Source organism: Erythrolamprus reginae, chromosome 3, assembly GCF_031021105.1.
Source record: "Erythrolamprus reginae isolate rEryReg1 chromosome 3, rEryReg1.hap1, whole genome shotgun sequence".
Taxonomy (NCBI): domain Eukaryota; kingdom Metazoa; phylum Chordata; class Lepidosauria; order Squamata; family Dipsadidae; genus Erythrolamprus; species Erythrolamprus reginae.
The window spans coordinates 242,139,173-242,192,821 of record NC_091952.1 but is presented as its reverse complement, the minus strand read 5'-3'; the positions used below and the strand labels follow the sequence as shown (position 1 = coordinate 242,192,821).

At 40.3% G+C, this 53,649-nt stretch overlaps 1 protein-coding gene across 1 annotated transcript; it reads left to right on the top strand.

Annotated features, from left to right (window-relative positions):
- The first annotated feature begins 13,660 nt into the window (after positions 1 to 13,660).
- Positions 13,661 to 41,760, top strand: TMEM65 (transmembrane protein 65). Its single transcript, XM_070748265.1, has 7 exons — positions 13,661 to 14,278; positions 31,467 to 31,511; positions 32,647 to 32,714; positions 34,024 to 34,078; positions 37,833 to 37,875; positions 39,274 to 39,379; positions 41,016 to 41,760. The coding sequence occupies exons 1-7, from the start codon at positions 13,933 to 13,935 to the stop codon at positions 41,112 to 41,114; spliced, it is 762 nt and encodes a 253-aa protein (XP_070604366.1). The 5' UTR covers positions 13,661 to 13,932; the 3' UTR covers positions 41,115 to 41,760.
- The last annotated feature ends 11,889 nt before the right edge of the window (positions 41,761 to 53,649 follow it).

Genomic DNA, 53,649 nt, shown 5'->3' with positions numbered 1-53,649 from the left:
TCTAATCTATCTTTCTATCATCTATCTATCTATCTATCTATCTATCTATCTATCTATCTATCTATCTATCTATCTATCTATCATATATCTATCTATCATCTATCTATCTATCATCTGTCTGTCTGTCTGTCTGTCTGTCTGTCTGTCTGTCTGTCTGTCTGTCTATCTATCTATCTATCTATCTATCTATCTATCTATCTATCTAATCTATCATCTATCTATCATCTATCTATCTATCTATCTATAATGTTATCATCTATCTATCTATCTATCTATATCTATCTATCATCTATCTATCAATCTATCTATCATTTATATCTATTTTTGTAGTATATATCTTTTTTTTTTACTAAATACTTCTTATAAGTTAAATGTTACGACGTCTTATAAGAAGCAGAAAGTCAAAGGGTTTCACTATATAAACATTCTTTATGATGCCAATGAATGAATCTGGAATGTTGAGAGTTTGTGGACAGACTCAAAAACTGGCTCCCATTGGTCAGTAGTGCTTATTCAGAAATGGCTGCTATGATAGCAGTGGCCAGGTCAGAAAGCAAATGGTTAAGCTTCTCTGCCATCCTTTCATGCTCTTGGTGATATTCCAACTTCAATTTCTTACTTTTCTGGCCGGCAGGCACATTTCCAAACAAAACATGGTTTGCAGCCAACCAACATTTATTTTCCAGGTATGTCTGTTGACCCAGAAGCACTTTTGTGAATAACAATTATGCTGGACGCTTGTCCCTTGCTTTCTAGTATGCCCATTTCCCATATATATATTTTCTAATTAATGTTGTGGTTAGCTCTGGCCCAGCTCCTGCCCCAAGGATTGTGGATGTGGGGGAGACATCCAAATGCTGCAGGCCTGTTTTGCCCCCGGTGGAATCTGCTGATGAAGGCTCCTCTGACCAAGAAGACATGAGTGACAGAGAGGAGGAGAGTGGGGCAGACAGCTCAGAAGGAGATCAATTATCTCTGTCCTCCTTGGATTCAGAACAAGAGTTAATGATACAGCCACGCATGCGGAGAGCGATGCATAGGCAGCAACAACTGAGAGATTATTATCAAAGAAAATGAGGCCACCTGTGTTTGAGTGGGGCTGTGGTAATTAGTGAGGCTGCTATAAATAGCAGCCTGTGGGTTTGGCCATTGTGGAGGATTATCTGATCGTTGTGTTTCGTGCCTGCCTTGCTGACTTCGACCTTTGTGTGCTGATTTTTCCCCGCTTTGAAACTAAACCAGAGCAAAGTGTGTGTCACTTTGTGAAAGAAGAAGGACTGTGAATTGCCTCACAGCTGCAAGATAAGTATCACAGAACTGATAAGGGACTTGTACAAATTACCAGTTTGTTTGGAGACGAGTGCTCTTTGCAATACAAAAAGAGTGCTTAGTTTATTTGAATTTTTGGTATAAATAACATTGTTTTGAATTTTCAAACGTGTGTGTGTGTCTGAAATTTGTATCTGTGAATTTTCGGGAGGATTCTACCAGAGAACTCGACAGAACAATTAAAAGGAAGGGTGTCTTTTTTAAAAGTGACAATCATAATAAGAAATTTGAAGGCCACCATAAGAATAGAAAAACGAGTAGCATAAGATGCTTAAATTGTCCCAAGAGTTCCATGAGAAGTAGTTCATCAGTACGGCATCCACAACACTGAAGCATCTTAATAAAAAAACTTCTAGTGGATTGAAAATGAAGAGTATCACGATACGTCATTAAACAAATTAGAATTTCAAAACTTTACTCCAAGGCAAAGTAGTGAAAGTAGCATGTTACTTTGGTCGCTTGACTGGCAATGTTTTTGATTAAGCAGAACACTTATATCAGTGTTCTATAATTTTTTTTTAAGATCATCTGTAAGAGGATACAGTCTGGAATTTCTATCTAAATTATACCTTTTTTCCACTTTCCTCAACAATCTTTCTTCCCCACTTTTTCTGCTAGGGATCACTTCTCTTTTTGTTGGCTGAACCTTTTCCTTCCTTCCTTCCTTCCTTCCTTCCTTCCTTCCTTCCTTCCTTCCTTCCTTCCTTCCTTCCTTCCTCCCTCCCTCCCTCCCTCCCTCCCTCCCTCTCCCCCCCCCTCCCTCCCTCCCCCCCCTCCCTCCCTCCCTCCTTCCTTCCTTCCTCCTTCCTTCCTTCCTTCCTCCCTTCCTCCCTTCCTTCCTTGTATATGGCACCCCACTTCATCCCCACCTCCCCCAAATTTTCCACTGAAACGATTGTTTGCAACATTCAGTACATTTTCGCTGAAAAAACTCAAGCTGCTTATCAGCGTCATTGTTTTTAAGTAATGCCTTAATTTATTTTGCTTCATGCTATCTGCTGCCAACATTTTTAGACACAGTAAAAGAACATAAGAACATAAGAAGAGCCACGCTGAATCAGGCCAAAGCCCATCGAGTCCAGCATTCTGTGTCACACAGTGGCCGATCAATTGTCCATGGGGATCTTGAGCAGAAAGAGAAGGCAAGACCCTCCCTTTCCCCTGATCCCCAACAAATGGAACTCAAGGGAATCCTGCCTTTCTCCACCAACATAGAGGCGGCACATGGATATCCATTTCAATAACCACCGATGCACTTGGTATCCATGAATCTGTCTAATCCTGCCTTGAAGGTATCAAGGCTGAAAGCTGTCACGACCTCTTCTGGAAGTGAATTCCATAAACCAACGACCCTCTGGGTGAAGAAATATTTCCCTTGATTTGTTATAACTTTCTTACCTATGAGCTTTAGGGAGTGCCCCCTCGTCCTAGTATTGTGTGATAGAGAAAATAATTTTTCTCTAATAATTTTTCTCTATCCACCTTTTCTATCCCATGCATGATTTTATACACTTCGATCAAGTCACCTCTTAAACGCCGTCTTTCAAGGCTGAAGAGACCAAGGCGTTATAACCTGGTATCATAAGGGAGGTGCTCCATTTCCTTGATCATTCTTGTTGCTCTTTTTTGCACCTTTTCCAGTTCCATTATATCCTTCTTGAAGATATACTGGTCTTTCCTTGTCTCCCACCGTAGTCATAGTGAAGCCAACCGCTGCATATGCTTCATATTTCCTCGTTTTAGCTTTCAGGAGACTTAGGTTTGTCTCATTATCTCCGTCCCTCTCCTCCTTTCTTTTCATCCCTGTTAAATATTTTTCCATGGTGTCTCTTAAGCGTTTGTTATCTGCACTTCATATCTCCCACTCTGTGCTGTGTGCTATTGTTTGATGCAAAAAAACCCCCCCTACTCCCTGCGGCATAAAGAGCACATATCCCAGGGTCATGTGCTCTACCTGACATTGCTCCGTGCCCCCCCGGGGGGGTGTCTACCCTACTATCTGAGAAGCACTGCCCTAGCCAAAGCTCTCTTCCCTGCTGCCCCATCACAAGACCCAGCAGCCACCCAAGTAAAAGCTGCAAGTCTGAGAGCAGCAGAAATTCCCGGTGCCACCACCCCTTTCTCTTCCAGGAAGGATTTCCATCTCCTAACTTCGGCATCTCCGAGTCCTTCAATTCTTTTGGCCTTATTAGACAATGTTCTCCGAAAGTATCATTGTCAGCCAAGAAAATGACTTGGAAAGCTATATTTGCTGTGATCTGCACTGCCCAAATCAAATGTCACTTGGCTTTCAGAACAGTTTCAGTATCTTGGATACTAATATCAAATGACCTATGTGCCAAAGCCCACTGCAACAATATCGCCAAAAGTTGTTAACCTGATCCTACGCAGCTTCTGCTCCGGCAATCTCACTCTACTCACCAGAGCCTACAAAACCTTTGCCAGACCCATCCTTGAATACAGTTCATCTGTCTGGAACCCCAACCACATCTCAGACATCAACACCCTTGAAAATGTCCAAAGATACTTCACCAGAAGAGCCCTTCACTCCTCCGCTCGAAACAGAATGCCCTACAAAACTAGACTCGCTATCCTGGGTCTAGAAAGATTAGAACTACGATGCCTAAAACACGATCTAAGTATTGCCCACAAGATCATATGCTGCAACGTTCTACCTGTCAATGACTACTTCAGCTTCAATCGCAACAACACAAGAACACGCAACAGATTCAAACTTAATATTAACCGCTCCAAACGTGACTGTAAAAAATATGACTTCAGCAACCGAGTTGTCGAAGCATGGAACTCATTACCTGACTCAGTAGTGTCAACCCCTAACCCGCAACATTTTTCCCTTAGACTATCCACGATTGACCTCTCCAGGTTCCTAAGAGGCCAGTAAGGGGTGTGCATAAATGCACTAGTGTGCCTTCTGTCCCCTGTCCAATTGTCTCTCCTTTATCTCATATATCATATATATTTTCTTCCTTTCATATATCTTCTCCTCTATTTTTATATCTTTTCTTCTATCCTTTTCTTTATATATATATTACTACTTGTCTATCCTCTTCAATGTGTATTGTGTATTGGACAAAATAAATAAATAAAATAAAAATAAATAAATAAACCTACTAATTAGGTATCTCACATCATCTTCTCTTCTTCTCACTATGATACATGGAACATTCAGATCCCCTTCAAAGTATCTTGTATCCATCTGTGCATAGATCCAGTTTTATTCATTGATTTTGTTTTGGGTTTAGCAACAAGAACATATTATTATTATTATTATTATTATTATTATTATTATTATTATTATTATTATTATTATTATTATTTATTAGATTTGTATGCCACCCCTCTCCGTAGACTCCGTAGACATATCCCAGCCATCAGGAGACACTCTGGATTTTGCCAATTTAAAGAAAGGATTTCATGTCTTCTCAGATTTGTGAACCTTGAATAATGAGCATATCAAGTTTAAGGACGCAAACTATGAATCAGGACATCTCGCTGTCTGGAAAAAAATTATAATTATAGGAATCGTTGTTCTGTTCAGTCAAAGCTGCTGACTCATGCGACATTAATAACTAAGAGTTATTATCTTAAGAAATTTACTCACATTTGGGAAGGATGAAAAATCCAAATGAAGTTTGGGAAAGATTTGTGAGCCAAAAAAGTGTTCTATCACCTTGGATTCATGCCAATTAATGTGAAAATACAAACTCGAGTCATTTCAGTGTACAGTGGTACCTCTACTTAAGAATGCCTCTACTTAAGAACTTTTCTAGATAAGAACCAGGTGTTCAAGATTTTTTTACCTCTACTTAAGAACCATTTTCTACTTAAGAACCCGAGCCCAGAAAAAATTCCCAGGAAATTTGAGAGCAGCACGAAATCCTGGCCAGTTTCCTGCTATTCCCCCTTTAATTCTTGCCATCTCTGGCTTTTCTGGGCTGCCAGAGGAGCCTTTCGGTGGCGCTTAAGGAAGCTTTGGCAGTCCAGAGCGAACAAAGCATTTTCTTTTCTCTGGGCGCTTGGAGAGGGAATAAACCTCTGCCAGTGCCCAGAGAAAAGAAACGCTCCCTTTGCTCTGGATAGCGACTGTCCTCCTCTTCTTCCTCTTCCTCCTCCCACTCAAATTCCAAGCTTATTTCTTTTCTAATGGGTTTGCATGCATTAATTGCTTTTACATTGGGAAAAATTGCTTCTACTTAAGAACGTTTCTACTTAAGAACCTGGTCATGAAACCAATTAAGTTCTTAAGTAGAGGTACCACTGTATTTCAATAATACTGGGGCTGATTTGGAATAGGATGTCTTAGATACTTACCTGAATATCTACTCAATTGGCACAATAAACGAAAGCCCATGATTGCACCGTTCTAATAATATCCATCTTGCATTAGCCAAATCATGTAAAAGTAGGCCTCAATTTACAACCATTCAAAGCTACACTGGCATCTAAAAAGTGACTTACGACTGTGTTTCACCTCCTCTATTGCAGGAGCCACATGACCACAAAATTTGGATGCTTGTTAGCAGTTCTTTTATTTTTCTCTCTTATATACCTATCTTAGCGTTTCACATTTTATTCTTGGGAGTCAGCTCCCATTTGGAGTGTTTATTTTAACAGAACAGAGTTGGCAGAGACTTTGGAGGTCTTATAGTCTTCTGCATGCGCAGAAGCCAAATCTCGCACGAAAACACATGTGCGCACGATTTTGGAAAAATTGGAGAAAAGAGCTGCCGGTCGCTCATGACTGGCAAAATAAGGTAAGAGCCGCCCTGCCACACGGCTCCCCGCCCCCCCGCGCCACCCCCTCCCCGGCCCCCCGCTCCCTGGCCCACCGCACCACCCCTTGCCACGCCATCCCTATTCGCCCGCTGCGCTGCCAGCTGCTGCCCCACCGCCGCCCCGCCGCCCTCTCCACCCCCTGCGCCAACACAAGCAATGGAAGCTGCCAGCTCCCATCCACCCGCCACGTTGCCAGCCGCCGCCATACACACACCGCCGCCTGACGCCACCACAAGCGGCCTGCCCGCTCCACCGCACCACGTCTCTTACCTGCGATCTCCAGGTCGATGGGAATATGGGAGCAGGCAGGGTGTCCCTGAGCTCCCTGCTCTCCCACATGTGCCGAGAGATTGATTGATTGATTGATTTGTTTATTTGTTTGTTTGTTTGTTTGTTTGTTTGTTTATTTATTATTTATTTATTTATTTATTTATTTATTTATTATTTATTATTTATTATTTATTATTTATTATTTATTTATTATTTATTATTTATTATTTATTTATTTATTCATTCATTCATTCATTCATTCATTCATTTATTTATTTGATTTGTATGCCGCCCCTCTCCGTAGACTCGGAGCGGCTAACAACAATGATAAAAACAACATCTAACAATCCAATCCAATACTAAAATAACTAAAAAAACCCTTATTATAAAAACCAAACATACATACAGACATACCATGCGTAAATTGTAAAGGCCTAGGGGAAAAGAAGATCTCAGTTCCCCCATGCCTGACGGCAGAGGTGGGTTTTAAGCAGCTTACGAAAGGCGAGGAGGGTGGGGGCAATATTAATCTCTAGGGGGAGTTGGTTCCAGAGGGCCGGGGCCACCACAGAGAAGGCTCTTCCCATGGGTCCCGCCAAGCGACATTGTTGACGGGACCCGGAGAAGGCCCACTCTGTGGGACCTAACTGGTCGCTGGGATTCGTGCGGCAGAGATGCCTGCGGTGTGGGACAGCAAAGAGCAGGTCACCCGGCTGGAGCTCGGGTGGGCGGCTGTTGCTTGCTGGCCCCAGCTGCCGCTCTAGGTGCCACAGTGAGATTTGGCTGCTGTGCATGTGCAGCAGCCGAAATCTCACGTTGATGTCCTTGCAGCAGCGAGATTTGGGTAAAAATTGCCATTTCTTTGCTTCTGCACATCCGCAGAAGCAAAAAACGGGTAATTTTTATCAGAATTGCGGTGGCTGTGCGTGCACGGTGCATGCATGCCCAGTGGCAACAGAGCAGACCTACGCGCTCCTTTGCTGCTGCTGCAATGGCGTTCCTGACCATTCCAGCTGCTGCCCATCCCTTGCTGGATCTGATATAGGGCAACACCTCATGTGCCCTCCGATATGGCATTGCATGTTACCTGTGGCACACATGCCATAGGTTTGCCCTCTAGGCTATGCCATTCAAAGAAATGATTGTCCAATCTCTTCTTTAAAAGCACCCACAACTTCTGGAGACAAATGATTAATTGATTAATTGCTCTGTTTACTTTATTTTATGTGTTTTTATCTTGCTATTGGAAGCTGTAAACTCTGTAGACTTAGGACTTGTGTATAGAACAATTGTGTCAGAAACAAGCCAGCAAACAAAATAATGAGCTCTGAGATTTTCCATAATCATATTGTAAATAATTTACATAATTCAAGTGCCCTTGTTTTTTCTTCCTTGCTTGCCACTAGGTGGCAGATTTAATTCACATAAATAAATATAGTTCCTATGGCAGTGAAATTTATGAAGGCAGGACAATAAGTAATGGATTGAAACTAATCAAAGAGAGAATAACAACCTAGAACTTCAAACCTAAAACTTCCTAATAGTGAGAACAATTAAACAAAGGCATTCCTCACCTTGAAGAGATACAATTTCCCTATCTATTTACTATTAATGAACATGCAAAATATACTATTTGATTTTATATATATATGCCATATGTGTACATACATATTACACACAGGCACACAAAAATATTTATTTATTTATTTATTTATTACTTAGATTTGTATGCCGCCCCTCTCCGAAGACTCGGGGCGGCTATACATTATCTACTATATAAACTGTATGTGTATGTACACACACACACACACACATGCACGCACACATAGCTCTTCTAAAATTATTCACATTCAACCTCATTTACTCTGATAGGAAAAACATACCCAGAGCCCAGAAGGGAAAAAAAAGAAAAAAGTTCATAATTTTTTTACCGGTTCTACATACCTGATCAAAAGTTTTCTACCAGTTCTGCGTACCTGACTGTACCCGTAGAAGCCCATCACTGGTGCCAAGGTCCTTTCCAACTCTGTTATTATGTTTTATAGGGTGAAATCTCTGAAAAACCAATAAGTTCTAAGAACCAATTACTGGATAATTGTGTCCTATGTGGACTATGCAGAAAAGTTAGAAAGGAAATAATGCTTGCATATCAAATTCTTATTAACAGCCTTCCAGATTCTCCCGGTGCTTTGTCTACTTGACTTTGTTTTTAATTATTAAATTTTTTAACCAATTAATTACATTTAAATTTTGAAAAGAAAGGAAAGGAATCTATAGACCAGGAATGAAAGCAATAGGAATCAACAAAGAAATTGTGCATTAAAGCAGCACTTTCATAAAGGCACTGAGATGACTTTGAAGGATGTTGACAGTGCCATCACAAAAAACATCAGCTTAGCCTAGAAAGACAGGACCAGGTGAACAAAAAAAAGCTCACCTGGATAGAAGAGAGGGAAACATAAAACATCTTTCACCACTGTCAAACTATTCATTAAGACTGCATTACTATTAGTCTTCTCATTGTTCCTACTCCCCATCTCCTACCACTTATGACTGACTGTATGACTGTAACTTGTTGCTTGTATCCTTAAGATTTTATATTAGTATTGATGTTTCCTGATTGCTTATTTGTACCCTATGACAATCATTAAGTGTTGTGCCTCATGATGCATGACAAATGTTTCCAAATGTAAAATAATGCACTTGGGCAAAAGGAATCCTCAATCTGAGTATTGTATTGACAGTTCTGTGTTAGCAAATACTTCAAAAGAAAAGGATTTAGGGGTAATGATTTCTGACAGTCTCAAAATGGGTGAACAGTGCAGTCAGGTGGTAGGGAAAGCAAGTAGGATGCTTGGCTGCATAGCTAGAGGTATAACAAGCAGGAAGAGGGAGATTGTGATCCCCTTATATAGAATGCTGGTGAGACCACGTTTGGAATACTGTGTTCAGTTCTGGAGACCTCACCTACAAAAAGATATTGACAAAATTGAACGGGTCCAAAGACGGGCTACAAGAATGGTGGAAGGTCTTAAGCATAAAACGTATCAGGAAAGACTTCATGAACTCAATCTGTATAGTCTGGAGGACAGAAGGAAAAGGGGGGACATGATCGAAACATTTAAATATATTAAAGGGTTAAATAAGGTTCAGGAGGGAAGTGTTTTTAATAGGAAAGTGAACACAAGAACAAGGGGACACAATCTGAAGTTAGTTGGGGGAAAGATCAAAAGCAACATGAGAAAATATTATTTTACTGAAAGAGTAGTAGATCCTTGGAACAAACTTCCAGCAGATGTGGTAGATAAATCCACAGTAACTGAATTTAAACATGCCTGGGATAAACATATATCCATCCTAAGATAAAATACAGAAAATAGTATAAGGGCAGACTAGATGGACCATGAGGTCTTTTTCTGCCGTCAGACTTCTATGTTTCTATGTTTCTAAATATATCTTTTATTTTCTGTACACTGAGAGCATATGCACCAAAGACAGATTCCTTGTATGTACAATCACACTTGGCCAGTAAACTATTCTATTCTATTCTACTCTACTCTACTCTATTCTATTCTAAGTGGGAGGAAAAGGATGATAGGAATGATGAAAAAAACTAGTAGAATTGAAGTGCAGATTTAGTAAAAAGTCTGACAGTGTTGAGGGAATTATTTGTTTAGTAGAATGATGGTGTTTGGGGAAAAAACTGTTCTTGTGTCTAGTTGTCTTGGTGTGCAGTGCTCTGTAGCAACGTTTTGAGGGTAGGAGTTGAAACAGTTTATGTCCAGGATGCGAGGGATCAGTAAATATTTTCCCCGCCCTCTTTTTGACTCGTGCAGTATACAGGTTCTCAATGGAAGGATATCTTTAAGGATGTCTTTAAAAAAAGATTGGACAGCCATTTGTTTGGCATGGAATAAAGTCTCCTGCCTTTATCATGGGTTTGGACCAAAAGTTCCAAGGTCTCGGCCAACGAGTGATGCCTTATTTATTTATAAAAAAATACTGTATTTCTGTTCTGCTTTTCCTCATATTGGACACCAGGGTGCGCTCTTACATACACAATCAATTACTGTACTTTAAAGATCCAGAATTTTAAAACTCATTATTCAAGAGTTCTAATGATAGGTGGCTTTAACAATTTTCTAATAAAAGAAGCAGATGGAAATGTTATACCAATTAAAATGCTTGGCTGAGATGCACAGCCTACTTATACCTCATTGGACAAAGCATATTAAAGCCGGCGTTGCAACAGAGGGAAAATAACCCTATCCCTTTGTAATAGTATAAAGAAGATAGTACTGTACTAATTTATAACAAAAACAAAAAACACCAAACCCTTAAGGAGATAGGAAAAAAGACAACCCTTGTTTTAGTACATTCCCAGATTAAAACTTCCTGAAAGAAAAAAAAAATAAATTAAAAAATTTAAGCACGCAGACCGCATGTGGGCCCTCGAGGCACGACTACACAGCACAGGAGGAAGCAAACCGGCAGCGAGGTAAGTTAGAACCTTTCCTTGAGTTTCCTAATAATTTGGGTCCAATGGGTCCAGATGGCATCCACCCCAGAGTTCTTAAAGGACTCAGATATGTGATTGCTGCCCCCAACTGATTTGTTTAACCAATCCCTTTAAACAGGAAATGTTCCTGATGATTGGAGAATGGCCAGTGTTGTGCCTATCCACAAGAAGGGCAGTAGAGAAGAAGCTAGTAACTACAGGCCAGTTAGCTTGACATCAGTTGTAGTTAAAATGATGGAGACTCTACTCAAAAAGAGGATAAATCAGCTCCTAAAAACCAATAACCTGTTGGACCCAAACCAGCATGGCTTTATTGAGGGCAAATCATGTCAGACTAATTTCATTGATTTCTTTGACTATGTCACTAAGGTGTAGGATGAAGGTGGTGCCATGAATATTGCCTATCTGGACTTCAGCAAAGCCTTTGATACGGTTCCACATAAAGAGCTGATAGATAAGTTACTGAAGATTGGATTTAATCCCTGGATAGTTCAGTGGATTTGCAGCTGGCTGAAGCATAGATATCAGAGAGTTATTGTTAATGCCGAGTATTCTGAGCAGAGCCTGGTTACAAGCGGTGTGCCACAAGGGTCTTTTCTGGGTCCTATTCTTTTTAATATATAGAAGACAGACGGCAGAAAAAGACCCCATGGTCCATCTAGTCTGCCCTTTTACTATTTCCTGTATTTTATCTTACAATGGATATATGTTTATCCCAGGCATGTTTAAATTCGGTTACTGTGGATTTACCAACCACGTCTGCTGGAAGTTTGTTCCAAGGATCTACTACTCTTTCAGTAAAATAATACTTTCTCATGTTGCCTTTGATCTTTCCCCCAACTAACTTCAGATTGTGTCCCCTTGTTCTTGTGTTCACTTTCCTGTTAAAAACACTTCCCTCCTGAACCCTATTTAACCCTTTAACATATTTAAATGTTTCGATCATGTCCCCCCTTTTCCTTCTGTCTTCCAGACTATATTTGTGAGTGTCATAGGGGAAGGTTTGGTAGGGAAGGTTTGCCTATTTGCCGATGACTTGGAACAAACTTCCAGCAGTCGTCGTCAATAAATCCACAGTAACTGAATTTAAATATGCCTGGGATAAACATATATCCATCCTAAGATAAAATACAAGAAATAGTATAAGGGCAGACTAGATGGACCATGAGGTCTTTTTCTGCCGTCAATCTTCTATGTTTCTATGTTTCTATTTTATTATTTTATGGTTGGAGGGCTGCTTGTCTTCGGCGCTACCGGCACGCCCTCTGAAGATATTGTGGGCACACATGTGTTCGGTGGGCGTGTGGGTATTTGTCGGCGTGAGATTTGGCAGTGGAATTTTGCTTGAAGATACTCACGCAAGCGAGATTTGGGTGATTCTGGGCAGTAGTTTTGCTTCCACACATGCGCAGAAGAAAACCCCCAGCAAAAATCGCAAAAATCTCGCTCATGTGCAGAAGCCAAATCTTATTTATTTATTTATTTATTTATTTATTTATTTATTTATCAGATTTGTATGCCGCCCCTCTCCGTAGACTCGGGGCGGCTAACAACAATAAGACAATATAAACAAATTTAAGTTAATTTAAAAACCTCAATTTAAAAAACCAATCATACATACAGACATACCATGCATAAACTTTATAAGCCTAGGGGGAAGGGAAAGTCTCAATTCCCCCATGCCTGATGACAGAGGTGGGTTTTAAAGAGCTTATGAAAGGCAAGGAGGGTGGGGGCAACTCTGATATCTGGGGGCAGTTGGTTCCAAAGGGTTGGGGCTACCACAGAGAAGGCTCTTCCCCTGGGTCCCACCAGACGACATTGTTTAGTTGACAGGACCCGGAGAAGGCCAACTCTGTGAGACCTAACTGGTCGCTGGGATTCGTGCGGCAGAAGGTGGTCCCGGAGATATTCTGGTCCGATGCCATGAAGGGCTTTGTAGGTCATAACCAACACTTTGAATTGTGACCGGAAACTGATCGGCAACCAATGCAGACTGCGGAGTGTTGATGTAACATGGGCATATTTAGGAAAGCCCATGATAGCTTTTGCTAACGGGCACATTTGCGCATGTCGGGGACACTTAACTGCCTGCGCGTCCTGGAATTTCCTACCAGGACGGAGCACTGAACCGTGTAAGCAGCAGCAGCAGCAGCAGCCTATCACTGGTTGGGGATCACATCACATGAGAAACTGTATTAAAGGGTCGCGAAGGTTCAGAACCACTGTATGTAGTACATGCTTCGCCCTAAGATGTGAACCAAGGAATCAAGTCCCGCTTACAGCCGTTGCCTTTATATTTTTAGCAGGCTATCTGGGCCGCTCCCAAGGAAATCATATAGGTGTTTCCATGAAGTCAGCAGGAGTGAAGGTGAACCACCACACCCAAGAGGGAGCATGCAACAGAAGAATGTGCACTGGAGGTGGGAAGGTTCTCTGATTTGGGTTGCAAAGATCCGGATCACCCCAAGATTGAGCCAGGAATTGGGGCTTTGGGCTGCCACTCAACGGGCCAACCGGATTTTTGCAGGGAACTACGATAAAGAAAGGAAGCAAAATAAAAAATAAAAAGGGGAGGGGCGATGATCTGCAGAGAGGTGGGCGTGGGTGAATTCTCATGCTCCTCCGTATATTAGGAGCAGGTGGAGACGAAAAGAGGAGGCTTCTCTCTCCCTCCATTGGTTGGAAGGCGTGGGGGGCGGGGTCGCGGCCGCTGGCAAGGCGAAGCCAGTGCGCCTGCGTGGCGCCGCCCGCCCGCCTCCCCTGTTTTCAGTCCCGCCCTGACAGGCGAGGCGGGAGGCTGCGAGGTGTGGTTTGTCGCCGCTGTGGTTTCTGCCTGAGGGGAGATGCGGCGGCTGGCCGGAGCTGTCCTGGGACTCTGAGTCGCCGGAACCGCCGGGCAGGGCGCGGCCAAGGAAAGGAAAAGCTCGGGACAAGACTCATGAGCACTGCCTTCCCCGCGGCCGGGGGTCGCCACTGCCCTTCTCCTTCCCAGCGCCGGTAGCCAGGCGGGCGGCATGTCGTCGCCGACGTGGCTGAGCTGCCGGTTGGCACTGCGCTTGGGCTCGGCCGGTTCCTCTGAGCGGGCGTCACGCCTCGTCGGGTGCCGCTGCCTCTTGCTTCTCCGCCGGCGCCTGAGCGCCCTCCGTCGTGCCTCCCGGCCCGAGGACGGACTGTGGCTGCCGGCCGCGGCCTCCTGCTTGGCTTCCCCGCGGTCGCTGGGCACGCACCCCAAGAAGGAGCCGATGGAGGCGCTCAACACGGCGCAGGGGCCCCGCGATTTCATCTACAGCCTCCACTCGACGGAGCGGAGCTGCCTGCTGAGGGAGTTGCACCGCTTCGAGTCCATCGCCATCGCCCAAGGTGAGGGAGGAAAACCCGGGAACGACTCCACGACCCCCGTGCACGTGTGAACAGACCCTGGGCGTGTCGCTTTGGGCTGCGGTTCAGCTTGGGTGGGGGAATCGTTGCAAACACGCATCTCTTGGGACCGGGGTTGGTGTCACTTCGGAATGCGTGAGGATGAGGGCGAGAGTGCAAGGCTTGCACTTGGAAAGCCGAGTAAAACACGTGTACGCGCGCGGTGGGTCTCAAGGGATGGGAACCAAAAGGAAAAAAAGAGACCAATTTGGAAATAATGTTTCCAAGTGTGAAATAATGCACTGGGGCAAAAGGAATCCTCAAGCTGAGTATTGTATTGGCAGCTCTGTGCTAGCAAAAACTTCAGAAGAGAAGGATTTAGGGTTAGTAATTTCTGACAGTCTGAAAATGGGTGAGCAGTGTAGTCGCAAGTAGGATGCTTGGCTGCATAGTTAGAAGTCTAACAAGCAGGAAGAGGGAGATTGTGATCCCACTGTATAGAGCGCTGGTGAGACCCCATGTGAATACTGTGTTCAGTTCTGGAGACCTCACCTATAAAAAGATATTGATCAAACTGAACAGGTCCAAAGACGGGCTACAAAAATGGTGGAAGGTCCTAAGCATAAAACTTATCAGGAAAGACTTAATGAACTCAATCTGTATAGTCTGAAGGACAGAAAGGAAATGGAGGGACATGATCGAAACATTTAAATATGTTAAATAAGGTTCAGGAGGGAAGTGTTTTTAATAGGAAAGTGAACACAAGAACAAGGGGGCACAATCTGAGGTTAGTTGGGGGAAAGATCAGAAGCAATATGAGAAAATATTATTTTACCGAAAGAGTAGTAGATGCTTGGAACAAACTTCCAGCAGACGTGGTTGGTCAATCCACAGTAACTGAATTTAAACATGCCTGGGATAAACATATAAACACCCTAAGATAAAATACAGAAAATAGTATAAGGGCAGACTAGATGGACCATGAGGTCTTTTTCTGCCCTCAATCTTCTATGTTTCTATGTATATTTCTATGAGTAAAACGTATACGGGCACGGTCGGTCTCAAGAGATAAGGAGATCAAAAAGGAGGGGGGAAAACCCAATTTGGAAATAGCATTTAGCAATAGCATTCGCTTCACAGTGTTTTACAGCCCTCTCTAAGTGTTTTATGTTGGCATAGGTTCTTGAGGACTTTTGGCTATTTTTCCTGATTGATTGATTGTTTGGATTTGTATGCCGCCCCTCTGCATGGACAGGGGTGGCTCACAAGATATCAAAAATAAAACAGTATACAAAATTCAATTAGATTCAATTAAAATAAATAGTTTAAAACATTATAAAACCGGAATATCAAAAATCATTCAATACCAACCAAACATACTAAGCATTCAGTGGTCAGAGGCTGGGATCTAATGACCCCAAGCCTGGCGGCATAAATAAGTTTTAAAATTCTTACGAAAGGCAAAGAGGGTTGGAACAATATGAATTTCGGGGGGGGGGGAGCTGAAAAAGGAATTCCAAAGGAACCAAACTGGATCCTCTTTGTGTGTGTGTGTGTCTAGGACAACTTCCCATGGCCAACTTATTGCTTGGGACAACTCACCTTGCAGGACAAAAGCAACTCTAAATATCAAAGGAATACAGTGGGTGGGACTGGATCGTTAAAAAAATGCAAGAGGAGGGACAAAATGCAAATGGCAAAAATTAAAATAGTTTAAAAAAAAAAACACAATTTACTGAAATAGAATTGCTAAATTGTCTCGCAGGGAGTCCCCCCCTTTTCCAATTGGCCATGGTGAGTTTCGACTCTGGGATCTCCCTGTAATTCCGTAAGGAGTTGGGCGGCTTATAAATGAAATAAATTAAATCAGATTCCCCTTCTTCTTTGCATTGAAATAAGGCAAGGCTTCCAAATCCTGAGCAGGCGTGTGCATGCCTGCATTTTTGCTGTAGGAAAATATTCTGCTCTCTGCAGATCCCCTGTGAGCGGCAGCTGACGGTTGGGCACGTGGGGTTGTGTTGTTTTTTTGTTCGACTTGCTTTTCCAGCTGAATCCCAGGCCTGATGAGTGTTATCATACTGGCTGCTGCTGTGTGCCAAAGTGATATCTGAATGGCCTCTTCTCATATTTTTTGCTTTAGCTGTTTCAGACCATTGATGCAAGAAGACACCCTTGTGTGTAACTTCAATTGCCTTTTCCAGCAAGTTTCTTTTATTTAAAAAAAGAACAAAAACAATGATACTTAGAGGTGTGGCTTGTTTCCAATACTGTAGAACCCTGGTTTCCAACATTGGGGGTCTACACCCCACAGGGGGTGCAATTTTATTTTTAATAGGGACAATTGGAACCTTGTTTTAAACCACATTAATGGTCTTTTAGGCTTCCTCCAGGTGAGTAGGAGTTCACTTTTTGAATAGTAAGAATTATATGGGGGGGGGGCATCAGGATTTTAGAGATGTTTAGGTGGGGCATGGCCAAAAAAAGGTTGGGAACCACTGCGGTAGATTTTTTTAAACTAGAGTAACAAGAGTTGGACAAGGGACCTTAGAGGTCTTCTAATCCAACCCCCACTCCATCCCAGCAGGAGAAATCCTATGGCATTTCAAAGGATCGTCCAATCTTTTTTATAAAAAATGCACCGGTGTTGGAGCACTACAACTTTTGAAGGCAAGTTGTTCCACCAATTAATTGTTCTGTCAGGAAATTTCTCCTTAATTCTCAGTTGGTTCCCTCTTGATTAGTTTCCATCCATTTTTAAAAGTTTTTTTCTGGCGCTTCAGCACGTGTGCATATCCCTCTGTTCAGGTTTTGTCTTATGGTTCATAAGTTTGCATCTAAGGACTGATAACATTTTAGCACAATGTTCTGATGGAGCCTCGGTTGGTTTGTTTTAAGTAGTGGAACTTGAACAGGTACCAATCTAGAGCATTTACAGAGTTGGCTTAATTTCAGTTAGGAATCAAAGCCAAAACATAACGGGAATCTTTTTTAAAAACTTGAGCTAGGACATTGAAGAATTGTGTTGAGTATTACTAAAATATGCATCAAAATATAGGGGAAAATACTATCTTGATTCAAGATTTGTGTACTTTAATTTCTTTGGCTTATTATATTTCTGCACTCTGCATAACACCACCCACCCAAAAAGGAATAATGTGTATGTTCAAAACACCTGAGTGTTCACGTTCATTGCCAGTGTTGATTGTGGCTCTCCCTCAAGTGTAATCAATTGATTTATTACTTCTTTCTGAAAGTCTAAGTAGACAACAACTTTCTTCAATAACGTAACCCTGATAAATAAAACTAGGAAGGAGGCACACCTCTGTAGAGTGGTAAGCCTCCCAGGGTCCTTCGGGAGTTGGGCAGCATAGAAATACAATCAATCAATCAATCAATCACCATGTTGCTTTGCATTGTGACAATGCAGTTCCTAATGTCAGTTACTCCTAGCTTTTGTTGTTGTGCTAATTGGCAGTTTGTAATTAGGAGCTAACAGATGCACATGTCTCAGTGGTATTTGGAGAGCTGCCACACTACACACACACATAACACATATATGATGTTCTGTCTAGAGAAGATTGCACATCCTTCAAGTAAAAAAATGTGTGATGTGGAAGAATACAGGTGCTTCTTGATTTAGAACAACAATTGGGCCCAAAATTTCAATTGCTAACTGTTCTGTCGAGCTCTCTGGTAGAATCCTCCCAAAAATGCACAGATACAATTTCAGACACACACACGTTTGAAAATTCAAAACAATGTTCTTTATACCGAAAATGCAAATAAACAGAGCCCTCTTTTGGTATAGCAAAGAGCACTCGTCTCCAAACAAATTGGTAATTTGTACAAGTCCCTTATCAGTTCTGTGATACTTAGCTTGCAGCTGTGAGGCAATTCACAGTCCTTTTTCTTTCACAAAGTGAAACACACTTTGCTCTGGGTTAGTTTCAAAGCCGGGAAAAATCAGCACACAAAGATCAAAGTCAGCAAAGCAGTCACAAAACACAACGATCAGATAATCCTCCACAATGGCCAAACCCACAGGCTGCTATTTATAGCAGCCTCACTAATTACCACAGCCCCACCCAACCACAGGTGGCCTCATTTTCTTTGATGATAATCTCTCAGTTGTTGTTGCCTATGCATCGCTCTCCTCATGCGTGGCTGTATCATTAACTCTTGTTCTGAATCAAAGGAGGAGCTAGATAATTGATCTCCTGAGCTGTCTGCCACACTCTCCTCCTCCCTGTCACTCATGTCTTCTTGGTCAGAGGAGCCTTCATCAGCAGATTCCACCAGGGGCAAAACAGGCCTGCAGCATGTGGATGTCTCCCCCACATCCACAGTCCTTGGGCCAGGAGCTGGGCGAGAGCTAACCACAACACTATCTAAGCCGGGCAGTTTTTCAGTGAGTTGCACTGCATTCTATGACCTTTTTAACACGGTGGTTAAGCAAATCAATGCAGCTGCTAAGTGAATCAGATGGTCATTAAGTAAATCTCACCTGCCCCATTGATTTTCCTTGTCAGAAGCCGGTTGGGTAGGTTGCAAATGGCAATCACATGGCTCTGGGATAGACCAGCCATCATAAATAAGTGCTGCTTGCACCCAGATGTACCCAGAACTGTGGAGTTGCTGTGATGGTTATATGTGTCAGGATCGTCATAAGTCATTTTTTTCAATGCTGTTGTAACTTCGATCACTAAATGAATGCTTGCAAGTCAATTGCAATTCCTTTTGTTTTGCTGAGAACAATTATATCAATAGAATAGAATAGTAATTCATACCTCTAAGCTTTGTTAGTGTAGTGTAGCAAAGATAGTCTAATGGCATTTTAAAAGGAATAAATGTGGCTAGATATTTCCAGTGTCAAAGTACTTAGGTTGTATTCACATCTCACACTAAATAGATTAATGTGATTTGCTTCACTTTGAAATAGCCTGATACTGATATCAAATCATTGTGATTTATAGATTAAGATTATAAATAAAATAGGACCCTGCCTTAATCAACAAATGTTGGTTAAAGCAAATTCTGGCATAGCCTGGGGTGTGTCTTAAGGTTAACTATGAGAATTGAATTAAATTGCCAGTTACGTATGTGTGTTGCACCATAGTAGAAATAATGCTCACTCAGCTTTTTCCAAAGCAAATGACAGCTAATTATGAGATTCAGTCTGCTAGTGCCTGTGATTGTGCTGAAGTCTAAAGTAGCTATATTATTTTCACATTGATTTTTCACTCTTTTAAAAAAAAACCCGGACAGCTGACACAGGCAGTTGATAAATTCAGAGCAGTTCTTCAGCTATATCAACCTTTGAAATGGAAAATATCAAAACTGCTGGCTTTGCTTTTTTTTAATCTTCATTTGTTACAGAATATTAACTGCAAGCTATTATGCCTAGGTTTTGTGTATTTAGGAAGTTGCTTGCATTTGACCTTGATCCATATTATGGTGTCCTTGAAGGAATTGAATGGCTTGAACTGTTCCTAGCCTGGGGGATAAGAGGCTGGTGTGTTATTATTAAGTCATGGAGGAATCCTCAATAGAAGAAATACTTTCCAAGTCCTTCATGTTCTTATTCTCTTAGTTACAAGCTTTTCAAACTGGAATTTTTTAAGCATTTTTTTCTAGAGTTTAAAATCCCACCTGCAAGTTTTTGTTAATACTCTGCCAGTCTGAATCCTACTTAAATTGGTGTTTGTAGGTTATGGGATAATGGACAGAAATATTGAAAGTTGTATCAGATACCAGGCAGCAAGTGCATAATTTGTGTGATGCATTACCCTGTGCATGTTGCTATTTTTTAGTGGGTTGTTGTGATTTATAGTTGTGATTGCCTGTTCAGAGGACTTTCGTTCCAGTACTTCTGTTATATATTTCCTTACACTTTCCTTAGTGAGAAAATATGCAACAAAGGTGCTGGAATAAGTCTCTTTTGAATACCCTAGAACAGTGTTTCCCAACCTTGGCAACTTGAAGATATCTGGACTTCAACTCCCAGAATTCCCCAGCCAGCATTCGATGGCTGAGGAATTCTGGGAGTTGAAGTCCAAATTATTATTATTATTATTTATTAGATTTGTATGCCGCCCCTCTCCAAAGACTCGTGGCGGCTCACAACATTAATACAAAAACAATATAACAGTGAGACAAATCTAATATTAAAATAAAACATATCTAAAACCCCAACAATTTTAAACCATACAACACATACATACCAAACATAAAATATAAAAGCCTGGGGGAGGATGTCTCAGTTCCCCCATGCCTGGCGATAAAGGTGGGTCTTGAGTAATTTGCGAAAGACAAGGAGGGTGGGGGCCATTCTAATCTCTGGGGGGGAGTTGATTCCAGAGGGCTGGGGCCGCCACAGAGAAGGCTCTTCCCCTGGGGCCCACCAAACAACATTGTTGGGTCGACGGGACCCGGAGAAGGCCAACTCTGTGGGACCTTATCGGCCGCTGTGATTCGTGCGGTAGAAGGCGGTTACGGATGTATTCTGGTCCAATGCCATGTAGGGCTTTAAAGGTCATTACCAACACTTTGAATTGTGACCGGAAACCGATCGGCAGCCAGTGCAGGCCAGGGAGTGTTGCAGAAACGTGGGCGAATCTAGGGAGCCCCACGATGGCTCTCGCGGCTGCGTTCTGCACAATCTGAAGTTTCCAAACACTTTTCAAGGGTAGCCCCATGTAGAGAGCGTTGCAGTAATCAAAATATTTTCAAGTTGCCAAGGTTGGGAAACACTGCCCTAGAAGAGACCTAGAAGTAAATCAGTTCTGCTGAAAAAAATGTGTCTGATTTTGCCTCAGTTCTGTACTTTCCCCAGAATGGGAAGTCTGCCTTTTTTTTTAAATGGATATTTTTCATTTGAAGTGATCTAGAAATGTAGTTTTGGGGTTTCAGCCGGTCGATATTTGAAATTGAAGTAAGCTTACTTACTCAGTCTTAAAGAGGGCATTGGAAGCCATACTATCTGAGGCATCCATGAGAGTATGGAAAATGTAAAAAAACCATGGAGGTCTTTTAGTTGCTGCATTCCTAAATAGTTTAGCCTAATCTGAGATAAAAAGCTAAATGGTGCCAAGTGCTTTTTTTTTTTTTGGACAGAGAAATAAAGGCAACAGATTTGTGAATTCACTTGGCAACAATGAGTTGTTTAAAAATAACAAAGGTGGGATTAAAAAAAACTTATAAGTGTATTCCTTCTCTTGTATTGTGGAATAGATAGGAGAAAGAGAGCTGGTGGATTTGGTGAATGTCGGAGACCTCACCTACAAAAAGATATTGATAAAATTGAACGGGTCCAAAAACAGGTTACAAAAATGGTGGAAGATCTTAAGCATAAAACGTATCAGGAAAGACTTAATGAACTCAATCTGTATAGTCTGGAGGACAGAAGGGAAAGGGGTGGGGGGACATGGTCAAAACATTTAAATATGTTAAAGGGTTAAATAAGGTTCAGGAGGGAAGTGTTTTTAATAGGAAAGTGAACACAAGAACAAGAGGGCACAATCTGAGGTTAGTTGGGGGAAATATCAGAATCAACGTGGGAAAATATTATTTTACCGAAAGAGTAGTAGATCCTTGGAACAAACTTCCAGCAGACGTGGTTGGTAAATCCACAATTTAAACATGCCTGGGATAAACATATACCCATCTTAAGATAAAATACAGGAAATAGTATAAGGGCAGACGAGATGGACCACGAGGTCTTTTTCTGTCGTCAATCTTCTATGTTTCTAAACCCAGATCATCTAGGAGTACATAGGTAAGATGGCATTCAGAGGTGAGCTGTTGAGAGAATACCTGAGACAGCAGCAGACACAGGAGAAAGATCACACAGAGAAAGCGCCGTGGCAAGACCAGACCTCTGCATTGACAGATAGGAAATCCTACCAGGGATTGGACTAAAAGACAGCACTGTTCACAGCAGCACAAAAACCGTCTATCATACTGGATAGAATCGGAGGTAGAGACAGTCTCAACACACAGCGGCTGGGTGTAAAATGCAGGCTGGTATAGCATACACTTGAATGGCACAATGAAATAGCATTGTGTACAGAAACCTTTGCACAATATATGGTTTAGATCAGGGGTGTCAAACTGGCAGACTGCGGCCAGGATTTATTTATTTATTTATTTGTCCAATACACAAATACATAGGAAGAAAAATAGACATGTGGTAATATATATAAGGGTAAAAGTGAACTTAGAGGAGAGGATATATGAAAGAAAGAAAATATATATGATAGGTGAAAGAAAGGAAAGACAATTGGACAGGGGACAAAAGGCACACCAGTGCACTTATGTACGCCCCTTACTGGCCTATTAGGAATCTGGAGAGGTCAATCGTGGAGAGTCTAAGGGAGAAATGTTGGGGGTTAGGGGTTGACACATTTGAGTCCATGCCCACTCCTGGTTTAGCGAAGTGGGGGGGGGGGGTTACAATACATCATATGACAACAATGGGCAGTCACGAGTTTGACATCAGTGCTCTAGAATAGATCCTCCCAACTACAGATAGGAGATTCCACAGAAGGTTGTGGAGAATTAATACGCACACAACACACCTCTATTGGAAATGTTTACTTTTTTATTATTCCTTATTTTAGTATCAGTCTGAAGAAAATTGAAACAAAATGCATGCTAATTTTATGTTGTTGTTATTGTTGTTGTTATTATTATTATTATTATTATTACTACTACTACTATTACTATTACTATTATTATTAATTAGATTTGTATGCCGCCCTTTTCCGAAACTCAGGGCGGCTAAATGTTACATTTATGATCAATCAAACATCATGCAGTTATGATTTTGGATAGAATTTTGTATAGTAGAAAATAAAACCATTTGCAATTATGCTTCCATTACTCCGACATATCGCAACAATTCAGTAATGTTCCTAGAAACAGGGATAGTAGTAGTGGCTGGAAGATTTATTTCTATAACTAGATTTGATTCAGTGATCTGTGCTTTAATGCTGTACTCTAAGGTACTGTTTTGGTACATTTACATAGAGGAATGAAAAGTAGGTCATACATTTTTCAAACGTAAAACCATTTCCATAATTTTCTCTCCCAATGCTTAAAGTAAAGCAGAATTTATGAAAATAGATGAAATGAAGACTTGGATTAGCCAGTAAATGGCTTATATAACATAGCATAAAAATAGGAACAGTTGAACAGCTTTACAGAAAAACTTGTTATATGGGAGGACATAGTAGCGACTCAGAAATAGAAATTTTAATTGCAGACACAACTGTCCCTTACTTTGGTTAATAAAACCCTCTTCAAAGCATAATCAGACATAATTATTTTTATGCTAATCAAGTTATAATAATTATCTTATGTGATATCAATCATGCTAGATTAACAGATACCAAATCCACATATTTGAGTCATACCATAGTATTACAGATACAGGATTACAAAGGATTACAAAGGATGTCAAATTACAAAGAATAATATAGAAAATTACAGAGCTTTGCTACTCTAACTTGCAAAAAACATATCACTTCAGAAGTGTCCAACAGGTAGATAAAAATTGATGATTAAAAAGCAAACAAACAAAAAACTCAACAGATTTTTAAAATTTAAATCAGGTTTTTTTTTAATTTATCAAATTTATTTTAATAAAACGCTTTTGGAGTAAAAATCTATCAAATATAGTTTTCTATTTAAGATTAATAATTTAGCTTATTTAGCATGAAGTGGAGCTTAGTTATATAGCATGAGGCTGTATATTCTTCAATATCAGAACTGTCAGTGAGTCAATAGCAGGTCAGGGGAGGATCTGCTGCGGGACAGAAATGGCAGTTGCTCTTTAAAAATTATGATTTAAATCGAGTTTGTTTGTTTGTTTGTTTATTTCAACTTCTCTGCCCCCCAAGGACTCAGAGCGGCTTACAACAACAGTGTAAATACAAAACAATAAAAAGAAGTCAAATTTAAAATCTAAAAAACTATAAAACCCTAATTAAAAACCCATAAACTAATTTAAATCAAGACATTTTACAAATGATTTAAATCATGATTTAAATTGTGATTTCAATCAACTTGACTTTTAAAAAATCCATCCTGTGTCCAACCTTGGCAACAACCTGGGATGGTTTATTATTGGTTGATTGATTGATTGATTGGATTTATATGCTGTCCTTCTCTGAAGACTCGGTTGTCTCTAGGGAATTCTGTGAAACGGTCAACTTGCCAAAGTTGGACACTATTGCAGCTCATTATTATCCAAACTCTTTCTGGAAACCTACCACCATATAAGCATTGTAGGGAGACTGAGGTTTTTATTTTACTTAATATTAGACCAGAAATAGAAACCTCAATTATACAGCTTTGCAACAAGAGTTTTATAAAGTGCAGGGTGTATTTACATGGAATTTTTATGAATTCATACTCCATCTGGAAGTTCCATTCTCTAATGACTCTGATGGAACAATGCTTGAGGAGAGTTCTCTAATTTGTAGTCTGGGCTTTTAAAGCCCAAATATTTGCCAGTAAAATTGATGGTTGTTGCTGGCTTGCTGGCAGGGAACGAAAACACCTGTTTGCCTTGCGGACTGTTGACAAATTAGTGCTGCGAGGTTTTTCCCAACATGCAACAGAAACCTTTCTTCCTGTAACTTTATTATTTCATGTCTTGGAATGATGAAGAAGCTGTCTGGAGCTCCTGAATGAAAATCCTTTAAATGCCTAAAAAGTACAACACACAGGACTTCGTTTCCAGACTACAAATCATCCTAATTATTATTCCGCTCCGTCTTTGTTTCCCTTTACTTGACTTTTCAAAGTCAGTTACAAACTCTGTGAATTCATGGAAAATGAAATGGAAAAAAAAAAAAGGACTTCCTGCAGTTTGGGAACGACTACCGCTGCCTCCTAAAGTTTCGTGTTCTCTTTGGTATTTTTTTTGGAAGGGGAGGGGCATTTACGCAATTGCTGATTCATTCACTCCATGCCAACTTGCTGTTCCCAAGTCAGATTTTCCCCTTTACAATGCCAGCTAGCTAGTTCTGAGGCTGCCAGGGAGATGAAAAGGGGCCTGTCTGTTTTCTCAGTCTCTTGTGTCAGTTTCTGCCTTTAAAAAAGAAAAGAAAGAAACAGTTTTTTTTCCCCAACAGAAAGGGAGGACTTTGCAATGACATGAAACATTCACTGCCCCCTCTGAAGATATTGATTCCATGTCTAAAGTGAAAGAGAGTGGACTGAATATCAGAGAACTCTGTCATTGAATTAGGGGTCAAGAGAGAATGCCTACCCATTCCATGACCTTTGCATTTAAACATATATCCATCCTAAGATAAAATACAGAAAATAGTATAAGGGCAGACTAGATGGACCATGAGGTCTTTTTCTGCCGTCAGACTTCTATGTTTCTATGTTTCTATGTTTTGCTGGTTGTTTTGGTTTTAATAGTAATGGATTTTGGTTTTTTTTAAATTATTATTGACAAAATTGAACAGGTCCAAAGATGGGCTACAAGAATGGTGGAAGGTCTTAAGCATAAAACGTATCAGGAAAGACTTCATGAACTCAATCTGTATAGTCTGGAGGACAGAAGGAAAAGGGGAGACATGATCGAAACATTTAAATATGTTAAAGGGTTAAATAAGGTCCAGGAGGGAAGTGTTTTTAATAGGAAAGTGAACCCAAGAACAAGGGGACAGAATCTGAAGTTAGTTGGGGGAAAGATCAAAGGCAACATGAGAAAACATTATTTCACTGAAAGAGTAGTAGATGCTTGGAACAAACTTCCAGCAGACGTGGTTGGTAAATCCACAGTCACTGAATTTAAACATGCCTGGGACAAACATATATCCATCCTAAGATAAAATACAGGAAATGGTATAAGGGCAGACTAGATGGACCATGAGGTCTTTTTCTGCCGTCAGACTTCTATGTTTCTATGTTTCAATGTTTCATTTGTTCTGAATTACAGGTCACTGAAAAAGACAAAAAAACCAACATTTATCTACCTCTCTCCTGTCTGTCTGTAATCTATCTATCTATCTATCTATCTATCTATCTATCTATCTATCTATCTATCTATCTATCATCTAACTATCTCTCTCTCTCTTTATTTATTTGATTGATTGATTGATTGATTGATTGAAATTTTTTTTATACCACACTTCTCCTTAGACTCAGGGTGGCGGAGCGGTTAATATTAAGTTTAAATCTGTTGTGTGCTCTTGTGTTCTTGTGGTTGAAGCTGAAGTAGTCGCCGACAGGCAGGACGTTGCAGCATATGATCTTATGGGCAATACTTAGATCTTGTTTAAGGCGTCTTAGTTCTAAACTTTCTAGGCCCAGGATTGAAAGTCTAGTCTCATAGGGTATTCTATTTCGAGTGGTATTCTATTTTGTTGGGTAGTAGTTTTTTTGCCCTACATTGTTGCTCAGTTGAATGGCAGACTGATTGTTGCACAAGTTGTTTGCAACATTGCAAGAACAGCATTGGTAAGGAAAACAACAGGATAACTGGGAATCAGTCTATAATGACTTGATGGGGCTGAAAATAGTGTGTGAAAATGTCCCATTACCTGGTGAACAAGATGATGGGTTGGAAGCATGAAAAAACAAACTCTGCCTTAGAATCCTAGTCAGAAAATCTTCACTATCAACGAAGCTGCTCCCTGCTGCAAATCACACACATTTCAGGGGGTTTTGCATGAGAATTCACATCTTTATTCCAGTGTTTTTATGAAGTGCAGTGGACCAGAGTAAATGAGAATATGGTTACATATTTAATTTGGCGAGGGCTCGTTTTCAGTTTAATGTTCCATCCTACAGAGTAAATTCCATTAGTGACACAGACAGAGGGTGCAAGATAAACTATTTATAAGGAAGCAATATCCATTAAAATCAGTGACTGTTACTTCTAAATAAATCAACTTGGGATTCTGGATTTGACTAATGAAAATTTAAAATGTTCAGCTGAAAGTAAAATAACACGATGTTTCTTTTGTATGAAAACTGTTTAGCATCCAGATTTCCTAAACCTCTGGTGCCATTTCAGATGTCAGTGAAACAAGTAGCATCAGCAGAAATACCTAGGGCTTTGGGTACAGTACATTTTGCTATTTGTATAAGGCATGATGTGAGAAAATGGTGCTGGACATATAATAACCGTACATGAACTTACTAATGTTTCCATCATCAAATGAGCTGGCATGTTCTGATATAAATTCTTTTAGTCAATTCTGTTTGCATCAGCATTTGATATTTCTTTCAGAGTAACAGTAAGAAGATGAGGACTTTTGCTTCTAAAATAAAAATTATCCTAATGAACTGCCGAACTGGTCTAAAAGAATCCCGAGCCAAATTCTTAATTAAAAATTGCTTGCTGTTTAAACCGTTCCCACTTTAATTAAAGGACTTGCATTAGTGTTTTAAGCAGGTACATTAGTTTAGATGAAGTGAGTATGGTCTGAAAAGCTTATACTGTACTATGATTAGGCCTCTAACATATGTTTTGGGTTATTTTTAGTTTAATTTTGGACATTCTGACATCTTTATCTTGTCTGGATGTAATTGCAAATCCTGATTTGAAGAATACTCCCCAGTGAGACCAAATCACCTGCCATTTTTGTTATGAAGCCATGCTGGTTAATAACTAGTGGGATTCTGAGAATAGCAGTTTTTTCCTCCTACTTGCTTCCAAGATTGTCTTTATGTTATTAATATTGTTACTCTAAAAGATATTTTTGAAGAGGCCTTTGTCTTTGGAACACAACTAACGTTAGGCTACAGCGTTTTTTTGCATGAGATTTAAATACTCGCCCCAAATGGCTTGATGTGCTATTTTGCATTTGAAACAAACAGTTGCTGCAGTTGTAACTTGTGGAAATTAATTACATATGTGATTCACTTCATATGAAGAAAGTCAGTGCTAGCCTTCAATTATTAACGTATGATGAAATTTATTTCTGATGTGTTATTTTTGTATGAATGGAAAGTCTTACATCATTTATCCTCCTTCCCCCCTCAATCCCAATCAAGGTATTCCTGCCCATCTGATAATTATCTTACATTTTTCAGCATGTGTTCTAGGCAAAGCATGATTCAAATGTGGGTGACCCAGAAAAAACTGGTTCACAACTTGATAATACAAGCATGTCCTTATTCTTCCCCCATTTACTGATCCAATACAAATGCAAGCCATAGTTCATAGGTTCTGGTATTACAGTATACCAAACCGTTACCAAGAGTTGATGTGATTATAGCACACAATGGAAGAGAAAATATAGGTGGTCTTTGACTTAACAATCATTCATTTAACAACGGTTCAAAGTTGTGATGCTATTGGGAAATAAAATACTTATGACCAGTCCTCACATTTACAGCCATTGCAAGCAACCCTATTTTCAGGTGTATCAGAATTTGGACACTTTGCAAATGGCATGTTGCAGTGTCATGGGATCATATGATTGCCATTTGCAAGCTTTCCAAAGGGTTTATGGAACTCTTGGTGGTGCAGTGCTTAGAATGCAGTATTGCAGGCTTACTCTGCCCTCTGCCAGCAGTTCAATTCTTGCTGGCTCAAGGTTGACTCAGTCCCCCATCCTTCCAAGGTGGGTGAAATGAGGACCCAGATTGTTGGGTGAGGGGGAGCAATGTGCTGGCTGTGTGAACTGCTTAGAAAGTACTACAAAAACATTGTGAAGCGGTATATAAGTCTAAGTGGTATTGCAATTTCCAACAGGCAAAATCAATGGGGGAAGCTTAACGACTGCAGGAAAAAAAGTCATAAAATCAAGCATGACTCACTTAAGGGCTACATCACTTAGTTGTGGAGGTTCCAATACCAATTGTGGTCATAATTCAAGGACTACTTGTAAGAAAGGTTGAAAACATTACAGAAGATGATACAGCCTGGGGAGGGTGAAACACGAGCCTACTGGGCCCACCAGAAGTTGGGAAAACAGACCATTTCCGGCCACCAGAGGGCTTCTGGGTGGCAGGGGAAGCTGTTTATGCCCTCCCCAGGCATTGAATTATGGGTGTGGGCCCTCGCGCATGCACAATAGTGCAAGCCCATGCTCTTTCAGCAACTGAGAAAAAAAAGGTTTGCCATCACTGTACTAATGTATTTAGATTTAAGTAGAATATTGAACACTGTTTAGTTTTAATATTTAATATTACACAGAAAAGTACATCTGAGCTACTGGAATTTTTTTATCCACGTTTGAATGATAACTATTTTTTTGTATTAATGAGGCCAAAGGCAGGAAGTTACTGATTAAAGTATGTTTTGATAAATATTTGCATATTCATGTAAAACCTGCAAATGAAACTTTCAATTGAAGCCTTTGTTCCCATAATGAGCTGGGGTGGCGCAGCAGGTAGAGTGCTGTACTGCAGGCCACTGAAGCCGACTTGTAGATCTGAAGGTCAGCGGTTCAAATCTCATCACCGGCTCAAGGTTGACTCAGCCTTCCATCCTTCCGAGGTGGGTAAAATGAGGACCCTGATTGTGGGGGCAATAGCCTAGCTCTGTTAAAAAAGTGCTATTGCTAACATGTTGTAAGCCGCCCTGAGTCTAAGGAGAAGGGCGGCATAAAAATTGAATGAATGAATGAATGAATGAATGAATGAATGAATGAATGAATGAATGAATGAATGAATAAATAAATAAATAAATAAATAAATAAATAAATAAATAAATAAATAAATAAATAAGTTTATGAGAGAATATTCCACTTATTGAAATAAGGCTAAAATATTGATTTGATTCCTCTGCCTCTTATCCAGCAGTGCAAACATCTTTTATTGTACTGTGCCATTTTAAAAAGATTCTTGAATAAAATCTTTGTGCAAAGAGAGAGAAAATTGCTTTTTTGTAATGTGTTTAAGATTCTCACCATCAAGCTGGTTGCCTTAACAGATAGATTGGAGAAGGAATGCATATTTATAATATACTCCAAAATAGTTCCAGATTTGAGACACAGAAGGTAAACTCAGGGAAGATAAAATCCTTCATTCTATCTATGAGATCTCTTTATGTCAGGTCATCAGTCTCTCTTAGGCTCTGAACTGGTATACTGTATATCTATTTTGCATTGCTTTGTTTCTATTTCCTCCTCTTATTCCAGGAGTTTTGCATGGAGAAACAGGTTAGATTGTGCTAAATAGTCGCCAGTAAGAGTTAACTTGGAGCCAATACATTATTGTGTGTTCATGTTACTCAAAATTGTAATGGACTCTGGGTCTTGTTAAATGCGATTTGTGAATGCAGGCACCGTGATTTGCAAATCAGGAGTCATAACTTAATGTTACCCATGACACCTGACTTGTTTGAAACATGATTAAATGATATTCATTGGCCGTAATTCTTTGCCAACCATGGTAAGTACTTTTGGTAAATCATAATCGAGTACCTATAGGTTGCTTATCACAAAAAATGGATTCAGGGCATATACAGATGTATATTGTTTCCGTCAAGTGAAATAAGCAGCTTAAATAGAAGTATACTATACATAGCAAATAGAAATTAAAATCTTTATTTAATAACCCACCATAAACCTTAAACTTCATAAAATTATGAAAGATTTTACCATATGTTTACCAGGTACTTCCCTGTGACCTTCTTAATTCTCTATTTATGGCTGGTAAATATTAGTTACTCTGCAAATTTTTGATGATCCACTGCTTAAGCACTTTCTTTCGTCATTAATTAAATCAATTTTATTTCCTGAGTAATCCTTGAAGTCAATGGAAATTGATAAAAGATTTCTGACATGGAGCTGTTTGATAGCCATAAACAAATGTTACAAAATTATTCTGGGCAGTTTTAATATTTTTATAGTGCTAATTCAGATGTCAAAGTAGCTCTGCCTTTCCTGGCTAAGGATGGGTTTTATCTAGATAATAAAAGGATAAACGATTCCCCCCCCCCACAAAGTCTGCATCTTGCCCAATCCTTGAATACGACAAGCCATTTTAAGTTATGAGACATTATAGCAATAATAAAGTTAAGAAAAAAATATGTCATATTTGGTGACTGAAGAGACAGAGTTCTTTTTTTTAATTCCAATGAAGTTTGTGGAGAATCTACCTTACCTATATTTTTTTCATCAGAGTTATTATTTTACGTTCACATTTAAATACTGCTGTGTACAAAATAACTAGCCAAATATGTCCATGCTTATAGATTTCCTTTCTTTAAATTTAGAGAAGTTGGACGTTGCACCCCCATCCACTGGACAACTGAAACACGGTAAATGCTTATGTCTATTTTGATTTTGATTTTTTTTAAAAATTAGATATTTCCATGGGTTAAGGCAGAGGCCTTCAAAACCTGTCACATAGCTGGCTGGAGAATTCTGGGAGTTGAAATCCACGAGTCTTAAAGTTGGCAAGTTTGGGGACCCCTGGGTTAAGGGATTGAAAGCCTCCAAGAACTGCAGCATTCCCACTATTAATATTTGGCTGTTACTCTTTTGGTAGGGGGACACAAACACACCATTAGCCATGCTAGTTCAGGGTCTACAACAGAGTCTGTTCTGATGAGGATCTCTTGAATTCTTCCTCATTTCTCTCTCTCTCTCTCTCTCCCTCCCTCCCTCCCTCTGCCTTGTTTAATAATATTAATAATAATAATAATAATAATACAAATATTATTATCATTATCATTATTATTATGTCAATACAACACAGCAAACGAGATCACTATGCTGGATTTCGTATTTCATCGCCAGTCGGGCGCTTCCCAAGCACCTAGGACTGCGTGATGTAGCGGTGAATTATGTTTGCCGATCCCAGTAAAGCGGCCTTTTGCAATTGACAGATGGAGGTTTTGTCAATTCCGATGGTCTTCAAATGTCCGCTGAGATACTTTGGCACTGCGCCCAGCGTGCCAAGTACCACTGGGACCACTTTCACTGGCTTATTATTATTATTATTATTATTATTATTATTATTATTATTATTTATTAGATTTGTATGCCACCCCTCTCCGAGGACTTAAGCTGAGTCCAGAGCAATTCCACCAGTGCCTGTCACTGATTCCTCTATGTATGTGCTGCTTTCCCTACCCCCCAACCCCTGCGTCACCCTACTGTAGATAGATTTAGTATCTAGAAAGTACTCAGAATGGATCTGGGCTTTCAGAGATTGTCACTTTGGTGTTGGCAATCGCTGCATACAAATTGCTGGTGGTTAGTTGTACTCAAGAGAGCAGCAAAAAGCCCTCCTGCTTTGGGTTGTTTATAGAAACAGAGGGACATGCCTGGGATTTTAAACACATTTCAATCCTTTTTTGGATAAATAACAAACAATGGCATATTATTTGATGTAATTGCAAATGGCGATTAAAGCGCTTAAAACATTGTGCACCTCTCTTTTTCTTCTAGTGTTCTTCCACAATGCAGTACCTTTTGTAGGCTTTGGATTTTTTGATAATGCCATTATGATTGCTGCGGTAAGTCAGCTTGATACCAATCTTTATATATTCTGAAATATTTCTGGTATTGCAGCAATGCAGCATTGCTAGTTTCAATTCTGCTGTAAAACACCATTACAGCATTTAGTACCATGCATATTGCTTTGGAGTCTTCTAGAGCAGGGATGTCAAACTCGATTTCATTGAAGGTTGCACCAGGGTTGTGTTTGATCTCAAGGGTGGGGGGGAGCTTGGCCGGGGTGAGTATGGGCAGCTTGATGTCACCTGTGTTGGCCAAGTACTAATGCAGGACTTCCTTCATGCCCTCCCTTACTCTCATTTACGGGACCGCCTCCTGCCACATACCTCCCAGAGACCAATAAGAGCACACAGAGTTGACTTCCTCCACGTCCTGTCGACTAAAGAATGCAGGTTGGCGGGACCACGGGGAGGGCCTTCTCTGTGGTTGCCCCGGCTCTATGGAACCAACTACCCCCTACGTCCGTACTGCTCCCACCCTACTGGCCTTCTGCAAGGCCACGAAGACCTGGCTTTGCCGGCAGGCCTGGGGGGCCATGAATTGTACATCTTACATGGCCAAACTGTATGAATGGTGTGTGTGCATATGATTATGACTGGGTTTATACAAATGGGTTTTATTACGTGCTTTAGTTTTAGATATTACATTCGACTTCTTTTTATTGCTTGTATCTTTTTGTATTGTATTATATTATTTTGTAAGCCGCACTGAGTCCTTTGGGATTGGGCGGCATAGAAGTCAAATGAATGAATGAGTGAGTGAGTGAGTGAGTGAGTGAATGAATGAATGAATGAATGAATCTCCCTTTCCTTCCTCCATACTCTTTTCATTCTCCTTCCCTCCCCTCTTTCCTTATTTTTCCTTCCTCGCTGTCTTTCTTCTCTCCCTTTTTCCTTTTCTGTCCATTCTTAACATGAATTGCGAAAGGAGAAACATTTCTCCTTTTCTTTTGCTTGTAGGTTGGTTTGCTAGCTCTCGGCCAGTCAAAACGGAGCCTGGGAGGTCCGCAAGCAGCCCCCTTGCCCTGTTTTTGGCCATGACAGCCTCCTGTAGCCCCTTTGCCAGTGAAAACAGCTCTGTGAGGCTGCACACAACCCTCCTGAGCTCCGTTTTCTTTGGCAGAGGCACTGTGGGCCAGTATTTTGCTGTTTCCAGGGCCTTGAGTTTGACACCTCTGTTTTAGAGGAACTGGTGAGAAAGTGTACCTCCCACCCTCTCTTTTTATACTTGCATTGTTTCTTACAAGTGATTCTTGACACTTTGTCTACATAATGTGTGGGTGATAATGAAACTCTCTGTTATTTTTAGGGAACACAGATAGAGTTATCAATAGGGATTGTGTTTGGAATTTCTACCATGGCAGGCAAGTACTGAAGGTCATTGCTCTTTATGTGGATTTTTATAGCTGTTTGTTTATCATTATGTGCACAATGAAATTCATTTGCTGCTCTTTGAGTAAAGCATGTGCTTAACATCAATGAAAACTTTTATTATGAGATAAAATTAGAAACCGCATACTGTATTTTTTAGAGTATAAGACGCAGCTTTTTCCTCCCTAAGTGTCTCTTATACTCGGAATGTAGCTTTTTTCCCCAATCTTTCTTTTTCCAGACCTAACTAGCTGCTAACGATCTTCCCTTAAAATGCAAGCTCTTTCACTGTTACTCTCTGCAAAGAAAGCTTTCCAAGTCCTAAGTCAGGGTTGTTGTTTTTTTCATTGCTCTACTTGCTCCAAATATTTCTTTCCAGCCCTAACCAGGTACTAACGATGTTCCCATCTCTTATGGCTTACAAGCTCTTTCATTGTTACTCCCTCGAGTAAGGTTTTTTTAAAGCCTTAACCCGAGGATAAAATAATGTGCTGAACTGACCAGACTAAGGAAGCTAGCCAGATGAATATCTGGTAGGTAGATTTCCCCTCCCCCCTGTTTTCCTCCCCCAAAACTAAGGTGCGTCTTATACTCCGAAAAATATGGTACATCTTTTTCTGAAGTTTCCTAGTATTTTTCTTCTACAATATAGCATTTTTACTCTTAAAAAAAAATAACTGTATCTGAATGCTGTTTCTCTATATGGGTACAAAAATATGAGTGAGTTTATTTTGTAGAGGTACCATATTTTTCGTAGTATAAAACGCACAGGAGTAGAAGATGCACCTTAGTGTTTGGGGAGGAAAATAGAGGGGGGGGGGATTCTGCCTACCAGGTATTCATCTGGCTAGCGCCCTTAATCTGGTCAGCTTCAGCACATTATTTTATGCCCTGCTCAGGGAGTAAAAAAACCTTATTCAGAGGGAGTATGACCCCATTTGGAATACTGTGTTCAGTTCTGGAGACCTCACCTACAAAAAGATATTGACAAAATTGAACGGGTCCAAAGACGGTCTACAAAAATGGTGGAAGGTCTTAAGCATAAAATGTATCAGGAAAGACTTCATGAACTCAATCTGTATAGTCTGGAGGACAGAAGGAAAAGGGGGGACATGATCGAAACATTTACATATGTTAAAGGGTTAAATAAGGTTCAGGAGGGAAGTGTTTTTAATAGGAAAGTGAACACAAGAACAAGGGGGCACAATCTGAAGTTAGTTGGGGGGAAAGATCAAAAGCAACATGAGAAAATATTATTTTACTGAAAGAGTAGTAGATCCTTGGAACAAACATCCAGCAGACGTAGATAAATCCACAGTAACTGAATTTAAACATGCCTGGGATAAACATATCCATTGTAAGATAAAATACAGGAAATGGTATAAGGGCAGACTAGATGGACCATGAGGTCTTTTTCTGCCGTCAGTCTTCTATGTTTCTATGTTCCTATGAGTAGCAATGAAAAAAAGGCCTGCAAAGACTTAGAGCTGTAGTTTTGGAAAAAGCTACAGCTGGAGTATAAGATGCACCCAAATGTTCAGCCAATTTTAGGCGGAGAAAAATATGGTAATTGAAACAGTATGGGGTTTGGGGTAGGATTTTTTGCAAAGGGGAAATAATTATGACTTACTGTCTGAACAATAATTGGATGGTTTATTATTGTCTTTAGAGAAAGCAACGGTTTGGTTTAGTGGTTAAGGCACCAATGTAGAAACTAGGAGATGGTGAATTCTAGTTTTGTTTTAGGCATGAAAAATAGCTTTGAGCCTACAATATCAGCCTCAGGTGACATGTCAGTTGATCAATTTTTGTTGCAACCAATAGATCAACTGTCAATTCCTTCAAAAAGAAGCAGATCTTGCACTTTTGGGGGTAGGGAAGTGAAGAAAAGAAAAATAGGCATTATTGGAGGAAAGGAGCTTCTATTGACCTGTTGTCTTGTTTAGACACAGCTTTTTATTGCTTTTGTAAAAGAGGTTAAAGGAAGAGTCACTTGGCATTTTATGATGTTGGATTTTGGCTAAGACTGCTGTTATGGTTTAAAAGCCATTTAGCATGATACCATATCTGCACCCAGGCTCTCCATATGAAGAATTGGCCACCTCCATTTTCCTTCCAGCTTTTGAAAAGAATTTGTTTTATCTTTTACGTGTTGTTATTGAATAGTTGTTATTGAAATATTATTAATAGTTTGACTTTAGAAAGTTTGATATAATTTTGAGAAATAGCATTATTAGATTTGTTATGAATTGTTCTATTGCTGTTGTGAGCTGCCCCGAGTCTACGGAGAGGGGCGGCATATAAAAATAACAAATAAAATAAATAAGTAAATATGCTTTCTTCAAATGAAATAAACACTACTGCAGTGATGGCGAACCTATGGCTCAGCTCCAACGTGCATGCAGAGGATTTTGGCTTCCAGAGAGCTTCCGGGGGGATAAGGGAGGGTGTTTTTACCCTCCTCCGGCTCCAGGGAAGTCTTTGGATCCTGGAGAGGGCGAAACACGAGCCTACTGGGCCCAACAGAAGTTGGGAAACAGGCCATTTCCAGCCACCAGAGGGCTTCTGGGGGGCAGGGGAAGCTGTTTTCACCCTCCCCAGGCATTGAATTATGGGTGTGGGCACTCGCGCATGCACAACAGTGCACACCCATGCTCTTTCGCCACCCAAGGAAAAAAAGGTTCGCCATCACTGCACAACTGTATTTAGATTTAAATAGGATTTTGAACACTGGTTTATTGTAGAGCAAAGTTTGTCATGATCTTGCTCTAGAGCAGGGGTCAGCAACCCCAGCTCTGGAGCTCCGTTTGGCTCTTTCATCCCTCTGCTGGGGTTCCCTGTCAGTGGTCAGCTCCACAATTGATAGGGATTTCAGTTAGGACAAGAAGAGGAAAAAGGATGCCAAGCTAGGAAGAGACTCTATGGTGGGGGAACCGGACTTCCGGTTGGCTCCAGAATTGAACGGGGGGCTTCTGGTTAGAAACTCTGTGGCTTTTTGAGTGTTGAAGGTTGCCGACCTCTGCTCTAGAGAATATAAACAGTGTATTGTTGGAGCAGATTAAAGATATGTTGTATCAGCATTCCCTTCCCATAAAGGCCAGTGGGATACCTGCAGAAAATAACATGTAGCTTTCATGATGCTACATCCATCCATACGGTATTTATATTAAAGAGTGGAGAACGGAGGTATATTCACTGTGAGACATTAAGTACTTTACATCTCATATCATTATATTAATTTCCCTGGTTTCCACGTTGTTTCTGGGCTCAAATCAAAGTCCTTTTTTTTTTTTTTAAACCCCTTCTTAGGAATTGCCAATCTAAAATATATTTTTTTACTCAAACTCCTCTCTCTCCCTGAGGAAGACTGTGTTTTAGATTCTCTCAGTACCAAAAAGAAAGAAAAAAAAATCTGAGACAGCTGCTTCACTTTTAATAGCAATAACCTAGAAGTGCTTATGCTCCTCGGGATCAACCCTGGACAGTTACTGAACAATTTTGTAAATTACCCTGCTAAATTTGTGATGTTCTCATACTTTTTAAAATTTTTCATGATGGCTGATTGATTGATGTTATATTTTACACCGTGTTGAAAAACAGCTTTTATGAGCTATATAAATATATCCAATAATAGCCTTCAGAGGAATTTCAGTTTTAAGCAATAATATGGTTATAAAACATTTTCTGCAGTGTTTCCAATTTATATAATAATTTTATAATTATAATTGTAATTTTCCAACTATCTAGCTGCTGCCTTGGGAAATCTTGTCTCAGACTTAGCTGGATTGGGGTGAGTTTAATCATATATTTTTTTCATGAATTTGCAGTATTTTTCTATAATAGAAACCATTTGAAGCTCAAAATGCCTTGCTAGTCTTAACTAACAATGATAACGTACCATATCACTTTGAGTAACTAACAACCTGATTTGAATGTGAACATGTTTTGTATGTTTCCTGGTGTTTTTAAATTTTGATATTCAGGTAGTCCTTGACTTACGACCGTAGAGGAGCCCTAAATTTCTGTTGTTAAGTGAGTTTTGTCCCATTTTACAGCCTTTCTTGCCCCAACTGTTAAGTGAAACATCACAGCTGATTAAGTTAGGGACACAGTTATTAAGTGAATCTGGGTTCCCCAGATTTTTGCTTGTCAAAAAGTCACAAGAGATGATCATATGACCTGGGGACACAGCAAAGACCATAAATCTGAATCAGTTGCCGAGCATCTGAATTTTGATAACAGGATTATGGGGATGCTGGCAAAGTTGCAACTGTGAAAAATTGTCATGTCACTTTTTTCAGTGCCTTTGTAACTTTGGCTGGTCACTACATGAACTGTTGTAAGTCAAGGACTATCTATATTTCTCGGGATTTGAGATAGGCTGGTACAGAGAAATATAAGCTTGAACTCCGATTAGCAAAGGGTGTAACTCAACAGTGGGTTGCTCCCGGTTTGGACCAGTTCTTAGAACCAGTAGTGCCAGTGGCGGGAGGCTCCACTGGCCTGCCTGGGATGCTTCTGCACATGCACAGTAGCTTATGCTCAGAAGTGTTGCATGCATGCGCAAAGCGGTAGCATAATAGTTTACAACCCACCACTGGTGTAACTTCATAGATTAGTGCTTGCTGCCTTTGGTTAAGTTGATATTTCCTCATTCTGTTTTGAATTCTTACCCAGTTCATAAATCAGGTAAGAATAGATATTTACATGAAGAAGAATAGGAACGTCAGGAGTTGACATTGTAGTATGCCCCAAAGAATCATCTAGCAGAGAACTGTATTTTTATTAAATTTATATTCAGCTTTTCCAGGGAAAATTGGACATTTAAGGAAGCTTAATAAATTTAGCATGATATAGAATACAATGATTCAAAACAAAAATATTTTGCATGAAGTATCTAAAAAAGGCAAGAATGATAAAACCACTCAAAGTGGAAAGGAAGGAGTTTTAAGTTTTTGCCACCTATTCTAACCTAAATTAGAATGTTCATGCACTTACAAATTATGCAAAACAATATTGCATTCAAGATTAAAAATGTAGTTTATTGGTGCTGGGTTGTCATTTCCGAATTTTACACAGCTTGGCTCTTTAAATTACTAACTTTAATTTTCTAAGCAAAATTAAGCAAAATTGGTCTGTTTCAGAGATTCTTGTGCTCAATGTGTTTGTATTTTTTCTCCCTCCCAAGTCTTGCAGGCTACATTGAAGCCATGGCCTCCAGATTGGGCCTTTCAATTCCCGATCTCACCCCCAAACAAGCTGATATGTGGCAAACGCGTCTTAGTGCACACGTGGTGAGTATGTGTATTAATGGATGAGAGCAGAAGGGAAACCAAAACAGAAAAATAGCAACTTCGATATTGCCTAAGCCAGTGACAGCGAACCTATGGTACACATGCCATAGGGGGCACATGGAGCCAAATCAGAGGGCACGTGAGGAGTTGCCTTATGTCAGCTCCAATGCGCATGTGTTTATTTATTTATTCGATTTTTATGCAGCCCTTGTCTTTAGACTCAGGGCGGCTTACAACATGTTAGCAATAGCACTTTTTAACAGAGCTAGGCTATTGCCCCCACAATCCAGGTCCTCATTTTTCCCACCTCGGAAGGATGGAAGGCTGAGTCAACCTTGAGCCGGTGATGAGATTTGAACCACTGACCTTCAGATCTACAGTCAGCTTCAGTGGCCTCCAGTACAGCACTCTACCTGCTACACCACCCCAGCTCATGTGTGCGCTAGTCAACTGATTTTTGGCCTAGGGAAAGGCCATTTCACCCTCCGGAGGCTTCAGGGAAGCTTCTCTGAAGCCCCAGAGTGCAAAAAACTGCCCAACAGGCAAACCGGAAGTTTGGGGAAATGGACCTCCGGTTTCTCGTTATACTGTTTTTCGCACTCCAGAGGTTTCAAGGAGAGTTGAAAAACAGCGCAAGGGCAAACCGGAAGTCCATTTTTCTGAACTTCCGGTTTGCTCATTTGGCCATCTTTTCACCATCCCAGGTTTCAGTGAGGCCTTTGCGTGTGCACGGGGGGGGGGGGGGAGAATTGTGTGCATGCGCAGGGGGCAGTAAGGGTGCGAGTCTACGGAGAGGGGCGGCATACAAATCCATTAAATAAATAAATAAATGCATGGGAGAGAGGGAATGGGTGTGGGGATGTGCGTATGTGCTAGCCCATATACACACCCTTTTAGCGCACAAACCCAAAAAGGTTCTCCATCACTGGTTTAAGCACTAGAATCTGGATACAAACCATGCTGGCATTCTTATCTCTTATTCCTGTGGGGATAAAAATAGAAACTGAGTCTTTTAGTGTAAGATTATTATACCCCATAATCTGCATACCGCTGATTCTAACAAGAGGATTTCCAATCTTACTTAATTGCACGTTATTTCCTGTGCAAAGTGATGACCGCCTGATCTGAAAACTTCAGCCTGAACCACAGGTGGTCCTCGACTTACAACAGTTCATTGAACGACCATTCAAAGTTTACAACAGCACTGAAAAGTGTGACTTTATGACCATTCTTTCAAAGTTGCAACCTTTGCAAGCATCCCTGTTGCTATATGATCAAAATTCATAAGCTTGGCAAGGCAGCTGCTTCGTACTTATGACGGCTGCTGTGTCCCAAGGTCACAACGATCCCCTTTTGTGACCTTCTGACAAGCAAAGTGTATGGGAAGCCCTATTCCAACGGACTACTAACTAATCAGCTGCAGTGATTCTCTTAACAACTGTGGCAATAAAGGTCGTAGAAGGGGACAAAATTTACTTAACAATTGCCGCACTTAACAGTAGACATTTTGGGTTCAATTGTGGTTGTAAGTCAAGGACCACCTGAACATAAGTGACATTAATTGGATATTCGGTATTGGATTTGATCCTAAATGAACATCCTATTCTCTTTGTTTCTCCCGCTGTTTTTTTTTTAGGGTAAAGCTATTGGAGTGACCATTGGCTGCCTTTTAGGAATGTTTCCGTTGATCTTCTTTAAAGACGAAGAAGACAAAAAACTGGATGGACAAAAATAACCTTTTTACAATGTTTATCTATACCTATATAAACTAATGTACCTCAGATATACAACTATGCTGTCCAAGTATATAGAAATTTAGAGACAATAACAAGCAGCATGCTATTTTACAGAAAGCACTTAACTTATTGTGGCTGTGTCTTAGTAAACATCTTTTTTACGAGGGGTTTTTTCCTTTTTTTAAATGTAAATTGTTGACATGTGATTTCACTTTAACACTGACGGTTGACCTTTACCGTGTCTCCCTCTTCACCTGGATTGTTACTTTAATTACCTGTCATTGATGCGCGGTGTACACCTTTTGGGTTCGCCTTTTTTTCTTCGCCTTCGGGAAACGCATGGCCCAAATTGCCCTGGATAATCACGAAATCTTCCACTCCAGATTTAGCGTAGTTAGGCGACAGCTGCCCTAGGAAATACCATGCTGTAACTTTCTTGCTTTCATTTGTCTTGTGGCCATATTTGTACCCAGGTGCCTGAAGCAAAGTGTTGACTTGTGAAAGGAGTGATGGAGAGATATTTTGGGAAGACCAATGTACGGCATTCCCCCCTCCCCCTAAAGAAAGAGTGTGTCGCTAAATTACCCAGCTGGCAGCTTAGATCACAGTGACCCCTACAAGTTGATAAAGTCAATAATAGATACTGTGTTTCCCCGATAGTAAGGCAGTGTCTTACTATCTTTTTACCCCCAAAAGTCCCACTGTGTCTTACTTTGGGGGTATGTCTTATATTGTCCTGGGCACCGGGGCCGGCTCGTCTTCGGGCTTCGGCCCGGGCGAGGCCTCTTCTCCTCCGGGTGGGCGGCGTTAGGCGGCGTTGCGCGGCAGGCGCGGCTGCCCGTCGGGCCCGGCCTCCATCCCTCCTGCGCCGTGGTGGGGCCGGTCCGCGATGCGCGTCCTGGGGGCGCCCGGCTGGCCGGCTCCTCCCGCTGCGGCTCCTCCCGTTGCTGCCCAACGCCGAGGATGCCCCGCGCCCAGCCCGGCTATGGCAGCAGGCAGGCAGGCAGCCCCAGGCGTGGCGGGGAGAGTAAAGGCGGCTTCGGCCCGGGTGAGGCCTCTTCTCCTCCGGGCAGGCGGCGTTAGGCGGCATTAGGCGGCGTTGCACGGCAGGCGCGGCTGCCCGCGTCCTGGGGCCGCCCGGCTGGCCGGCTCCGGAGGCTGCGGCTCCTCCCGCTGCTGCCCAACGCCAAGGATGCCTCGCGCCCAGCCCGGCTACGGTAGCAGGCAGGCAGGCAGCCCCAGGCGCGGCGGGGAGAGCAAAGGCGGCGGCGGGAGTAGCGGACGCCTCCCTCGCTTTTAGTACCGTATTTCCCCGAAAGTAAGACATATGTCTTACTTTCGGGGTATGGCTTATATTAGCCGACCCCCCTGAAACCCCCCATATGTCTTACAATCGGGGGGGTCTTACTATCGGGGAAACACGGTAGCATGCAGTGCAGCAAATTTGGAAAATGTCTAAAGCAGGGGTCTCCAACCTTGGCTGCTGTTAAGACTTGTGGACTTTAACTCCCAGAGTTCCTTAGCCAGCTTTGCTTTGCTGGCTGAGGAATTCTGGGAATTGAAGTCCATAAGTCTTAACAGTTGACAAGGTTGGAGACCCCTGGTCTAAAGCATCTTTGCCTCTGCAAGATGCTTTAGAAGTATTGGCCAGCTTCATTCTAGATTTCCAGTACTGAATATTTTCACCAAATTATTTGTGTGTATGTTTGTTTTGCCAGAGTATATTTGAAAACCAGGCTTCGTCTCCAGTCGACCTGTGAACTTCCCATCTAGTTTGTCTTTCTAAACAAGAAACAAGCATAGTATTAATCAGGCCAAACTCCATTCCTGATCTGTAGGGATTCGGAAATGGGATAAAGTTTCTGTTGGATGCAGAAGAGAATTGAGCCGGTGTGATGCTGAGCAGAATAGCGGAGTTGACAATGAGAGAAAATGAGAGTTTAGAAGAAAAATAAAGCAAAATATTAAGCCTTGATATATATGGCTGTCTCTCTGGCCCCCCTTCTCCCACAAAAATGCGCTGATTCTACTGCAAAACAAATTTCTGCCACTGTTGCATGTTTTTTCTGCTGTAACAATTCAGGAGTAACGATATTTTGTGTCCTTGTCTGTGAATGTCAATGGGGGAGAATGGTAATCAGGTGGTCTAAAATTGATCCCGTCTGGACGAGTGATTAGTCTGCGCGGAGTTTAATTTACAGAAATAAACCTGTTTACTTTTCATTTAATAGGGTTTATTTTCATTTTGCCTTGTGCTTGCAGTTAACTGTGCAGTATTCAAACGAACGGAAACTTCCTAAAGAGCATTATGTTTTCTTGATTATGTGGTGGGTATATTCTCAAGCATTTTGTTTTTATTAAATAAAGAGGACCATTTGTTCATCTGACGTTTCCAGTGAAATGTTTTTACTGAAAGGTCTAAATATGATTACGTCGTTTGATCACAAAAATGCAGGTGCCTCCTGTTCTGCTGTCTAGAAATTTTACAATAAATCCAGAATTGGCAAAGCGTCGACCACATGCCATTCCCAATTCCCAACATCAAGAATTGCCCTGCTAAAATTACTGACAAATTACTACATTGGAGGAACACTGCAATCCATTGCTCATATAGGAAGGAACCAAGCTCGAAAAAGGAGAACAAGTTGGGGAACATTGTTTGGGTTGCCTTTAAATACCCACAAAAATGTAGCAAAACAATATTGAAACCTACCCTGGTCCTCTATAAATCATTTTAAAAAATATAGCCACTTATTCTAAATAATGCCAATCCCCATTTTAAACTTCCATATAATTTCTTCTAGTGGGTCACACTACCGGATTTCTCGTAGTATAAGATGCACTGGAGTATAAGATGCAACCTTAGTTTAGTGCGCCTTACACTGTAGAAATAGCAAAGACTTGAAGAAATGTACATTATGGCAGTATATTAATCCCCAAAAGTTTTCTTAAATGTAATCACACTAACTCCTCCCAATCATTTAAATAGATCAACTCCAAACATAACAAAGTCAGGGTTTAACTCAGCTGCCGTATCTTAATACTAATACTTAATACTAAAACAAGACATTTCAGATTATACTTTTACAGATCTTTAATATTGATGTGGCTTTCTGGAAATATTCTCTGCTATTTAAAAGAATATAACAATAGCACTGGGCCTCTTCAGATCAAGCATTTATTTTAAAAAGCTTCATTTTGTGAAGTCATATAGAACAATAATAAAGCAGTCTTTAAAAAATAAGTCTAATAATCTGAACATGCTATAGGCATTTATAGTTATTGACTTACCTCCTTGTAGCAAAAAACAAACAGCCAGTTTCAGCATAGTCTGTTCCCTCCAGCAATTTGCCTCCGTGTATCTTTGGTTTCACTTTAATTTTATCAGATGGAGTTGCTGGCAACTTCAGTCAATCAGCTGAGTGTCGGGCGGCAGATAATCAGTGGCTTGTGTTAATCAGGCTCTGCTGCTGTTTGCTGCAAGGAGGTAAATTGTGATCAGAGGGGGTAGCTGGTTGGGGCTACCTTGTACAAGACGCACCCAAGTTTTCACACTATAAAAATTGAGATCCTTTAGTTTCCCCTCTTGCCTCTAAACTTGTGATGTACGGGTCCCGTCAACTAAACAATGCCGTTTGGCAGGACCCAGGGGAAGAGTCTTCTCTGTGGTGGCCCCAACCCTTTGGAACCAACTCCCCCCAGATATCAGAGTTGCCCCCACCCTCCTTGCCTTTCGTAAGCTCCTTAAAACCCACCTCTGTCGTCAGGCATGGGGTAATTGAGACTTTCCCTTCCCCCTAGGCTTATAAAATTTATGCATGATATGTCAGTATGTAAGATTGGTTTCTTAAATTGGGGTTTTTTAAATTAACTTAAATATTAGATTTGTTTACATTGTATTATTATTGCTGTTAGCCGCCCCGAGTCTACGGAGAGGGGCGGCATACAAATCTGATTAATAAACAAACAAACAAACAAATAAATACTAAGCTCAAATGCTGTACATTTAGCATTTTGGATTAACTGAGGGTGGTAATTGCACGATTTGGGAAAAACATGATAAAATAAGACTTGTAGTTGTAGACAGATGTTATGGAGACTCCTGTGACATCTTTTGGCCTTTAAAGCTCAAGATCTGTACATCTCTTCAAAGCAACTTTGTACATAACAGTAGTACTTAGATTTATGTACTACTTCACAGTGCTTTACACCCCCTCTAAGTGGTTTACAGAGTCAGCCTATTGACCCCAACAATCTGGGTCCTCTTTTTACCCACCTCGGAAGGATGGAAGGCTGAGTCAACCTTGAGCCGGTGAGATTCAAACTGCTGGCAGTGGGCAGAATTAGCTTGCAATACTGCACTCTAACCACTGTGTCAAAACAGCTCTTTAGTGAATTGTACCAACCAGATACTGTCGTTTGGTTTGTTCAGTAAGCCATGATGATTAAACCAGCTTAATGTGGTTAAATAATATTCCTTTCATTATCACTTTGTCGTCAGAATGTTGAGAGATGTACATCTAATGGTAAATACAATTATTTTTGGTAACTCGGTGCATTAATTTTACATCAGTACTTGCATTTATTATTAAATTACACTGCTCAAAAAAATAAAGGGCACACTTAAACAACACAATATTGTAAATAATAAATCAAACTTCTGTGAAATCAAACTGTCCACTGATTGACAATCAATTTCACATGCTGTTGTGCACATTCAACTTTGTACAGAACGAAGTATTCAATGAGACTACAGTATTTCATTCATTCAGATCTAGGATATGTTATATGAGTGTTCCCTTTATTTTTTTGAGCAGTATACCGGTATATTGTTTCATACTGAATTTTCATTCTAGTTTCACATACAGTGATTTTTATTTTGATTTCTGTTGAAATATTTTGCTTCTTTTTTTCCTGACTGTTGCCTTAACCTTTATGTAGTGTCATTTGAAAGAATTGGGAATATCCTTCAATTAGACAATATTGATGTGAGCTGACAAACTAATTGGACACTTTTTTTTTACACAAGAAAACAAAACCTAGCCAACAAGGCGGAAATATATTGTGTTCATGAAGTATGTAACTTAACCTTCATTTGTGCTTCTGATTATATTCTGTTGCTATCGTGTATCAATTTATTGAAATGGAAAACATTTTAAACAAGGGAAATGAACTACTTATACTGTACAGCACATCTGGGCATTTTATGGCCCCTGGGCCACATCCAGCCCTTTGGTCATCTCTGTTGGGTTCACATGAGGTCAATCGGAAATTAGAAGTCAAATATAAATGTGTGCCATGCATGCAATATAACTGCATTTTATTTTGAAGATGGCTGTAATTTTTATTCAATTTAGTATGTGCATGCATGTGTTCCTATGTACCTTAATGGCCTCTATTTGTTTGGCCTTCCACAACATCTCTTTCTCATGTGGTACCTTGGGAAAATTAATTGCCCACCTTTGCACAATTATGTATTCCTGTATGAAATGCTTCTTGCTGTCACACATTATAATGAATAGTGCCAGTCATCCTGGTGGATCTATTAAGTGATTTAAAAGTGTGCCATCATTCCAAACAGGCATGTAGAATCAGAGGCAAAAATTTAACAGTTGACAGAAATCCAATTAAATTTGACCAGACTTTTAATCAGCATTGCAACGGATATATGGGACACAAAAATATGCAAGGCAGGGGGCATACAAAACATAGTTAAAAGTTTTCGGTTTAATCATTTTGGAATGTAAACTCATAGGTAATCAAAACCAGCAACCATTGACTTTAAGGAACCTGTCCTAAAGCAATATTTGTATTTTTGTAGATTATTTTTTTAGCTGCTTGTTCTGCCAGGCTCTCTGGTAAGAGCCTCCCAAAAATTCAAGGGTACAAATTAATTAATTTATCTATCTATCTATCTATCTATCTATCTATCTATCTATCTATCTATCTATCTATCTATCTATCTATCCATCCATCCATCCATCCATCCATCCATCCATCCATCCATCCATCCATCCATCCATCCATCCATCTATCTATTTATTTATTTAATTTATTAGATTTGTATGCCGCCCCTCTCCGTTTGAAAATTCAAAACAATGTTCTATAATACAAAATTCAAAATAAACTAAGCACTCTTTTTGTATTGCAAAGAGCACTCATCCCAAAACAACCAGGTAGTCTGTACAATTTCCCTTAAGCAGTCATTAAGTACTTATTTATTTATTTATTTATTTATTTATTTATTTATTTATTTATTTATTATTTGGATTTGTATGCCGCCCCTCTCCGAAGACTCGGGGCGGCTCACAACAAGTGGAACAAATCATAAATAATCCGACTAAATTTAAAATATTTGAAGATTTAAAAAAAACCATATACTAATAGCTAGCAGCTGTGAAGAAATTTCACACCCTTTCTTCTTCCAACAAAGTGAGACACACACACACACACACACACACGTTGCTCTGCTGTGGTTTCAAAGGAGTGAAAAATCAACAAAGTCCAGAAAACAGCAACACACGATTCCTGAAGAACTGCAATCAGATACTCTTTCACAACGGCCAAACCCACACACTGCTATTTATAGCAGCAGCCCTAATTATTGGAGCCCCACCCAAACACAGGTGGCCTCATTTTCTCTTGTAATAATCCTTCAGTTGTTGTCTCCTATGCATCACTCTACGCATGCGTGGATGTGTCATTAATTCTTGTTCAGAATCCAAGGATGATACAGATGATTGATCTCCTGGGCTGTCTGCCAAACTCCCCTCTTCCCTTTCACTCATGCTTCCTTGGTCAGAGGAGGCTTCATCAGCAGATTCCATCAGGAGCAAAACAGGCCTGCGGCATGTGGATGTCTCCCCCACATCCACCTGCACATTCCTTGGGGCAGGAGCTGGGCCAGAGCTAACCACAACAGCTGCTATTCTGGATATGAACATGGAATCAAACCTTTGGAAGTTAAGTTGCCTGTTGATCCTCCAGTGTAATTCTGAAATCAAAACACCATTCTGAAATCAGTATTGTAGATTATTCTTTTTTAAAAAAAATAATTTTTATTTGGTTATATGCACTAAAAAAGACAAACATTAGACAAAGTAAAAGTACATTTGCATTTATAAATACACATCTCTAGGGTTATCATATGGTAATTTATCTCGATCAATTCTTGCTTATACATAATATATATGCTATATTTTCATTTCAATTTTCATCCAATATGTATACTTGTAATAGCTAAAGTTATTGAAATTCTATATACTGTATGTGGATAGATTGAACACTAATAAAGATATTTTGTTTTCTCCTTTTAAGCAAATTATAAAATAAACTCCAAATTTCATGATATTCCAAAGCCTCCTCCTTGGTTAGCTCCATTGTCATTGTATCCAATTCTGTGCAATCTAAATTTTTTAAAATTATTATGCTTTCAGTTGGTACATTTCCTTGTTTCCAGTGTTGTGCCAGACAAATTCTCACTGCTGTAAGGATGTGTAATATGACATAGCAATATTTTCTTTCCACCTTTTGATCCACTATCCCCAGTAGAAATGCTTCTGGTTTCATACTTATCTCTTGTTTTGTAATTTTCCCCAAACTAATTTGTATTTTTTGCCAAAATTGTTGAATTAATGGGCAAGTTCACCACATATGATAGCATGATGCATTTTTGCGTTGACATTTCCAACACTTGGGATTCAAACACTTGGGATTCAAATTCAACAGGGGGATACACTCCCAGACCAGGGAAGTATTAATACCACTCTACTACGCCCTGGTCAGATCACATCTGGAGTACTGCATCCAGATCTGGCCACCACACTTCAAAAGAGACATTGAAACTCTGGAGAAGGTGCAGAAAAGAGCAACCAAAATGATTAGGGGACTTGAAACCAAGACTTACGAAGACAGATTGCGGGAACTGGGCATCGATAGCCTAGAGAAAAGGAGGGCCAGAGGGGACATGATAGCTGTATATAGGTATATGAGGGGTTGCCACAGAGAGGAGGGGGCCACTATTCTCCAGACCACCAGAGGGCCAGACGAGGAACAACGGCTGGAAGCTGACCAAGGAGAGATACAACCTAGAAGTAAGGAAGAACTTCTCGACGGTCAGAGCGATCAACCAGTGGAACAACCTGCCTGCGGAGGTTGTGAACTCCCCAACTCTGGACACTTTCAAGAGGAGATTGGACTACCATTTGGCTGGGGTGCTTTAGGATTCCTGCTCAGGCAGGGGGTTGGACTTGATGACCTGCATGGTCCCTTTCAACTCTTAACAATAAATAAAATAAATAAATTCTGGTGCATTTTGCCCAATCTCTATCTAGTATTGAGGATTATTCTTATTTATGGGTTGTATGCTAGGGTTGGGCAGATATTGGGGGAGTTTTGATCAGTTGGGAGCAAGTCACTCTCTTTCCATCTGGATGCTAAAAGGGTTTGAAAATATAATCCTAGCAAAAAGCAAGGGGAGCCTGTATTTATGACACTATTATCTAGCCACTAGAGATGCTTCGATGGTTGGCAGCACACAAACAATTCTATTCATTGGAACAGTAATCCTTGTAACACAGAGAAATTTATTCCTCTCCACTGTTTTCACAAAAAGGCTAAAAGTATCACACGTTCCAATGGTTTCATTATTTGGAAACGGGGCTCTGGGAGCTGTTGCTCTGTTTTCATGAAGCTATTAAGTTCGCATCTGATTTTATGAAATTTTTTTGTGCCATTATTGTTGAGCAAAACTTAAGTGAAACATGCAGTCATTAAGCAAGATCCATGTTTTTTGCTTGTCAGAGGTGATTGTAAGGATCAAAAATGGTAATCGTAACACTCGTGGATTGTGGAACTGTGGCAATTACATGTTAAGTATCTGAATTGCTGTAATAGTTGTAATTGCAAGTCGTAAGCACATTTTCCAGTGGTATTGTCACTTCAAATAGTCACTGGACAAGAGGTTTCAAGTCAAAGGCTAACTGTATCCTTTCACATTAAATATATGTCATTAAATACTGTATATTTCAGCTACTCTTTTCTGGGCTCAAAAGGTAAGCAGGCAAAGGCCTGGTTAGTGTTTGGATGGGAAACCTCAAGGACCATTATGATCAAAGATTAGGTTTGGAAGTAGAATGTATTCTGGATAAAAATGCATCACACTCAAACTACTGCCAAGAAAACTTTATGAATGTAAAGTCACCTGGAATGAAGCTTGACCAAAAAACCTAACTTACTTTCTTTCTTTCTTTCTTTCTTTCTTTCTTTCTTTCTTTCTTTCTTTCTTTCTTTCTTTTTTATTTATTTCTTTCCTTTTTTTCTTTTTTCTTTCTTTTTTTCCTTTCTTTCTTTCTTTCCTTCCTTTCTTCCTTCTAGCGGTACTTGAACACACTTGTAAGTGGATCACAAACTTCCTAACAGACAGGAAGCAGCAAGTGAAGCTAGGAAAAATCACATCAGATACATATACAATTAGCACAGGTGCCCCACAAGGCTGTGTGCTCTCACCACTTCTCCCTATGCACTAATGACTGCATCTCAAACTATCCATCAGTTAAACTACTGAAGTTTGCAGATGATACAATAGTGATCGGACTTATTCAAAACTATGATGAATCTGCATACAGATGGGAAGTTGAACAATTATCTTTGTGGTGTGACCAGAACAACTTAGAACTGAACACACTCAAAACCGTAGAAATTGTGGTAGACTTTAGGAGAAACCCTTCCACCCTTCCACCTCTCACAATACTAGACAACACAGTATCAACAGCAGAGACCTTCAAATTTTTAAGTTCTATCATATCTCAAGACCTAAAATGGTCACCTAATATAAAAAACATCATCAAAAAAGCACAACAAAGAATGTTCTTTCTGTGCCAGCTCAGGAAGCTCTCACTGCCCAAGGAGCTGCTGATACAGTTCTACAGAGGAATCATTGAGTCTGTCATCTGCACCTCTATAACTGTCTGGTTTGGTGCTGCAACCCAACAAGACAGACACAGACTTCAGAGGATAATAAGAACTGCAGAAAAAATAATTGCTGCCAACCTGCCTTCCACTGAGGACCTGTATACTGCACGAGTCAAAAAGAGGGCAGGGAAAATATTTACTGATCCCTCGCATCCTGGACACAAACTGTTTCAACTCCTACCCTCAAAACGTCGCTACAGAGCACTGCACACCAAGACAGCTAGACACAAGAACAGTTTTTCCCCGAATGCCATCACTCTGCTAAACAAATAATTCCCTCAACTCTGTCAGACTTTTTACTAAATCTGGACTTCTATTTCTACTAGTTTTTCTCCTCATTCCTATCATCCTTTTCCTCCCACTTAGGACTCTATGACTGTAACTTGTTGCTTGTATCCTAAGATTTTTTTATTAATATTGATTGTTTCTTCATTGCTTATTTGACCCCTGTGACAATCATTAAGTGTTGGACCACATGATTCCTGACAAATGTATCTTTTTCTTTTATGTAGACTGAGAGCATCTGCACTAAGACAAATTCCTTGTGTGTCCAATCACACTTGGCCAATAAAAAAATTCTATTCTATTTATTTCTTTCCTACTGTAGAGGGGCGGCATACAAGTCCAAATAAATAAATAAATAGATAGATAGATAGATAGATAGATAGATAGATAAATAAATAAATATTCATTAAGACACATTTCTGTCACGTACTTATTCTGCTTGAGCGTAACATTTCATCCTTGGTTTCTATTACACGGAGCAATGAATCCCAGCGGCTGATAAGGTCCCACAGAGTTGGCCTTCTCCGGGTCCCGTCGACCAAACAATGTCATTTGGCAGGCCTCAGGGGAAGAGCCTTCTCTGTGGTGGCCCCGGCCCTCTGGAATCAACTCCCCCCAGAGATTAGAACGGCCCCCACCCTCCTTGTCTTTCGCAAATTACTCAAGACCCACCTTTGTCGCCAGGCATGGGGGAGTTAGGATATTCCTTCCCCTAGGCCATTACAAGTTATGTATGGTATGTTTGTGTGTATGTTTGGTTTTTATAATAAGGGTTTTTAGTTGTTTTATTAAATTGGATTGTTACATGTTGTTTTTTATCATTGTTGTTAGCCGCCCCGAGTCTGCGGAGAGGGGCAGCATACAAATCCAATAAATAAATAAAAATAAATAAATTGTCTCACTAAGAAGGAAGGCTTGTGTAATTTTACAAGTATGCATTGGTACATTTACTTCTCCTGGGGTTAACTAGAGGTTATTGTTATCCACCAGGAATTGGCTATTTTATGGCTGCTACGCAACATGCCAGTTGGGATTGCACATCAGAGCATCATTATGAACGCATATGCTTCCGCTATCGTCTTTGTCTCCTGTCTGTGCCAATGACATGCAACAGATTCCTGTTTTTATTTTATTTTTCTTAACCTTGGTAACTTTTAAGCATGCTGGATGGGGAATTCTTGAAATTGGAGTCCAGACATCTTAAAATTGCCAAGGTTGAAAAACAGTACTCTGGATTCTGTTTTTGACGAGAGAGAAAAATTCTGGAATAAATCTCCATAATCGATATAGAATAGAAAAGAATTCTTTATTGGCCAAGTGTGGTTGGACACTCAGGGAATTTGTCTTCAGTGCATAAGCTCTCGGTGTACATAAAAAATACATCCATCAAGAATCGTAAGATTCTTTCTTACGCTCCAGTAATATCACACTACTAACCAGAATCATAATTAATTAAGAATCATAATTAAGAATCATAAGATTCTTAATGTCCGGTAATCTCACACCAGAGCATACAAAACTTTTGCCAGACCAATCCTTGAATACAACTCATCTGTCTGGAACCCACACCGCATTTTGGACATAAACACTTTAGAAAATGTCCAGAGATACTTTACTAGAAGAGCCCTCCACTCCTCCACTCGCAACACAATACCCTACGCAACTAGACTTTCTTAAGCATAGCCCATAAAATCATCTGCTACAACGTCCTCCCTGTCAACAACTACTTCAGCTTCAACCACAACAACACTCGAGCATACAACAGGAAATACGACTTTAGTAACCAAGTAGTTAACACATGGAACTCACTACCTGACTGTAGTATCATCACCTGACCCCAAAAATTTTATTCTTAGACTATTCACTGTTGACCTCTCCAGATTCCTAAAAGGTCAGTAAGGGGCGTGCATAAGTATCCCAGCATGCATACCGTCCCCTATCCTAAAGTTTCTCTCTTAGTAGTATCATGTATATAAACATTGTTATATTTTTGCATACTACCAATATGTACTTGAATGAAAGAATGAATGAATGAATAAATAAATAAATAAAATAAAATAAAATAAAGATACAACACTTAGTGATAATCATAGGATGCTTTAAATATGTTTGAAACATGGATTCTGAAGGTGGACGTTCGCTGTCCGAGCTTGTGAGTTGTTTCCAAGTGCTTCATTACCAGGCTAGGCAGCATCTTCTGTGAAGTTTATTCCTCTGAACTCTGCTGAAGATGTTACCTAGTTTGGTAACAAAATGTTTGAAAACCAAACTAACTCA

Coding starts and splice junctions, on each gene's coding strand:
- TMEM65 (XM_070748265.1), top strand. CDS start 13,933: ATGTCGTCGCCGACGTGGCTGAGCTGCCGGTTGGCACTGCGCTTGGGC. Junction 32,715..34,023: donor ATGCCATTATGATTGCTGCG/GTAAGTCAGCTT, acceptor TGTTATTTTTAG/GGAACACAGATAGAGTTATC. Junction 39,380..41,015: donor CGCGTCTTAGTGCACACGTG/GTGAGTATGTGT, acceptor TTTTTTTTTTAG/GGTAAAGCTATTGGAGTGAC.